At 32.4% G+C, this 62,641-nt stretch overlaps 9 protein-coding genes and 1 non-coding gene across 20 annotated transcripts; 4 read left to right on the top strand and 6 right to left on the bottom strand.

The window, feature by feature from the left end:
• Positions 1 to 1,687: 1,687 nt before the first annotated feature.
• Positions 1,688 to 3,138, bottom strand: LOC106770520. The gene is made up of 4 exons (XM_014656324.2): positions 2,670 to 3,138; positions 2,476 to 2,543; positions 2,125 to 2,350; positions 1,688 to 2,037 (listed from the first exon to the last, which is right to left on the bottom strand). Exons 1-4 carry the CDS (start codon positions 2,746 to 2,748, stop codon positions 1,913 to 1,915), a joined length of 498 nt encoding a protein of 165 aa, XP_014511810.1. The 5' UTR covers positions 2,749 to 3,138; the 3' UTR covers positions 1,688 to 1,912.
• On the bottom strand, positions 3,051 to 3,123 carry TRNAA-AGC. Its single transcript has one exon. It is a non-coding gene; the product is annotated as a tRNA-Ala (tRNA).
• A 214-nt stretch (positions 3,139 to 3,352) lies between the features above and the next one.
• On the top strand, positions 3,353 to 4,299 carry LOC106771231 (universal stress protein A-like protein; the record flags this gene model as incomplete). The annotated part of the gene is given in 4 exon segments (XM_014657170.2): positions 3,353 to 3,622; positions 3,718 to 3,824; positions 3,903 to 4,015; positions 4,092 to 4,299. Coding segments are annotated over 4 exon segments (486 nt in total). The 3' UTR covers positions 4,189 to 4,299.
• A 3,912-nt stretch (positions 4,300 to 8,211) lies between these two features.
• On the bottom strand, positions 8,212 to 11,575 carry LOC106772667 (calreticulin). Its single transcript, XM_014659207.2, has 14 exons — positions 11,408 to 11,575; positions 10,602 to 10,709; positions 10,302 to 10,494; positions 9,950 to 10,208; positions 9,809 to 9,865; positions 9,676 to 9,723; positions 9,506 to 9,592; positions 9,359 to 9,416; positions 9,191 to 9,258; positions 9,009 to 9,104; positions 8,874 to 8,921; positions 8,740 to 8,769; positions 8,569 to 8,661; positions 8,212 to 8,485 (listed from the first exon to the last, which is right to left on the bottom strand). The coding sequence occupies exons 1-14, from the start codon at positions 11,511 to 11,513 to the stop codon at positions 8,474 to 8,476; spliced, it is 1,263 nt and encodes a 420-aa protein (XP_014514693.1). The 5' UTR covers positions 11,514 to 11,575; the 3' UTR covers positions 8,212 to 8,473.
• A 3,346-nt stretch (positions 11,576 to 14,921) lies between these two features.
• LOC106771300 (RNA pseudouridine synthase 1) lies at positions 14,922 to 16,320 on the bottom strand. Its single transcript, XM_022785316.1, has 2 exons — positions 15,175 to 16,320; positions 14,922 to 15,053 (listed from the first exon to the last, which is right to left on the bottom strand). Exon 1 carries the CDS (start codon positions 16,114 to 16,116, stop codon positions 15,181 to 15,183), a length of 936 nt encoding a protein of 311 aa, XP_022641037.1. The 5' UTR covers positions 16,117 to 16,320; the 3' UTR covers positions 14,922 to 15,053; positions 15,175 to 15,180.
• Positions 16,321 to 20,021: 3,701 nt separating this feature from the next.
• Positions 20,022 to 26,028, top strand: LOC106772789. Of its 5 annotated transcripts, none has more exons than XR_001376628.2 (6): positions 20,022 to 20,372; positions 20,518 to 20,633; positions 22,774 to 23,182; positions 24,062 to 24,150; positions 24,238 to 24,325; positions 25,837 to 26,028. XR_001376628.2 is itself a non-coding variant. In XM_014659375.2 (3 exons), exons 1-3 carry the CDS (start codon positions 20,265 to 20,267, stop codon positions 23,135 to 23,137), a joined length of 588 nt encoding a protein of 195 aa, XP_014514861.1. In that variant the 5' UTR covers positions 20,022 to 20,264; the 3' UTR covers positions 23,138 to 23,336. The 5 variants fall into 5 exon arrangements, 1 of the variants encoding a protein (XP_014514861.1); XR_001376629.2 differs by lacking the exon at positions 25,837 to 26,028 and adding an exon at positions 25,034 to 25,830; XR_001376626.2 differs by lacking the exon at positions 25,837 to 26,028 and having other exon boundaries at positions 24,238 to 24,425.
• Positions 26,029 to 34,586: 8,558 nt separating this feature from the next.
• Positions 34,587 to 37,602, top strand: LOC106770519. The gene is made up of 5 exons (XM_022784815.1): positions 34,587 to 34,766; positions 35,023 to 35,181; positions 35,678 to 35,935; positions 36,835 to 36,968; positions 37,200 to 37,602. The coding sequence occupies exons 1-5, from the start codon at positions 34,587 to 34,589 to the stop codon at positions 37,408 to 37,410; spliced, it is 942 nt and encodes a 313-aa protein (XP_022640536.1). The 3' UTR covers positions 37,411 to 37,602.
• A 514-nt stretch (positions 37,603 to 38,116) lies between these two features.
• LOC106772262 (lon protease homolog 1, mitochondrial) lies at positions 38,117 to 50,956 on the bottom strand. Of its 5 annotated transcripts, none has more exons than XM_014658545.2 (21): positions 50,484 to 50,949; positions 49,267 to 49,332; positions 48,893 to 49,084; positions 48,715 to 48,780; positions 48,508 to 48,549; positions 48,285 to 48,407; positions 46,564 to 46,662; positions 46,280 to 46,345; positions 46,112 to 46,198; positions 45,351 to 45,390; positions 44,751 to 44,922; positions 44,306 to 44,430; positions 43,291 to 43,421; positions 43,084 to 43,188; positions 42,748 to 42,861; positions 42,418 to 42,585; positions 42,224 to 42,325; positions 41,800 to 42,033; positions 40,365 to 40,865; positions 39,830 to 40,014; positions 38,117 to 38,472 (listed from the first exon to the last, which is right to left on the bottom strand). In XM_014658545.2, the coding sequence occupies exons 1-21, from the start codon at positions 50,757 to 50,759 to the stop codon at positions 38,460 to 38,462; spliced, it is 2,907 nt and encodes a 968-aa protein (XP_014514031.1). In that variant the 5' UTR covers positions 50,760 to 50,949; the 3' UTR covers positions 38,117 to 38,459. The 5 variants fall into 5 exon arrangements, with proteins under 5 accessions (XP_014514031.1, XP_022640854.1, XP_022640855.1 ...); XM_022785133.1 differs by lacking the exon at positions 38,117 to 38,472 and adding an exon at positions 38,931 to 39,312; XM_022785134.1 differs by lacking the exon at positions 38,117 to 38,472 and adding an exon at positions 39,315 to 39,366.
• A 4,814-nt stretch (positions 50,957 to 55,770) lies between these two features.
• Positions 55,771 to 57,269, bottom strand: LOC106771775. 2 transcript variants are annotated; one of them, XM_022785131.1, is made up of 5 exons: positions 57,084 to 57,269; positions 56,788 to 56,956; positions 56,612 to 56,654; positions 56,318 to 56,420; positions 55,771 to 56,204 (listed from the first exon to the last, which is right to left on the bottom strand). In XM_022785131.1, the coding sequence occupies exons 1-5, from the start codon at positions 57,120 to 57,122 to the stop codon at positions 56,187 to 56,189; spliced, it is 372 nt and encodes a 123-aa protein (XP_022640852.1). In that variant the 5' UTR covers positions 57,123 to 57,269; the 3' UTR covers positions 55,771 to 56,186. The 2 variants fall into 2 exon arrangements, 1 of the variants encoding a protein (XP_022640852.1); XR_001376512.2 differs by lacking the exon at positions 56,612 to 56,654 and having other exon boundaries at positions 55,771 to 56,420; positions 56,788 to 57,269.
• A 42-nt stretch (positions 57,270 to 57,311) lies between these two features.
• Positions 57,312 to 59,702, top strand: LOC111242348. Of its 2 annotated transcripts, XM_022785132.1 has the most exons (3): positions 57,312 to 57,682; positions 58,200 to 58,244; positions 59,281 to 59,702. In XM_022785132.1, exons 1-3 carry the CDS (start codon positions 57,605 to 57,607, stop codon positions 59,503 to 59,505), a joined length of 348 nt encoding a protein of 115 aa, XP_022640853.1. In that variant the 5' UTR covers positions 57,312 to 57,604; the 3' UTR covers positions 59,506 to 59,702. The 2 variants fall into 2 exon arrangements, 1 of the variants encoding a protein (XP_022640853.1); XR_002669190.1 differs by lacking the exon at positions 57,312 to 57,682 and having other exon boundaries at positions 59,270 to 59,702.
• The last annotated feature ends 2,939 nt before the right edge of the window (positions 59,703 to 62,641 follow it).

Here is a 62,641-nt window from a genome sequence, read left to right as displayed (position 1 = left end):
TATGCCCTCTTAAATCTTCTGTATTTTGAGATACTAAGAATTTCCACGTTTTAATTTCCTCTAAATTTCTTGGATTACTGTAATCCTAATTTAACTAATTAAACACTCTTGACTGCTTTCTATTATCATTTATGCTGACGTCTTAAATTATATAAGTGTATGCTATATTTTGGGATGTCACAGATTGTGTGTGATTTTAATTTTTATTAATATAATATAGTATAGAAAAGAAAATAAAGTTTTATTTTAAGTAAAGTTTGGTTACAGAGTTGGTGAGTTTTTAAATTAAAAAAAATATATAATTAAATAAAGGAATGACTGTGGATTTAATGTAAACATGTTTTAGTTTTTTTTTATCTATTATTTTATATAGGGAAGGTTACATCCAGGAGAGAAACTTTTTATTTGGATTGGAATTTTGAATATTTTAATAGGATGGGGTCATTTGATTTTAAGGAAATTAAAAGTGAAGGTGCAAGGGAGAAGTTCTAATATTTTTGTGGTTTGATATTTTCAAAAGTGTAGAGATTTGTATTACTACTTATAGGTCCCATCAATGGTAGATTGAGAAGGGTATATCTTTTGTTTAAAGGAGTTTTACGTGAAAAGTTGCATAGGTAGTGGAATAGAAGAGGAGCAATTGTATTGCCTTCTTGGGTTTTTTTTTTTTATGAATAATGTTACACTTTAGGGTTGAAGTCTACTAAGGTTTGGTTAACTTATTCTTTTGATTAAATAATTACTTTGAATTTTAGAACTTAAGATTGGTGGATAAATATTATGATGATGATGCATATGAAAGGTAATAAGATTTATGTTATAAATCTTGTGATTGGTTGAAAGATGTATATTGTTGAGATTAAGTATATGTTGATTGTGGCAAAAAGTATATGATTACAAAGTGATGAAAGTACGATCCAAGTGGTAAACTAAGTTCCATATATGTAGAATCTCTCGGTGAGATTCTTAGTGTTTAGAATGAAAGTATGGGAAGCTCAGTCTTGGGGGTCATCTTGACGCTTCAATGGTCAATCAAGCTCATCTAGAGAGATTGAACCATGTGGTGAGGAGTAGCAGGGGGTCTTAGTCTTGGGGTTCCCAGTATGCCTCAAGGCGCGGAACAGGCTAACCTCGTGAGTGTGACAGGGTGGGGAACCCAAGCTTCATAAGTCACCACGGGTGCAAGACCCGCCATAGCTCGACTTTCATTCTAAGTCCGGACGAGTCAAGTCTAGAATATAACATGTATAGGATGTGTGTTTTATCTGCTTGTTATGTTGCATGTTTTATATATACAATTAGCTCACCCTTGCAATTGTTTGTCTATTGTGTTGTGCCATGTTGTGTGTGCTGCCCTGTTGCGATGATCATTCATTTTGGATGTGAGCAGAGGAAGGAGAGACCTCCCTGGAGCATGTGTTGGAGGAGAACGAGGATGCTGCATAGATTCCATAGGGCCTTCTTAGTTCTTTATGTTCTATTGAAACACTTTTGTTCAATTTATTTTGAGATACTTTCTAGAACTCTAAGCTTTAAATTCTCAACACTATTTCAAGGATGACTGTAATCCTTTATACATTAATTTACTCTTGACTGCTTTCCTTTATTCTAAATGATGGCGTCTAGACTATATTATATGCATGTCGTATAGTCTAAAAATAATTACTAGAAACAATTGTTATTTTGAATTTTTACTTAACTTGCATTTACAATAAAACATTCAAGTATAATCTTAAATCATTGTAAAATTAATTATTTAAAATGAAACCTTAATTCAGATTGTACAATACAATATGGTATAGAATAAGACAACAGCCATTCACGTTGTTACAAGAAAGTAGGAAGCTTTCAGCATCCTGTTAAAACGTTAATGATGTCCATTAGTATCTGCTTCTTGCTGTACTACCTGTTTTCAAATTAAATAAACTGCTCCTGCTATAGCTGCTGCTAGAATGAAAACATAGAATTTACTCAGGATTGTTGATTTAGGAGCATTACTTGTCTCTCCATCTATGTACTCTGCCAAATTGAAGTTACCTGCACCAAGCATACATTTTGTTAAGGAAAACGAAAATAGTAAAGAAAGTTGAAGCTGATATTTTAAGTAAGTGGAAACTGGAAAACCTCTTTGTCTTGAGAAGCTGCAGCCAGCATTCAGTGCATATCTCATTTGTTGTACAGTGGCTTTGTTGTAGAATAAGAAATTAGACAGTATATCATCTATGCAATTAAGCACTAGCTGTGCTTCTGTTAGGCATGGTCCACTGCAGAAAAAATCAGTGGCCTCAAGTGGTACATTAATATTCCCAGATGGGTTTAATCTGAATGCTTCATCACACCCAACATATATCTGAGAAAGATTCAAAAACAGCCAAAAGAAATGGTAACAGAACATGTGAGAGAGAGTATAGTGCAAAATAATAAACAATCTTTCATTCATGTTCCAACAAATGCCATTAAATATTTGTCACTCACATGTTTATTGTTGAAGCAAGACAAGGCCTTTAGCACGCTTTGTCCTTGCAGCTCACCCTCGGCAGCCTCTGTTCATTTTTTCAGACACAAACAAATGCCATTAAAATTGTACACATCAGGATCCGTAGAGCATAGAATGAATAGTTAGCAAGGAAAGAAAGTGGTTGAAGGCATAGAGATGGTATGATGATAACCTGAGGATAAGTAAAACATTGAAATTACAAGAATGAAAAGGATGATGAAATTTTGTTTTGGGTTGAGTGCAAGTGCCATAACTATAGTAGTGTGATGAAGCTGGTACTGAATACTCAACCTTTAGTCCTTTTATGATGAAGGCAAGTTGAACAAAAGTGGGAACTTATAGTAGGCCACCACACAGATATCTAATAATGGAAAAGCAGAAAGTATGAATCAGTGGTTTGGTTAACAAATAGCACCAGTTTATACGGTAGTAGGTTGAGACAAATTGACTCATATATACAAAGTGAAGGTAATGCATTTGACTATCAGTACCATCTAACTTTTCAAGCTTTTTGAACACATTTGCCATAACATCCGTAAAAAAAAATGAAAAATGGAGATGCGGGGTATCGATCCCCGTACCTCTCGCATGCTAAGCGAGCGCTCTACCATCTGAGCTACATCCCCATGATATGAAACTTTAGAAACTTCATAACTAAAATTGAAATAGTGAAATAGTAATTGTTTTATTGAGATTTAGAATTCAGTGGGCTTGTTTAGAAAGAGAGAAGACCATTAAGGCCCACTGTGTTGGAATACCAGAAACCCAAACCTAGAACCGCCAACAGATTCAGTAAAAGACCATTACATCTTTTTATGATGAACATCACCTTTGAATAAGAAGACGTGGCAAAAGGATATAAATAGACTCATATGTCACACACCCTCTTATTACCAGTTTGCACTTATCCTTTCTTTAACCTTGTTATCTGAAAGCTTTTAGGATCAACGGCTGACATGGCACAAGAACAACGGCGGATCCTGGTGGCCGTGGATGAAGGCGAGGAGAGCTTGCACGCCCTCTCATGGTGCCTCAAAAACCTTGTTTTACAAAATTCCAAGGACACCCTTATTCTTCTGTACGTGAAACCCCCTCGCGTCGTTTATTCTACCTTTGATGGGACAGGTATATGTATGTATATGATCAATCCATTATATACATAACAAAAACACCAAGCTTGGGTTTGTGATTAATTATGTGTGGTGTGTGTTAATTCCTAGGATATCTGTTTTCCTCCGACGTAACGGCAGCCATGGAGAGGTACGGGCAGGAGGTGGCGGATGTGGTGTTGGAAAAAGCGATGAAACTGTGTAACAATATTGAAAAAGTAATTAGATGTTAGTATGATTTATTTTGATTGATGAATTTTGTGATTGTTATGAACGGGGTGATGTGGTTAATTAAGGTGGAGACGAGAGTAGAGAATGGCGATCCGAGGGACGTGATTTGTGAAATGGTTCAAAAGTTGGGTGCTGATGTGTTGGTGATGGGAAGCCATGGCTATGGTCTGATCAAGAGGTAAGAAAAATGAAGGGTTTGATTAGTTGTTTATATGTGATGAATTGTAGATTTAGTTGATTTTGAATGATTGCAGGGCTTTCCTTGGAAGTGTTAGTAATCACTGTGCACAGAACGCCAAGTGCCCAGTTTTGATTGTCAAAAAGCCAAAACCAGCTATCGGAAACCAATAAATCATATTTTTAATCTTCTGTAAATAAGTTATTTGAGTTCCCTGTGTTTTTGTTTTTTGTTCCTCCAATGCCAGATATATATTAAACTTTAACCTTTTGCATTTTGCTTAATTTTTAATTAGTTTTTTAATATTTTTTTAGAAAATTAAATCATTTAACATATAAAAATAAATTAAAGTTACGTAGCTTTTCTTTTTCTTTTCCTTGATTTTTATTTCCTTACAACTTTAATTAGTTTGTGCAGCTTAGGATACTTAATTACTCTTAAGTAATCCTCTTCCTCACCTAGTTAATTTACGGTTCATGATAGAAAAAGATTGGTTTGGTGTAAATATTTAAATAAAATTGTAATTACTGTATTAAAAGAAATAAATGATAATTAAGTTTAATTTTTATTTGAGAAAAACTTAACGCTTTGTTCCTTTGCACTGATTTTACTGTGCACACCAATTTGCGAGCGAGGAAACTTTCAAATTTTGCGTTCCTTTGAACGGATTATACACGGACGGATTTGCGACGATTGTGACTTATATGCATTGTCTCACCATCTCGCAAAAACGAGAGGATTTGCGATGATTTAATCGGAAAAGACTCATCTACCCTCTGTTGTTTCACGAGAGAACTGTTCTTTTGCATTGCCATGTGATTCTGCATTGCCATGCGATGATGAAGACGAAGGAGGAGGCCGATGACGCCAGCAGAAGAAGAAGACGAAGCTTGATGATGAAGATGGCGTGAATGTGGTGCAGGTATCCGGATACACTGTTGCTGTATCCGGATACAGTTTTGTTCAGAAAATGGAAAAGAAGCGTATCCAGATACAGTTTTGTTCAGAAAATGGAAAAGAAGCGTATCCGGATACATGGAGTGCGTATCGTGTTCCAGGCTTTGATGTTTTTACTTAAAAATATTTTTTTAATATTTTAAAAATTAATTTCACTTATTATAAATTAATTTTCTTTCTTTATTAACAATTATAAATTTAAATATAACATTTAAAAAAACATTTTATATTACTAAAATAACTAGGGACATTTTGGTAATCTTTCATTTCTATCAATTTAACAAATTTTTTAATTCTATCACATCAATCAAATCCTACACTAATTCTCACAAACTTTACCCTCAAATCCACTCTCAATTACCCACAAATCTACTCAAAAAAACAACAAAATTACCTTCAAATCCACTCAAATCATCTCCCCCAAATCCATTCATAAGAACAGAGGCTAAATGACTGAAAATGAAATGGGGGGAGGGTCAATTGAGTTTGAAATAATAAAAGGAAAATTGATATGTCTCGGTTGTCGCAATACAAACAGTCAACACGAACACGTGGCTCTTTTGGAATTTTTGTGTTTTTGTTCTTTACATTGGCCTTTCACGATTGCATTGAAGGTTCTCTGCAAAAATACTGAAATCGTAGTCCTTCAAGAATACAAAATCTTTTTTTTTTTTTCATTTTTTGCCATATGTGTTTTGGAATGTTTTTGAGGCATTGCTGAATGTTCTATACAACATTTATTTTGGTGAAAGTTATGTTTATTTTGCTTTGCGATTTACGATGTCATCTTCGATGATAAGGATTTTGTTTTAATTTATCTATATCTCAATCATGATTAGGGATCTTGAATTTTGGCAACAACAAATTAGGATTTCGAAACCTTTAATTTTCGTCTCTAACACCTTATATATTTTGTTTTCAGCTTTTGTGTTCATCTATGTTGTGTTCTCTGTTTGACTTCATTTCTTCAGTTTATTTCTTTGTTTAATGTATTATTTTAAGTTTACTTTTGTATTCAAGACATTTAGAATAGATATAGAGATGAATTTGCAGAAACCAGTTTATTCCTTGAATGATTTTCAACCATAGAACCTTGAAATGATTTTCTGGAACTTAATTTCAAAGGATATTGAAGTTGGGGTCCGTCTCCGACTTCATTAAGTATAAGTCTCCTTTCTCATTGGAGATTGTCTTACAAGATAAAGAAGTAAGATACATCATTCATCATCAATATAACTTTATCATACCGTCCATGCCTCAATTAGGAAGTAGTAATTTACAAATTTCAACTTAACCTTGAAACACAATTCAATGCTTTAGTGTTAGAATCAAATTTCAACTTAACCTTCAAACACAAAGTTTATTGTATTCAATGCTTTTAAGTTTTTATGTCTCGTTCCCTTTTATGAATTTGGAAAAAGTGATTGAATGGATTTAAGAGAATTTGAAAATAATTTTTCTTTTTATTTGAGTGGATTTAGAAATAAGTGAGAATGGATTTCGAAGTAAATTTTTTTAATTTGTCACATCAATCAAATCTTATCATAATTCTCATAAACTTCAAAATTCATTCTCACCTACCTCTAAATCCACAATAACAAAACATTTACCCTCAAATCCTTTCAAATTCATTCAATCCTTTTTTTTCAAATTCATTAGTGAATAAAATATTAAGAGTAATGTAGCAAAATTTTTTATTAAATCAGAGTGATAAAATAAACTAATTTAATGTGTTTTGGTCTAACTCATCCTTGGTTTAAAAAAATAAATTAAATTGATCATGGTGTAAAAAAAAATGGGTCAACGGTATGTATACTTATAAATAAATATATAAATCATATTTAATCATTTAAATATTTTTTAAGTTTTTAACTAGTTAATTAATATTTTTAATTAAATAAAATAAAATAATTACATTTACATGTTGAATTACTATATTATAATTAATAATTGAAACTTATTTTTGTAAACGTTAATGATTTAAATTGTAATACTATATTTTAAAATTTATTTTCTTTATTTGTTAACTTGTTACCAAATATTAATAAAATATTCAATTAATTTTAATTATTTAAACTTTTTTATTTGACTGTTTTTTTAATGTTTTTTATTATGAAACTACCTACAAAGTAAATAAAAACTTTTAACGATAAAATTATAAATATTATGTAATTTAATTTTATTATTATAATAATAAATTTTATTATTTTTTATTATCATAAAAAATTGATCATATGTGTAACATACACGTGTTTTCACTTATTTAAAGATAATTTGTAAAAGAATAACAAAAATTAGCAAATAATTTATTAATAACATAATAAATTATTTTTTTTACATTGCCTGATAAAATAAAATATTAAAAAATTAATATCAAATAAATTTGTTTCAAATTTATTAAAAAAAGCCTGTGGATATAGGTACTAGTTCTTGAATGATTACGACCTTTAGTAGGGCAAAATCAGTAATTAAAATTCATTACGCCAAGGCTGTTCTTCAAGTCATTAAGACATGCTTAAGACATATATTATTGGTGAATCCCAGCTTATTTTGTTTGATTTAAATCATTAACGTCATTTCCCTGATTTAAAAATATTTCTTGTTCCCCATTTTTGTGATCAAGGCAAATATCACGCGACATGTACTCTACACTAAAAATTGCTGAGTTCTTCCATGTTATCGTAATGCTAATTCTGCTTTGCTGACATCGTGGTCAATTAAATACTTATGACAAGTAGAGATCTCAATTTGGATCATTCACGGGGTTAAAAAAGTCTGTGAAATTAAGAAAATCTTTCATTAAAAAAAGAACAAAAACCTCTTTTAAATGAGAAAAAAATACTAATATTCTAAATATATATAATTCCATCTTTTATTTAAGTTGACCCATCTTAACTTTCTATATGTATCAATCCATCTTAAACTTCAGCTCTTCAATCTGAGTACCGACCACTCTCGACTTTTCCAATCGTTTCAAACTTAACAGACAGCAATAATAATCGATGGCTGAAGCACTAGCTCAAAAACTCAGCCACAAGGGCAGGCCAGTACGGTTTTTCTCCTATTAATATTTGTACTATTTAGCTTCTCATTCCACAAATTCCGTTACCATTTCTTTAACATACTCTCACGAGGAGGTATAGATTAAGCAAATCTTACCAATTGGAAGACCGCGGCAATTAGTGGATTAGTTTATCGGTTTTTATAAAAAAAAAATATATAAGATTTTAGAAAGATCATGCGATGCACCATATTAAACTTTATCAAATCGATTTACAAAAAGAAATTGCTATTTAGACTCCAAACGTAATTGGAAAATCGAAACAAGAGACCTTTTGTCTGTTCTAATCAGTGAAATAGTCAAATGTGATTGAAACATAAGCTTCCAGCTCTTACTAGCAGTTTTCCAGTTTGCTTATCTAGAAAAAACAAAACAAAAAAACACTACGTCTGAAAACGATATGACTTTCCGCTAAAATCCTCATCCGTTTTGCAAACTGCCTAGAGCTCATCCTGCAAACCAAAGACAAAATATTGAACACAATGCTCCTAAGCTTTGATTAAAGTGAGAGATATTGAGTAGATGAAAAACCTACATGACCATCTTCCTTGTCTTCTCCAGCTTCCGTCTTTGATTCACCATCGGAGTCATTGCCAGCATCATCAGCTTCTTCATCTTCATCCTCAGCCTACACAGAAAACATTAACTTCGTCAGAATCACTGCAACTGATGAACAAAATTTTTAAAAGACAATAGTTCTACTTACATCAGAGTCAACTGGATCATCCTTTGCTTCCTGTACAAGACATCAAAATATTGGAGTAAGAAAAGTTTCTTTCTTCAAGATAATTTTATAAACACCAAATTTTTCCAAATATGTTTTTCAGTATCAATTTTTACCTCCTCTTCCTTCTTCTTCTCGGCCTCTTCAAATGCTGCCTTCTCAGCCTGCAAAAGAAAACAATTCCATTAAGGAGATCATATCATCTAACAGTGTAATTTAGGCCAAAAGATTAGACAATAGAAAGCGCTTACATCCTTGTGCTTGCCCCATGTTTCTTCAGCCAGTTGCTTAGCATATTCAGCATCATCGGTAATCAAGACATTGTCAAACAAAGTGCCAGATTTCACCTGTAAGATAAAATTGCCTGCTAGTAAGAGTTCAAATGGAAAACAATCGGCTAAAATGGTGACGTTAAATTAAAGTGAAAAGTTACCTGCCACAATTCAATGCCCACGTACTTCAAGTTGGGGTAAACATAGAGGTCGGGGTCGTCCTTGAAATCTGGTACATGTTTTTCAAGTAATGAATATATTGATCCTATATTGCAAATTAATATAAAAATATTACTACTGTGTACAATGATGAACTATTGCTTTCTAACCTGGGTTGTCAATAATTGGTGCCTTCCACTTTCCTTTGTAGTTGGGGTTCTTAATTTTCTGCAGAAAGGATGTGAAGTTAGAAAACTCATTATCAAACATGATGCAATATGTCATATTTCATGTATTACAAGAATGCTTCCACAAACCTTTGGCTTCCACGGGCCCTTGTACTCAGGGTTGGGAATGGTTGGAGCTGTCCACTCACCATCTTCCTCATCATCCCAATCTTCGGGCTACAACATCAAATATTATAATCAGTAATTAAAGCACAGTATGAGATATATATAGAGCAAAAAGGAAACAAAGTAAAAAGTACCTTCTTGGCTTCGGCATCTGGGATCTCTTTAGGGATGTCATCATATCCCTATAAATGCAAGATATAGAAGTCAGTATATAACACATAAAGTTCATACGAGGTGAGATGAGAGGCCTTTTGGAAAAGGCATTACCTCTGGTTTCTTATCCTCGGGATCGCTAATGTATTCTTTGTCATCCCAATCTTCTGGCTGTGAGCATATCATGATTAGAATTTATCAATAGCTCAACCAAAATAAGTATCCCAGTTAAATTAACACCGGTAAGAAAAGTACCTTTTTGGCTTCAGGATCCTTGATTTTCTTTGGAGGGAGAAGATCCCAATCAGAGTAGAGACTACCAGTTTGCTTCTCCACATTATCAATCAGGATGCTATAGGTTGCATCTGGACGGAGGATAAATGTATAAACATGAGTTAGTTGGTCAGTCTCACAAGGGACATCCTTCTTGATCAAGTGGTTTGTGTTGTTGTAGGTCAAAATAGCATGCACTTTCTTGGTACTGTAACCACAAATATCTGGTCCAAACATGATACTGCAACAGAATATAAACGTCAAAAGGTCAGCTACCATATCAAAAGCATCAATCAAGAACGAGTAACAAAACATATGGCGATATATGAATCACCTGTAAGGAGTATCGCCACCAAATTTCTTCTGATCAACATTCCCACTAAGCAACTTCATGTAGCCACCACCACAGTCGAGCTTCTGTTCATGCTTGACAGAAAATTGGAATACTAGTGTCTTATCCTTATTGCTGAATTCAGGGTACTCAGCAGAAATGGCGTAGAATCTGTAATCTTCACTGGTTTGAATACCTGAATACATATCACCATTCAACCAAACAACCTCATTATCAATTTTAGCCAAAAGTAAACATGAGCAGCAATAATACATGACTGTTCAACATAGTAATTTAGTTCACCTTTGTCATTGGCGTCTCCATTCCATTGACCAGAAGTGTGGTTCCACTCCCCGGCCAGGTTCTCATCTTTTTTCCAATCTGATTTAACCCACCGATTTTCCCATCCGTCTGGCATCACACAAAACACATGCATATTAGAAAACTGGAAGATAGCGATTTAAGATTATAAAAAGATACAAATGAACAACGGAAAAGTACTACCGTTACAGGTGCACAGACAAAATTTTAAAAAGAAAGAAAAAGATACGCTTACAGTAATCTTACAGACAATGTGCCATCAGATATATGAAGCAAATGCTAGCAATTTATAAAGGACATAACTAATATCAATTAACCAAACTACAAAGGACAAAACTACCATCACTTATTCAAACATGATGGGGGTCAGTAACTGTTGTCTGCACAGTAATCCAAGGTCAAATCTCAAATTAACCTAAAATGTTAGGTCACAATCGCTCTTCGTTTATCCATTCTATTTTGAGAACCGGCGTCGAGGCTAATGCTTAATCCTCTTTTCAAACCGACATCACCATAATACGGTTATTCAGAACAACTAGCAAAGCGGCATACATGCTAACAGATCTACTCCAAACTATGGCATTCCAAGGTAGACCTCGACGAACAACTTCCAACACAAATCGAACCGTGAAAAGCTTTCAGATCGAGGCTCAGACGCGAAAAGAAAACCTTGATCCCAAACAAGAAACTCCAAATTCAACACAAAACAATGCAGAATGAAAACACGAAAATACAGGGGACGCGATCTGGCGAGAGAGAAAAGGAATAGAAGGAATTAAATTGTATACCTTCGAAGCGCTCCTCGAAGAATACCTTGGCAGAGGTGATAGTCAAGAGAGACAGAAGAATGAGAGAGCGGAGGTCAGGGTTTCGCACCCTAAACGCCATCGCCATCGACGGAACAGAGCTAGGGATGTAGAAAGAATGTAAAAGCTTCTTCGAATAGTGTGGGAGTGAGCTACCTGTTCTATATAGCCACTACTATGCTTCGGGTTTTCAGTGCAGTGGGCAAATTTGGAAATTGACGTGGCTAAGTCCTACGTGGATGACAGTTGGCATACTACAACAAATTGAATCATGACACGTCAGATATTATTGTCATAGATGTAGTGTGGCACGATACGATTGGTAAATACAGACTCTACCGAGTCGTTAAGTGGATCCGTGTATGCATTTTACGTTACTACCATAAGGTTTTGTCTTAATGAGGATTTGGCACCTGAAGCCAAACAATCAACCACACGTGTGATACCATTTCATTTCCTTTTATATTTTGAATTTTTCAGACAACTGATTATTATTTACATAAAAATGTCAGAAATATTCTCTAATATATTGTTTATATGTTAAGAGTGTTGTTTTCATTTCATTTTTTTTTTTATTAAATACTTGTCTTAATAACATAAAAGTTAAATATAGTTTGATTTTAATTTTAATATAAAATTTGGAACAAATCAAAACCATGTTAATTTTATGTGATTTGGTTTTGATTGACTTCTCTCATCGTAAAATTAGTAATATTTTAAAGAATTATTAAATGTCCTTAAAAAAAAGTTATTAGACAAAGAGAAGTATTCTGAATTATTTTAAAATAATTATTAGTTAATAATTTAAATTTTCTCGTATTTATACATAAATTATAGTCTAGTTAAGTACAAGACAAATAATCAAACCACCCATTATCTTCTATTTATATAAAGAAAATTGATGTATTTTTTCTTTTAAAATAAAAGAAATTTTTTATAATTTCTTCTTAACTTTTTTATTTCTTACTCGTTTAATAAATTACACCATTGTTTGTATTTACAAATCATAGCTTAAGTATTTTAACGCATTCTGAAACTTAACGCGTATTTTAAAAGATATATTTAATTTCCTTATGTTACTGCAAACAGGAGAAAAGACCGAGTTTTAATCAATGGTTATTAATTATTTAAACTTTTACATTTGTGAATCTCTTCATTATATGTATGAATTAACAATTTTTTAAACAAATTATCAAATTCCAAAAGTAAATAAGTTTTAATTTCAAATTTTATTTTTAAATCAATTAAAATTAAATTTTAATGGTATTTCTATATTTGTACCTATTTGAATTTTTGTGACATTCCTGTGGTCATTAGGATTTTGTGGTTAAATACTCAGTTTTAAGTGAACGTAAAAAAGTTTCAGAATATAAGACGAAGGTGAATAGTCTAAGATTTGGTGCGTTGTTTAAAGTCTATAGGCTATATTAAAGTTCAAATCTTCAATCTAACCGTTAATCCAAATTATTTAGAAATAAATATAAAAGATATTTAGATGTTATAGTTTGACAATTAAAACATTAATAACACAATAAATATATATCATCTACTTTTTTATTTATTTCAAACATGTATTTATAAATTTTAGTAAATTTTTTTTAATACATGCTCTTAAATTTCATTAAGTTTAACTACCGTTTATACTTATTGAGAAGCCGCAAAAGATTAAAAAAAAATAAAAAATAAAAAAATCGAACGAGTTATACATGAATCTGCATACATACTTAAATTACTTTTTTATATTAAAATCACGACTAAAACAATAACGTATACAAGTAAAATAATAAATAATTCATGCGTAGATTATATAACATTTTGTAATAAATATTTATTATTTTGAATCAAATTAAAACTCGTTTCACTTAATATACTTTTATTAATTTAGATTTCGACATTTCATAAATTTATATCATACATCTGACATGTTTCCCATTTCTCTGGGCAAAAGTTATCTTTCAAAAACAACAGTGACCCGTTTTTATTAGACCTTTCGTGTTTTGACAGTGTCGGTGTCTGTAGTTTTGAAGAGTTAAAAGGAGCCAAGAAGAAACTGTGAAAAGATAACACGGCTGAACCTTACACACCCATGAGAAAAGTTTGGCATCGGAGAGAAAGTTTTTTTTTTTTTTATAGATGAGAAAGGTTAACAATATATTTATTTAAAATTTATGAAAATCATGAAATTTTAAGGGATCACGTATTTTCTTTAATGAATTTAACTCATAATATTTCATAAATAATAAATAATGCGTTGACACTCTTTTCTCTCTGACTTTTTTGGGTGGAAGAAGTAGAATGGGAAAGAGCATGCGTGTAGAGCAGTTGGAGTAAGTTAATAGCAATAATGACAACCGCAAAGAGGCCTAATATAAGAAACTTCACCTATTCATGGTTGGATTTTAGTGACGCCGGCATTCATTTTATTATTGTGGTTGGCAAATCATGATGCTTGGATTTGCAGCTACTCTAGATCTAAAAAACTATTGCAAATAATAGTTTCTGCTATCTTGTTCGTTGGCCACAATTATTTGTAACATTCTAGAGAATTCCATTGTGGAGTGCACAAGGGAATTAGGTTAATCTTGGCTTGGTTTTATTATACTCCTACTCATCGACCAAGTGATACAGCACGTGAGGTAGTGTACCATCATATATAAGCTCCAAAAAGACAAAGTGCAATCAGTTTCTTATAGTTGACAAAACCCTCTATCACAGGTAAAACATTAACAAAACCAAAGTTGATGAATCACATTCACTGTTTTGATGCCTGTTCTGCATACATAAAAGCACCAAACAACGCAAGTGACACAAGTGCAGCTGATCCAATAGAAAAACTCCGTTAGAAAGGAACAAGTACAGCATATTCAGATTTCCATACAAGATATAAAACCGTGAACTCATTGCAAAATATTTGTTATACAGATTGTTTGATGCTTATAAAGTTATATACAAGCTGCAATAAAAGTATTAACACTTCATTGATTCATAATTGTTCGCACTGTTGCTGGAATCTAATACAGGCATCACCTTTACTTCTAAGTGCTGTTAATCCATAGTAAACATTTTATAAGTTTAAACAAAGAAGCATCGTCTGTTCAATAATTAAAGATTTCAAGCAAGGTTGCATGAATAAAACCAGCTTAAATCTAATGTTTTTATAAGAAAGATGAAATCATCAAATTCAAAAGCACCCAATCCCAAACATGTCTTGAACCTTATGTGCCAAGAAACAGTGTGGCCCAATTTCAAGATACAAATCAAAATTGAATTATCTTTGCACTTTCTTAATTCTAGAAGTTAGTCAGGAAGTAAAAACAGTGCGAGCCATGTCAACAGACAATAAAATGAATATCATTCCATTCATTAACTGAGTTCCACCATGAAAACATAGCCTTCTGAAAAACCTAGAAATCCCCATTGGCAAACTCCCTCATCTCAAATGATTTCATATGAATATTACAAAAGTAATGGCCAATAAACCTGGAACTTAGCAGAATACCATCAAACATAATTGTCATTCCTTGGAGAAACAGAGGCAGGGCTGTTAATATACAGTCAAAACGAAAACAAAATACAATTGTTAACATGAAATCACAAGGCAAGAAGCTCGAAATTTCTCAGCCGCAAGCTGCAACATAATTGTAAATATAATTGGTTACATTAGTATTTGACATGAAAGATTGAATTGGGTTGCGACAACCCATATCTTCCTCAAACAATTAGAAGATATGATGGAAAAATAGAAACACCAGGTATTAATGCTGAAACGCCTGGGTAGCCCACAGAGGGAGAGGTGCACGTAGCATAACGTCAAGACCAGTAACAGGATGTTCAAAGGACAAGGTTTCTGCATGAAGGTGATGTGCATGATGAGTTATACCTTTCCACCCGTACACACCTTCATATTTCACATCACCTACGATAGAAATCCCTAGGTACTGACAGTGCAAGCGAATCTGATGCGTTCTTCCACTCCGAGGATACGCTCTCACTACAATCTCACTCGCATTACCATCCTCTTTCACCGCTTTTTCTTCAACCACCAAAACATTTCCCTCCTCGCACGAATCAGAGACCTCCCTAAAGCTGCCATTTCCGTTTACCGACAACACCTCAAAGGAAGTCTCCATGGACCGGACGGCCGAGCCACCCGGTAGTGTGCGTCCCACATCGGAAGCACCGTAGACTCGCCAGGCGCCGAACTTGGACCTCCCGTGACCGGATCTGACGGTGACCTGTTCCCAATTGGGAGGAGGACCGGTGCACAGGGCAATGTATGTTTTCTTCACTTTGTGTTCGGTGAAGGCCTTGACGAGTTTTGCGGCCACCTTGTGCGACTTGGTTAAGAGCAATATACCACTGGTGTCACGGTCGAGTCGATTAGCGAGGTGAAGCTCGTGCGATTGGGAAGCGAGGGAGGAGAGGAGGGTCTCGCAGTAAATTCCTTGGTGCTTGTTGACTGCGATGAGGTGGTCGTCCTGGTAGAGAATGTCGGAGGGTGAGAGAGAAAAGATGCTTGAGTTTGAAGAAGCGGTCATGGCTCTGCTGAGCTCGATTTGCTTTGAGATCGGGGGAAGCGGAGGGGACAGTGGCACTGGATAATTCTCTGCGGCTGTGGGGATTTTCCGTTCCGGGGGCCCTGACATGGCTACGGCGGAGAAGACAAAAGGTTTGGGGTTGAAGGAGAGCATGCGCACGAGGGGGAAGGGTAGGGACTGGCGCGGTTTTTTTTTTTTCTTTTTTTTTTCTCATGAAATTGGACTAGTTACTTATACGGGCTCACTTAATACGGCTCGGTCCAATATGGTTTGCAGCTTCTATTTATCATTTAAATCATATCACCTCCAACAAAATACTTTTTATTAAATTAATAAAGAAATAATGTAATCAGTTTCATTTCCCATTTAATAATTTATTTAATGTCATAAAAACTGGTGTGTGTAAGGACTGAGGAAAAAGCAAGGCAAAGAAGAAGCATATGTGTTAGTTGATGAACGGGTGGCTGGTTAAAAGAAAATATATATAAAATAAAATATATTTTCTTTTAATTACTCAAACATAACTTGACCGAGCACTTCCATTTACATCTCTGAAACGTGCTTCTCTTCTAAATCAGTTTACCTTCCCTTATTTCTCTTCATTCTCTCTCATCTTTTTTCCAAAATTGAACCCTTTGTTCATCAATTAGAAAGCATCTAAGTATTTTTGATATCGTTAGCTCCAATCTGACCGATCAATTTCTCCTTCCTTTAGCCGGTAAGTGTTTTTCTCTTTTTCATTCATCTTTGTACTTTGATCATGTAGTCAATCTTGTTGCATGTAGTTCATTGTATTTTTCCCCAAATCGTAACCTTAATTATGTTCTAAAAAAACTAATTTCTATCACCAATTGGTGATATATAGGTACGGTTAGGTTTTCTCCTAAAAACAAGATATTGTTGACCATCCTTGGGGCTTGACTGTTGCACAAGAGGTAAGGAAAGCAAGGTTTCATTCTCTGTTTAGTATAAATTGAGTTGCATGAGTAAGATTTTTCTTTTTGTTTTGGAAAATGTGAACCAAGGTGTATGTGAGATTGTGTTGGTGCTTTGTTTCTATTTGAATTGAAAATTTTGGATGAACTCATATGTTAGAACAAGTGTCGTTTGATGTGTGAATCACGAAATTCCAAATTGTATGGTGAGAATCTGTTATAGACAAAGTATGATTTTGTAATTGAGTGTGTGGGTGCTATGAAGTTCTGTTATACAGGTTACCATATAAAAGGTTAAGTTGCTTATGGTGTTTTAAATTAAAATAGAGGAAGTGAGGTAATGGTTTCTGGCTGTGGGTGTCCTAGGTGCAATTGGGTAGTCTAGGCAATGCAAACATGTCAATTTTGATTTGTTAGAAGAATTAAAACGGTCCAGAACAGTCTCCAAGTGGTAAATTAGAATTTGGATCTATAAGTAAATAAAATTGAAGTATTAGATCCTAGATCAATGTATAACTAATAGAGATTGATGTTAGGATAATGTGTAGCCCTTTAGACAAGCATAATTCATCATGTAGATGGAATTGAAGGTGTTAGAAATTCACCTAGAGGCCTAAGAATGAGTTTGGAAGGGTAAAATGCTGGGAATCTGCAGAATTCGGACCTGCAGAATCTGCAGATTCGCACAGCGCACTAGGAGGGTGCACTGAGCGAATTTTGTGCGGCAGATTGAGTGTTTTTTATGTTTTTGACGTTCTAGGGGTTCCGGACGTCCGTTTTGGACGTTCTTTAGTTCGTTTTGGGGGTTTCTGATCCTTCCGGATCCATTGGTGAGGGTCTCCAAGCTTTTTAAATTAAGTGTTGATGATAAAATGCTATAAAGAAATTTGTCTTAGTAAATGATGTTTCTGCGAAAGTATGTAATGTCTGAGTATGTATGAATTATATACATGATCTGTATAGATTCAAATGACAATGTATGCTCATGTACAAGTGTATGAACGTTGAAAATCATGAGTTGTGTGTCAAATTTAAAAGTATGATTAATGGACGTAATTCCATGATCCTCAAGGGAGGTTACATGATGGTGCTTTGTAGTTGTTTGTGATTGACTGTATGAATGGCCGAAGTTCCAGATGGGGTTTATTTTGACATTCTATTGACCATCCATGCTCAATTAGAGAGTGATGAGTCATGTGGTGAGAATAGCAAGAGGTCCTGGTAATAGGTGCTACGTGGAGGCCTATTATTCGGTAAAGGGCTTACACTTATGTGTGGTCGGGTGAAACCCCTCGGCAATGGCTTTGCAAAGCAGTAAGGCCACAACAAGTGCACAAACCCCTGGAACTCGACATTTCATACTAGTCCGGATGGTCAAATCACGCGGTCGGTCATTGGTATCACCAAAATGAATTCGGTCTTAGTTTGTATTGTGTTATGGTCTTTGCATGTTGTGTGTGATTGTATAACATGATAGTTAATTCCATTTAATGTATAATTTGATAAAAATTTTACTTGATTGCTTGTGTGCATGCTGTTCTGTATATGTTAGCTTAAATTTGGACTTATCTTGCATGTTTTTCTACCTAACTTACCCTTGCATTGTGTGTGTTGTATGTGCTTGCCTTTCCCCTTGCGATGATCATCCAATCCTTTGGATGTGAGTAGAGGCAGAGGATGTTCCTCTGGAGCAGGCTTTGGAGGGAGAGGACCTAGCTTCTAGCTCTTAAGATCTCTTTCTTAGAATTTCATTTTTTTAAGCTTTATAGCTCTTTTGTAGTATCTAGTTAATAGACCTGTTATTTTGAGAAACTTGGTAGTTTATTTGTAGCACTTAATTCCCAGGACTTCTGTTAGAACTCTTATATTATTTTGTAAGACATCTTATGCATATAGAGTATTAAAGTTTAGCTCTTTTGGATGACTGTACCGAATATATATATATATATATATATATATATATATATATATATATATATATATATATATATATATATATATATTACATTTTAATCATGTATATCAAGTTTTACATTATAAAAATGTCTTATTAAAAAATAAGGATATTTTAATAAATTTAAAATTTAATTTAAAATAAAAAAATAAAAGGTAGTTATTAAAAATCCTGATTGGTCCACGAGAGAAGTTATTAGCTTTTATTATAAATTTTTTAAAAGGTAATTATTTTTTAAAATAAAAAATAAAATAAAAGGTAATTGTTTTTTAAAATTAAAAATAAAATAAAAACTAATAACTTCTCTTGACCAATCAAAATTTTTAATAACTGTCTTTTATTTTTTTATTTTAAATTAAATTTTAAAATTATTAAAATATCCTTGAATTTAAAGTTGATTTTCTTTTTTAACAGGGACATTTTTGTAATCTAAAACTTGATACACTCTGCTAAAATATACCAACTGAAAAATCACTTTACATAAATTATACATGAAGATTTTTCAGTTATTACATTTTAGGTTACAAAAATATCTCTGTTAAAAAAGAAAATCAATTTTAAATGTATTTTGATAATTTTAAAATTTAATTTAAAATAAAAAAATAAATGGTAGTTATGAAAAATCCTGAGACAAGTTATTAGCTTTTATTATATATTTTTTAAAAGGTAGTTGTTTTTTAAAATAAAAAATAAAATAAAAAGTAATTGTTTTTTTAACCCATACGGGTTTTATAAACCCATACGGGTTCTGTAAACCCATACGGGTTCTAAAAATCAAGACAGGTTCTATAAACCTAGAAAGGTTCTATAAATCCACACAGGTTCTATAAAGTTATGAAAAAAAAAAATTGCAAAAGATATCTTTTAAATCATGGAAAATATATTGTCCGTGGATGTGATCCAACCATTTTTAAAAAACAACGTAAATATAAAAATTATATCTATTTAAAAATATTATAATTAAAAATATTCCTTAAATAGTAAAAAATAACTACTTTTTTTTTAAATAATTAATAAATAACTACCTATTTTCATTTTTTATTTAATTTAAATTTTAAAATTACTAAAATATTCTTATATTTAAAATATTTTTTTTAAATAAAAATATTTCTGTAATCTAAAATTTAATATACTTTCCTAAAATATACCGTCTATAAAAGGAGTTGCGAACTGCGTGACTGGTCTCCGCTACCGTCTACCTTTTTCATTTATCTGTGTTAGGGTTTTTAGATATCAGGATTGTTCTCCTTCCCTCAAATTCACCTTATTAGCTTTTTCAAAGTTCAGAATAGTTAGCGTCCTCCGTATAACTGCGGTTTTAAACCGACATTTGTCCGTACCCAAGATTCTTACGAAGATCGAAATTCTTCCGCGTCTTTGTTTTGGCTACGCTTCAACGCGGACAACGACGTATGGCTTCTTCCTCAATAATCACTCCTGAAGATGTGTTGGAGTCGCTGATGAATGACGGCTCAATTGATGCCCTCAGATTGAAGATCATCAACCAGCTCAAAGCCAATGTAATTAGTAATTACTACACTCCTTTTTTTTAGATGTCGAATCCTGGTATAAATATTTTGGAGTTCTAATAGCGTCTTTACCTGTCTATTTCTCTTCAACTTCCTCTGATCTTTAGTCTGAACGTTTTTGTGTTGTTTCATACAGGAGGAATTGAAGAGTACTACTATAAAGATGGCCGAACAGAGCAAGGTTCTTAACACCCCCGGTGCTGAAAAACAGACTAAAAGAGAGCTCTTTGATGCTCTTCGGCAAGAACTTGAGTAAGTGATACATGAACCTAAATGTTCTATATTCTGAACTCTGAATTTTGTTAGAGGGTTATGGTCTTTGAAACTATTCTTATATAGAACATAAATCAAATCTGTGCACTTCAGACAAGTCCTGTCATGTTTCAAATTAGCTAAAAGGCATGTATATTGATAAAGTGCAGCTGCCTCCGTAGCACTGCTGCATTGGCCAGTGTGAACAGTACTCCCGCTACACATGAAAATAGCAATTATGCTAGGGTCTGCAGTACATTTCAATATGTTAGTCTGCAAATTAAAAATCGCTTATCATTAATAAAAGTTAACGGAAGATACAATATATCACATAGACTTATACTAAGTCTGTATTATATTATATTTATTTTTTGTTATATGCATTTTAAGGTACATTTCAAAACATTATTTTCATATAATTATATAATGGAATACTATTAATTTTCCTAAGCTATATCTACCGGTGGCCAACTCGTTACTTATTTAGCTATTAACTTTTAATTTTATTCCTCACAAGGAATGATTGTCAAAACCTGAAAAGGCGACCCTTAATTAGTACTCGATGTTATGTCAATTTAAACTCTTAAATTTGATTTAGATCAATTTAAATTTCAATTTCTGTGGGTGCATAAAACCATAACTAGCTTTGCCTTTTCTTCCATCTCTGATCGGTTTCCTTCTTCTGTTGAGTATTTTTTTCTCCATTCTCTCTATTCCCATCGATTCTTCACAATACTTTCTAGCTTGTACCACTTTGCTGTATTCTATGTTCATTGTTGAACGTTCTAATACTCTTTAGCTGACAGTACCTAACCAATCTGCAAATAAGCGACAACCAGTATGCAGAAGGGATGAATAAATTATGTTTGGTCTTGTAATAGAATGGTACAAATATTTGAAGAGGCTCAAATTCTGTCCCAACTCCGGACTTGGTTTCCAAGTTTTGAACATACGGGGATCTATTCTGCTTGCATGATGTTATTTTACTCAACAATTAAATAGTGGAATAATTTTTGATGCAAGGGAGAACATCCTACAATTAAGGTGTGATCATTCTGGAATATTTTTTAGTTTTCAAATTTATCTCTTTACTATGCAATTATCCATAGCATCGGGGAAAATCTTCTCAAAGATCAGTAATTTTCCACACACGCATTCTACTAGTCGGGTAATTTATTGACTGGACCATATTTTTGTGTTTTAAGTATGCTGGATCAACTTAAAAATTTAAGTTTCTTCTACTTTAGTGGTTTTTTGTTGTCTATCCAGCTTTGAAGTCACAGATTATTCTAGGTTACCAAACTTCGAAATTCAAATCTATTGTCTTTTCATCCTCCAGCCACCATCCAGAAAATCCAAAGGTGTGTAGATTTGTGGTCACCTTTTGGAATCTCTGCATAAGATCCAACCTTATCTCTTTGGGGGCTTTTTACCTCTTGCATAAGTTGCACCAGTGTTGCTGCCAGTGCCTAGATTTGCATGCTCAAATTTGGTTCTTTGTGGTCATCTCCAAATCGATGTAGGATAACAATGCTTAGGTGCCTGTTATTAAGGAACCATGTGTCTGCATCAAAATCATCGTTCTGTCATCTGTGTATAGACTGAGTTTGAGTAACTAAATTAATGTCAATTTTCTTATAATTGTTGCGAGGTCTACACTAATGTCAAAATTCTGAAGAGGCCAAAACCAAAGTGATAGTTATTAATTTTCAGAGGATTGCCGCAGGGATTTACTCATTTCTGCTATTAACCTTTTATACCCTGCCCCACAACGATTTTGCATGTTTGGAAAGTAGAAGCCGTGTGTTTGGGATTGGAAGGGTTAAAACAATATATAAGCAGGGCTCCTCAATGTACAGCTACTTGGTAGTACAAACTTCAAGATAATTCTTAGTCGCTCTTTATGGCACACTCCATTAAGTGCTTCTATTTACCCTCTTATTCCTGAATATCTATTGTGTTTTGTTGTAGATGTTCATGTAGGCCTTGGAAGAATTCTTACATTTTTAGAAATCATTATTCCCAATAGGATTGTATCTTCATGATTATCATTATATATCTTTTTGTTAAAATATATTGATCTGCTACTTGGTTCTCTTGTCGTCTGTATTTTTCTTACATCAATGTTTATTTCATGCAGAGCTTCTGTACTCGAAAAAGCCTCAAAATCAGTTTGGGATTTAATTGTAGACAATAATGGCCTGGGAAAGGAGATAAGTGAAACTGTTGAGCGAGTGTTTTGTCGACTGAGTGGCCAGGAACCTCCATTGTTTCCACTTCCTAATGGAGAGCAGCAATCTGAAAAGGAGGCTGGCAACAGAAAAGAAAAAGGCAAGGGAAAGCAGAAGGAAAATGAAATCCCAAATACAAATACTCCGTCAAAGAAAAGAAGCTTCAGTGAAATAAATTTGGAAGGACCAGATGAAACTTCAACCAGGTTCTCTGATCCCGCGGCAGTATTGGAAGGTTCTGGCAAATCACCTGTATCAATTTCGAAGACTTGAGTTGCAAATTCGACAATCCTTTTGTAACTGCAGTGATCAAATCTGGTAAATATATTACATTGACACTTTGTAGAACTTCACTGCAGTTTGGATGAATCTTGGCACTGAAAGTTGTGTGCTATGCAACAATCATTATGTATGCTATACCTACAATTGATGAAATTCATTAATGAAACTTAAAAAGTCTGTTGTTGATTGACTAATCTTCTTATTTTAGTTTTGTGAAGTTTGATAGAGGAGATTTGTGTGTTACAATGTGCGTATCATGGTATGTGCCATAAAGCTTGAAGCCCTCTTGATTTGCATTGAATCTTACAACATAATTCAATTGGCCTAAAACAGTTAAATTTTCAGGCTACTGACCATATCCAGCTTGAAAAAACTTGAAAAAACTTGTTATATATATATACACACACACACACATATATATATATATGTATATATGTATATGTGTATATATATATATATATATATATATATATATATATATATATAATTTTAAGTGACTTTTAACTGTTTTCATAAAGTGAATTGAGACTTACTGTGTTGTTATGAACAATCCTTTATTATCTGCATTGTTGTGACTGTGTACATATTGATTTTTACATTAGCTTTTTCATTCATTATTAGATCGACATTTGCTAATGATAATGGTCTTTGTTTCGGTTGCGTTTTAGTAGTAAACAGTCAAGTGGTGGAAAATAAAAGACATTATAAGGAAGCTTTTAAACAGAAGTTTTTGGTGCGCTGTTAAAACATATTTTAATTAATTTTTAGAGTGATTTATAAAATTTGGAGTATATGTTCTAATATGAATCAGAACACTACCATGAGTAGTTACATGGCTTCAATTCTCTAAATTTATGAAATTAAGGTAAATAGTAATTGTTGAGAGTCTAATCATTGGGTTATTTATCAAGAAAGCATTCTTTTTGCTTTTGGAGCGCGGGATGCCTACAACTACAAGCTCCGCAATTGCTTTCGCAAGATTCTCGCGTGACATTATTACTATGGTTAGTGTTGGTGGCTCAATATATTTTTTAACATTAAAAAGTTAAATATCCGAACACCTCACTCGTTGTTTTCTTTGTTCAATATAGGTACATATGCAAATATTTTGGAATACCTCTAGGGGTTCTTTAGGATCGAAGGAGTTGTTCATTTTTGAATCTTTACAAATGAACGAAGGTAAGTGCCTCCACCTTCAACCTATCAAGTTGGAATGGAAGATTTCTTTCATCTAACTTGATCTGATCATTATGGAATCAGATTCTACTTGTACCCAGTATCCGTTAATCTTATCAACATTAAAAAACAGAAGCCTAGATTTACCAAAGAAAAAATATTTTTATAGACTATTTCAGCCCATAATTCTATCTATCTATATAGAACTTCTATTCTACTAAGTTTCTTGGTCAATGTTTCTCCTAAAAAAATAAACTTATATGAATACTCAGAAATCTGGACTGAATATGTCCGTTGGATAAAACATCTGTTGAACCGGTGTGGAAACATGTTTAATTACTATAAAATTTATTTCAAGAGAAAATTTTAAAAATCAGAAATTTGGTAAAACAACCGCGAGAAATACTCGTCTATAACATGTCAATAGAAGTTTAATATAATACCATTTTAACGGTTTTCTTAAAAAGTAATATTATAAACATAAAATATTTTCTTTTTTATCCTAAATATTGATAAATATTAATGTATATTATTGGAATTTTGACATAAATATACTCATGTATGATCTGAATTTTTAGGTTTTACCGTTGCAAAGTGTTAACTGTGCTACTATTCTAAAATTAGATTATGTTTCTTTTAATTAATACTAATTCAATCATTGTACACCACCATAAAAAATAGGTGACAGGTTGTCCTTTTTTAATCTTTCAGAATTTTTCTATTTGAAACAAGTCAACGAGGCAGAAAATCACCTATTTGTTGGGCGAAATGCACTCGCTAAGCGAGAATGAGAATGTTTTTGCGAAAAGTAAGAGAAATAGGAATGTTTCACTAGCTGTGAAATAAGACACGAATTTATGAAAATTGTTCTCAGAGGTCTTGTTTGTTAAGCGAGTGAAACACCGATGAATTTTTGTTCCTCCGTAGGAAAGGGGTTGCATATAAGATGAGAAAGGTTAAGATATGAAGTGTTTTAAAATGTGTTTAAATGTCGATTAATTATTGAAAGAGAGATGCAATGTAAGTAATGAATGAGAAGAAAATGTTTAGATATAAATGTGATGATGCATGTGATGAATGAGATGAAAATGTTTAGATCTAAATGTGATGATGCATGTGATGAATGAGATGAAAATGTTTAGATCTAAATGTGATGATGCATGTGATCAAGCATATTGTATATGTGATTGGTGTTGATGAAGGTGGAATGACTTTCAAGGAAGAAAATATTTCATTTTAGTGTTAATGTGTATTGAATAGGGATTCAAATAGGAGATTATTTGGATTTTATTAAGTTTTTTAACTCACATAAAAGAGATATTTAGGTAGTGAAGATTTCTAGGATGGGATTTAGTTTGAAAGAGAATCTTTGAGGCATGTCATGGTGAGTTTACTCTATAATATGAGATGAGAGTGATAAATTTTCGAAATTTATATGACCGGTGTAAAATCCTCGAGTTTAAGTTTTATTCTTTCTAAATATACTTTATTTGTTATTTGTTATGATCGTGTAGTTTTGCACAAGAGCAAGAGATAATGGAGGTGAGGGCTTGCAATAGTGATATAGTCCTGAAATATGTAGATGGGAAAAGCTACTTATGTATAGATTCTTTTGTATTACATAAAGTTTCTATTCTTTTGATCAAGTATTATGTTTTGAAAAAAAAATGTAAATTAATGACAATTATTAGAATACATGGAGTATACTTATATAGTTATTATGTTTATTATCAATTATAAAATTATTTAATTAATAGAATAGTTATACTAATATGAAATGGTACAATCCCTCATAATTAGATAAATATTTTCTATCAATAATCATGTCTTATTTTTTATAAGTCCATAAATGCATTTCTTAACATTTTTGTCAATAAACTTTATAAAAGGTTATGTTCATAAAAAATGATTTGGTCTTAAAGGTATAAATTAATAATTGATAGAAAAGAAAGAGTTGTGAGACTTGCATTAAAATTTCAGGAGTGTATATATTTGTATATCTTTCAATAAAAAGCTTCACTTTTTTTCTTTCTTTATTTGTTTTAATTACTGGTTCCAATTTTAATTGGATAGTTGAAAGGATATTTTTTTTTTAGTTTTTGTTTCAAAGGTCATTTCCATTAGTTTCGTATCAATGAGGTCAAGGACATATGCTAGTTTTTTTTTGTCTTTTTAATTTTCTAAATAATATATTTTTAATTTTTTTTATGTATTAGTATCATGTGTCAAGTGGGGTCAAAATAAGTTAGAATATAGTTTGGATTGGATTGGATTTGAAAAAAATGTCACTTTTTGATATAGTCAATTTTTAACCCGACTTACTTAGCACCTACGGGTTGAATCTGTGGTGAACTGGATTGATTTGTCAGTCCACCTAAATTAATTTAGTTATTTATTATTTTATGTTTCAATATTATTAGTTAATATTCTTTTTATTGTATTGTAAATAAGGATAAACAAAAAGTTTAATAGGTTCGTAGGTTCCTATTTTTGCAGGTTAGTTCCAATTGGGTCTTTCTATTTTGGAAGTGCTCACTTGGGTTCTTCTTTTGGTAAAATTGAAACAATAATGTCCTTGTCGTTAATTTTAAAAGACGGCGTTAACTTTTTAATAAGGTGGCATGATGACTATACAATTCTGAATGACATGGCACAGTTTGGTTTGCATCATCGTTCCCAACTTTGAATGACATACCATAACTCTTCCCAACTCTTTTCTTGAACTCTGCAACATCATCATTTAGAAGCATTGTCTAATGCCTGACTTTGAAGGAAAACATCACGAAAATTTAATGGTTCACCCTCAACATCAGAATCGTAGTAAAGAATCAGGGATGGTCTCTTTGGGTTCTCCTTGGTTTGTTAATTGCATCTCTGAATCTCTTGAAGCATAACCACCCATCTTTTAAACAACTACACTCTCTCAGGCCCCTGTAAGAGATAGCAGCGTCTTCCAACTTCTTTATGGTCTTAGCAACACTTTTGTAATTCATAGCACCAATGTGGTCCTAAAGGATTTTGGCACCCTCATCAATGACTTGATCGGCTTGCTGTATGATGATGTCAGCGTAGTTCCTGACGATGCAAGTGAGGTTGTTATTGTTGCCGACTTCGATGACTTGTTCACCGCAGATCTCAGCCACGACATGATTGCTCTCGGCCACTCCGAATGGAAATTCGACGATTGAAGAGCGAGGCAACAAATTTATTTAGGGTTTCCAATCTTCAGCCAAGAGCAAGATAAAATGGGAGCCTATTTTTTTTCCTGATTACTTTTTCACACAACAAAAAAAAAACAAAAAAAGGAAACGAACACGAAAGCAACAGTAATGACAGAGGGCTTCGACGGCTAAAGATTGTCGTTCTAGAACAACGACAACATCCGATTAAAAGGTGAGTGGGTAGCGGCGGCTCACGGTGAGGAGTTTGACGACAAGCGCCACGACTACAACGACGTAGGGCTCACCGATCTGGAGCGATTCAGATCTCCCCTATTTTGGTCCATTTGTTTCCAACTTTGCAGAATCTGAAAAAAAAATTTTCTTTCAATGGTTTCGGGGAAGATCCGGTTGATCCGATCCTCATGAATCTCAAAATCTCATCGTTTAGTGAATAGCAAGAGAGTGACCTTAGAGAAAGCACAAGTCTTTTGAACAAAAATGTTGGACACCAACATAATTAACGGAGGGTCATGCCACAGAAAAAAAATTGTCTTCTATTTTTATAACTGAGAAAAAGGAGTATCCAAATTCCAAGGAAGTTATCTAGTTTCAGATAACCCATTGGAAAAATGCAAGAACCCCATAACATCAAAACTGCAAGAGGAAGGGGAAGGGAAAGGAAGAGGAAGGGAAGAAGGTTTCCAAACAAAGAAATTTTACTGTGCCACGTGATAATTAAATAACACATCAACATGCCACCTCGCTAAAAAGTTAATGTCGTTCACTAAAATTAACGGTAAGGACATTGTTGGATCAATTTTACCAAAATAGGGATGTAATTGAGCACTTCCAAAATAGGAGGACCCAATGTAAGATCACACCATCCGTAAGACCCTCCGATCTATTTGCTAGGGCCATGAATTTGAGGTAGTACTCTGAAACTGTTCCAGAATGATACACTTTGAACAATTCTATAGTAGGTGAGTCAAAAGGAGATGGACCGAAATGACTTTCCAAAGCTCTCGTCAAATCTGACCATGTGCGAACTACTACCATACGATGCAACATTTAAAACCACGAAATCACATCCTTCTCAAAATGAATAGAAGCAATCTCCACTCTCTCGTGATCAGGAGTATGATGATAATTAAAAAATTGCTCAGCTTTGAAAATCCATTCTAACGCCGGTGTGGTGCCATCAAAGTGAGGAAAACGCAAGGATATGTTGCGTACTGGCACTGCAGAAACAGAAGGAGTCACCAGCAAGGGCGAACCAGTTGAGTTCGAAGCATCAATGTGCCGATTGTCGCTAGACGTGAATGAATCGAACAATTTCTGCATCTAATCCATATGGTCATTGTTAGCTGTTTGAAATTGCATGAGTAAATCGCGATTAGCTTTGTCACGATCTGGTTGTTTCTCGATCTAATTCAAAATGGAAGTGAGTTGGGTTTGCGTATCTTTCATTCGAGTATTTTCAGCCATTGACGTTAATAAAAGCACCAAAATGTAACAGGGAGTTTTATTGAAATAGAGATATAACAGTAAAATCTATGCAATTGTTTATGTGTGGAACAAGTTTGTAAGAAAATAACAATATAAGAAGACTAAAACAATATTCTATCAAGAATTCCCCATGGATGTGATTCAACCTGAGAAGGAGAAGAGGAGAATTTAGTATAAGAGGATATTTCTGTTAAAGATAGAATCAGAGTTCAGCAGAGAAGAAAGGAAGTGGTTCATACCAAAATTGTTTCTTTTCACCAAACGAAATCCCTTAAAAGCACATTCTCCCTACGTGCTCTCACCCTTTTACACATGTCATTTCTCTTATTTGTTTCTTCCACGTGACCCTTGCTGACAGTTGTCTTTCCCTCCAATTCTTCTACATTCTCAACCTTTCGATTCAAACATTTTCTATCATTCAGTGTAGGAGTCTCTTTATATGTTACACTTGATTAATGATATAATATTTTTAAAATATATCTAAAGCCTATTAACGAAAGATGACCTAAATAAAAGTACCACCTTATTCACAAACCATCATTCAATATTATAATAAATCTCTTTTTTATTTTTATCTTTAATAAATTTAGTAGCCTACTTAAGTTGGAGTATGATATTGTATAAATTGACCAAACTTTGTTATTTAGAAGTAGATAAGGACGAGAGCAATCATAAATCACTAATAGGTTTAGTTCCTAATAATATAAACTTTGATAATATGTATCACATGCCCAAATACACTCATATTTTCTAGAAGAGGAATCACAAACTTTATGCCAAATATTTTATAAATGAATGAGATGCAATCCTAGGGCGGAGTAAACTATAAAAGCACGACGCAACGTACTTTCAAACTTTTTCTAATGTTATCTCTATCCACTCCCATAGCAGCATGACATCGCAATATGCGATGGCTTTTAGATTACATAGGACGATGCCAATTTGAAGTGACATTAGATTTTCTACATGAAAAAACCGTCACATGCGTTTTAGTTTTTAAAACATAAAGGTGGTATCCACGTAACCATGATACTATTTCTTAAACCATGGCGAATCACTGTTGGTAATTCTGAACCAGATGAAAGAATGACACACCTAACACGTGGATGGCTTTTTGAAGCTTTGTGACTATAACACAATCTCACACGTAGATTCTTACCAATATTATATAGTCTCTGCGTGCGTGCGTGCTCTGAACCGTGCACATATAAGATTGTACTTTTGCATTGTAGTAATGCGTCTGCAGGTTCATGCATCAGCATTGAAACCCTGTTAATGGTGTGACCTATCAAATCTCATGGTGGGTCTCCACTCTCCACTCTCCACTCTGCAAATGCAATTGGGTAGTTTTCGTGGATTCAAACAGTACTCATACATAGCCGTCTTAGTCTCCAATCATTACTTCCATGCCAATGCAAATCATTTCACAATTGCTTCATCATCACTAAAATTTGTTGACATTTCTGTCATGTCACCAAAATAAGACACTCATTTCATTTCATATTTCATATTTATGTATGTTATGGTGAGTTGAATTGATGGGATAAAGAGAAGTGTCTCAAATGACGGCAAACTTAGAGGTTTAAAGAAGGAAGAAAATGGAGTGACGTGACGTTTAGGATATAATTGTTATGAAGTGGAATGTGAGAGATGAAGAAATGAATAAAGTAATGAGAAAATATGGATACGCGTGAGCATGTAGAAAGATTTGGCAGCTCTTGTTACGTCAGAAAATCTGGAAGCATCTCTTTCTTTGGGCGTCGTCAAACTGGGAGTCATCTGATCACTTTCTGTCATTCTCGTTGAGAGTGGAAAGAAAGGAAGAAAGAAAGAAAAAGAAAAGCACCAACGTTGAAGAGAATAGTAGCAGTGTTCATATGCTGCTGCTGCTTTTTTCAATTATCAAGTTGGAAAGTTACATGGAACATTTTCAATTAAGTCGTGTAATTATTATTAGCCACCTCCATTCTTCTATTTTCTCCCTTTTTAACTCTTGATTATTTATTTAATACTACTTTCTTTGTTGAACTTGTTTGACTTTTCTAGATTTATCTTTCCATCATCAGAGCTCTTAACATGCTAATCACCTTTTAAGAAGTAGTAAGAATGAATTGCTCATTCGCGAGCCATTTTTCAAACTATGATGACAAATATTTGATGGGTAGATTGATTTAAGATGGTTTATACCTATTTCTGCATCCAATCATTAATTTAAATGCTTTTTCAAGAGTATGGAAATAATGATAAATGATGTGATCGATAAGGTAGAGCAAAAGAAGTGTAAACAAACAGAAACTTATATTAATTCTCTCTTGAATAAAAAAGTTGCATTCAACTGGTCAGTAACCTTAAAATATAAATACAAGGAAAATATCTAAGAATTAAGATATTAAGCTCTATAATACTTTGAATTTAATTATAAAATCAACTTGAAAAACCTCCTTCATAAAACTATAGAAGAGAAAATAATCAATAAAAAAGCAAAATCAATTAGTAAAATTCAGCACAATAGAAAAACACAGACAAAGTTGTATTTATTTTTAATTAACTATTATAATTTATGTATATGTTTTCCCCAGACAACAACCAGTACACAAAGTTATATTTATTTTTAATTAACTATATTTATATATTTTGATCATATTTTGTAATTAAGTTATACAATTTAGATTTATTTTCCTCGTATTCTAATCTCTTGCATGAAGGACTTAAGAGAGTAAAATGTTTGAATTTGCACTCAGAAAATGAGTTATTAAAATTAGGCTTTTATTTATTTTGTTACAAGAAAATTTGTTCATAAAGATTGAATTAGTAGTAGGTAAATTTAAAGAATTAGTCACTAAAATAAATACGTACTATGTTAAAATTAAAATTTAAAATAATTAACATATTTAATTTTTAATTTTTAAGACTGTTTAATATTAATTCAAAAACTTATTCAATGACAAAAGAGCGTAATTTGAAGACTAACATTCTTAACTTCTAAAACATTTTATAAGTTAATATGAATTTTAAAATATTTTATAACTTAATATGTACCATGATTGAATACATTTTTTTTTCTCTAAATCAATTTTTATCTAATGAATTTTGTTCAGATGTGTTTTATTTCCCTATTAGTATTTCATATACATACATACATACACACACACACACATATATATATATATATATATATATATATATATATATATATATATATATATATAATATATAATTTTAAACTTTTTAATATATACTATTATATATTATTACAAGAAAATCAATAAATACCAACCAAATTTAGAAATAAAAAAAATATTTTATCAATATATTAATTAAATTAGACATTATTTTATAAACTAAAAATTATTAATATTTAAAACAATATTTATTATCAAGAAAATTATATATAATTTGTAAATTAGATTTTAACTTGACCTCTAACATGACCTGTTAAGGTTTTAGCTACTTATTTAATATAAATCAATAATACTTACTTAGTATTAATAATAGACACAAAATGGTTTTAGTTAATGTTAAAGACAACTTTAAACTCTAATTTAATAACTAATTATAATTTTTTTTATTACTGATATAGGCTATTTTAAATAAAAAAATAGTTTATAAAATTATGTCTAATTCATAATTAATTATTTTTGTTTTTTGTTATTTAATGATTTTCTTATATGATAGGTAAGTTTTGATTGATGTTTGTATGCTTGTATGACAATTGGATTGTTTAATTGAGTTGTCTTAGAAGATATGACCTGTTGAGTTGAATTAGGAAGCTTGAATCGTCTTAGATATAATGTGATTGAAACTCTATTATAATTGGAGGATTGAGCCTTTATTTGGAGTGAATTGTATTGTTGAAATGCACGTGATATGAGAATGTGTTGATTTGAACATCTATGGTTAGTGTTAGACTAGTTTTACAAGATTGGAATGACATAAATCTACATAATTCTGTTCTGCGAAATTATGCATACTCGTTAAGCAAGCATATATACTTGCTGGACAAAGTAAAAGTCAAAGTTTATTGACTTGATGGTCGTTGGGCAACTTTTGGGAGAGTTTAAGTTTTTAAGTTCTAGTGATCTTCCTGCTGGGCAAGCAAATTTGGTCTTTTGAGCGAGTATGCTATCAGGCCCTAGTGGAACGAGTAGATTTGGTGGCTGAACAAGAGTGCTTTCGCTGAGTGAGTAGATCTGGTGGCTGAACAATGGGCTTTCGCTGAGTGAACAAATCTAGTGGTTGACCAAAAATACCAAAATTTTAACTAAGTTTTCATATACCTTTTATAATGTGTTTAATGAGTGTGATTATCTGAATGTTAAAAACAATTATTGGTTTATAATATGATTATGACTATGTATGGTGTTTATTCATGTATGATAATATGATGACAAGGAGGAATTGGTTGGTGATATTGTTAGTATGTGCTTTGACATGTGGGGATTCTAAAAGCAAGCATCTTGATATACTACCAACCATTTAATTCATATCCATATAAATGGAGTAGGGGAAATAATGGTAGAAGGTCCTTTACCTTGGACTTTTGGTCTCAAGTGTGAAAGATTAACCTCGTGAGTAGTAAGGTGATAACCCCTAATGACTCTGTAGAATATAAATTATAAATACTATTACGGGTGTACACCTATATTGAATACATATATCAAAACATGTATTCAGATAATTGAGTCTAACTGATTAGATGTTTATATGAGTTATAAAATGTTGAACTAATATGTGATGTATTAAATTGTTTATGAAGTTTTTTGAACACAAGTTTATCTTGTTATCTCTTTTGTTAACTTTGATGTCCTGTTCACCTTATTGGTGTAAACAAATGAGAGATAAGTGTTGAAACATCTATGATGGAGGACGGTGATGTTGTAGAGCATCTTCTTGATGGTCTAGTAATTATGTTTAACTCTCTTAAATATATTTATTATTATAATTATTTTCTTCTATATATAACTGTATTAATACTATATCTATAAGTTGAGACAAATTTATTTTGTTTTATCAATTATGGTAAACTGTTAAAATTGAAATGTTATATTATCTATTTAATTTTAATTTTTCTTTAGTATCTACATATAATTACTCATGCATATAATTATTTTAATGTAATCAATACTTTCAAATATAAGTCTTAAACATATATTCAACTTTAATTATTAAATATTTCTAAAAAAATATCAATGGAAATACCAAGTAAAACTCATAAAAGTTATGTGATTTCTTACTAGTCTTAATTAACCTTAACTTGGATTTAAAATACATAACCAAGCATAAAATTTGGAAAAGCCTTTTTCTTTAAAAAATAAAGAACAAAAATAGGGTTATTAATCAAAGCACAATTTTTAGCCTAACTTGAGAATGTTTGGGAAAAATTGAATTGATCTGAATAGAACCTATTTTAGGAAGCTTCTACTTAAGTTAAATTAATCCACTAATTACTTTTTTATCATCAAAAATGGTCTTAGTCCACTTTGTTCAGACTTTAAAGATAAACACTAATTAAAAATCATGAACACACCCTGTACGAGATAATATATAAGGAGTAACATAGCTTCAATCCTCTGCATATTGAGCTTGCAGTATCTTCTATGGCACACAGCACTGCTTCCAGTGACAGTGTTTATCAAGAAGGATTCACCCACCACCAACACATTGCTATGACTTCATATAAATATAACTCTTCGGAGAATCAATTTCTGTATTTCTCATACCTTCACGATGACCACCACACAGAATATCATGATGATGCACAAACTGCGTCTAAAAGGGTATTATTTTTTGTCATGCATGCAAACTATAATAATATCAGTAGTATATTCAATTTCTCTACCTGCAGCCCCATGCATTGCATTTTCCTTTTTTCCTTTTAATTTTTCATAGAATTATCTTAATGATATATTTTATCGATAAATGTTAATTCTTATCATTTTATCAAAGGATTTTCCTTCTAAACTCATCTATCTCTTTCAACTTTACTATTAAACTGTATTATAATTCTGCGTTTTTTTCTTGTTTTTTGTACAGGCCCTGAAAGAATTTTCGCAGCTTCCACCACCCATCGGGTTGAAATTCACTTTGACTCCTGAAATGATGGAACCAAGTCAAGTTGCAGCAGCCAACAAAGTTGAGAAACTGAAGGCTGTGCAGTTTCCAATGAACATGCTCAGAATCGGCTACTTTAAGGTACGTAATTATTATATAATCTTGTAGGTCAAATGTAGAATGTTAAATTAATGCAGATACAAAATTGCTTTCTGTAAATACTTTTGACCTTTATCTTCCCTGACTTTAGCTTTTCCTTTTGCTTCTATCGCTAAGTTATTCTGCAAACAAATGTTCAAAATTGACAGCACCTGCAAATTTTGAAATGCAGTTTAGAAGCTTAAATAAAAACTATAATTTTCTTAACTTGAACAGATTTTGATAATATTGTCCACTTTGGAACAAGTCTTTACGGATTTGATTTTGGTATCACTTTAAAATATCTCTTATCAATGGAAATATCTTATGTGTATATAAACTTATGTTCATTTCTTATTTTTTATGATGTGAAATTTTGTTTGCACCCAACAATATAGTCTTAAAGACTAAATAGAATGATCAATTTCTTTAATTTTGTCAAACATGACATGAAAAAAAGAATACATTGAGTATTATTGAGTAGAATTTAATGATGCAGATTGAAGCTAAATATCCTTATGAATTAGTAGCTAAGTGTTATTACGCAAGACAAAAATTGATGTGGGAGATATTACACGATGGTTTGAAGTACAAAATTGAAATACAGTATCAGAATATATCAGCCATTCGAGCTGTTATCGAGGAACACTCACCTGGAGTTCTGGAAATTGAGGTATTTTTCCTTTATTATGTTACTTTAGAAAAAGAAAATGTCGAAACAAAAAACTATAGATTGAAGTTTTACATATACAATTTCGTTTAAAATGTTACCATAAATTTGTCTGTTGTCTTGAAGAAAAAGAAAGTAAGTTTTCAACAATTTTAAATTTATAGTAGTATAATAGTTAGTAATAAATATTAGTTTTAAAAAACAGGATTATATATAATTACTCATTGATAAGATGTTCATCTTAATTATTATAAAATGGATAATAAAATAAGAGGGTAGGAAAGTAAAGAAGTGGAAAGTGGGCCAAGATGAATAAAAAATGCAATTGCAATGTCACGTTGCCACTTGAGCTCTTCATTTCTTATTCATAAATTAATATATAAATTGATAATATCTATCACAAAAAAGTATGCACATTAAAATAATCACAAAGCAAGCTCAATGGATAATGAGTCCAAGTAAATCCAATCATCATTACGGATCAGTAGTCAACAATTTCATTCCTTCTTCCATTATTTTATTTGAATTAGTGTACAATAATTAAAAGTATAATTAAGTGTAGAATGTTTATAATTACAAAAAAATATATAATTAACTGTTAATATAATTAAAAATTATAACCTAAGAAATATATCAACTTATTGTATTTCAAAAGAAATCATTTTCTTTAGTTCTTTAAGAGATCGAAAAAAAATCCTAAAAAGTTGTTCATTATCGACAGTAAAATAATATTAAGTTAAACCTAAGATAATATACAGTAATTTAATAAACAGGTTGGTTATTTTTTATGTTTTTTTTTTTATATCATACTTATTATTGTTAAAAAAATCTAAAAAAATATTTATATTCATTATCCAACCTTACTTCTCTTAATTATTGTAAATAATATTAAAATTAGTAGATATAAAAATGAATTAAATGCACTGTTAATAGTTTGAAATTTCAAATGGATTTTTTTGACCTAACCTTTTAAGTGATTAAAATAGCTTAATGGCGAATATTATGTCCTACAGTTAGACAAAGTACCATCATTCTTTAGGGAGATTGAACCAAAGCCCAAAAAACATACCATGTGGACCATATCCAATGACTTCACCAATGCTCAAGCTTCACAATACCGGTATATTTTTAGTCTTTCTGCATTTTTTTTTCTTTTAATTTCTATGTTCAATTCAAAATTATATCTTCTGCTCACATATTTGGTCTATTTTTTTCAAGTTAAAAATAATTTTGAGAGCATGTTTTCAGATTTTATGTAAAACTAAAGTTACTTTTTTTATTTGGTTACAATTATAAAAATGCACATTTTATTTTTAACATGAATAATAGTTTGAGAAAAAATGATTTTCAGGAGGCACTATCTTGAATTTCCTCCTGGCGTTCTTGATCAACACTACATGAAGATATTGCAAAGCGATAACCGATTGCTGGAATTAAGCCGAAGAAGTTTTCCAAGTTCACATTCTGCTTATTTTAATTTGCATTTAGATGAAGGAACCACTCAATTTTCTATTGGTTATGATCTGCATCACATTGTCTACCCCTACTCCCTTAGCCTCTGAACATCTGCTTTTGTAATTCTCCATGCTTCATATTTCTAAATTTTCTTGCCATTTACGTTATGTATGGTTGGAAAATATGGGTGCATTTCTTTTTCGTTTATTAATTTTATCTTAGTATCATATACACATCTAGCCTACTTAGCTCAACCAGTAAAAGATTACTAAGAAAAGATAACAAGTTATATAATTCATACACTGATCAAATAAAGAATTCACACTATTATCTAATCACAAATATTTTTTTTTTATCTTTTACCATAACTGGGCTAAAAACTATTCCTACCATATTGTAATTAATTTACACCTCTTTTTTTTTTCTGAATGAATAAAAAACATACTTGTTAACTAACTTGTCAGGCTTTTTTTTTTACACCCCGTGATTTTTAGAATTATCATTATACCATTCACAATGGTGACTTTCAAATTAACTATTTTGAAAAGCTTTCAGAACAAAGTTTTGAGAGTTTCTAAACATAATTTTTTAGGACGAGATTTTGAAAACAGTTTTTATAATGAAATTTCCAAAATAATATTTTTCAGAACTAATTTTTCAAAATAAACCTTTTCGATATAGTATATGTAATACATTCTGGAGCAGAATATTTGAAATAAGATTCTTGAAACAAAACTTTCAAATCATAAGACATATTTTATAAAATGAACTTTGAAGAATAAGAAACCCAACGTGTTACTTTCTATCATCTTTTTCTTCCTCTCAGAATATGATGGAAAACAAAATGCCACATAGGAGAAGTCAAAACGGCTGAGGGAAAAGGCATGGTGCAGCTAAAAAGTATTTTAATGTTTTGACTGTTACAACAAAATGCAGGTAATAATAATTCAGGAAGAAAAAGACAACCTGTTAACATGAAGTCAAAGGCTGAAGTCAAAATAATTCTTTCAATATCACACTTTATAATTGTATTCTGTTTGCCGAACGTTGTACTTCTAAATAGTTGTAACGATGAATTGATAAGAGTTACTTATATGGTGTCAAATCCTCTCCATTTCTAAGGCAAAATGGACATCTCCATGTCAGTAAATCACCATCAAACACGTAGCCTAAAAAAATGACAGGGTGAGATTCAATTTCTTTCCATCATAAGTAAGCCATTGCAAGATCAAAGTCAGGATTGTTGCCTGGTATTTTGGGTAACTTACCTACATCTAATTACAAATATAGAAAAGAAAATAACCAAGACACTGCACACTATGTCAGATTAGAAAGGAGAGGTTAAGGTCAAACCGTCAAAAATTGTATACTTTCTATAAATAAAGAAATCTGCAAAGGTTCCGAATCTCAAATGGTGTTACCTATATGATCGTTGAAATAAATTAAACCAAGTTGAAATTAAGTAACAAAAAATATATAACATGAACGAATTAGTTCAAGGATAAAAGCAAGATTTAAAAAGAAAATCTTGAGATAATTTGTTGTATGAAAAACTTATACACCACTCACGCATATATACATTAAACTTGTTTCATTGAAGAAAAAAATGAGATCAAATAAACCTCTAGTGTATTGTCTAGTTATTTCCTATTCTATTATTAAATGCTATCACCTTTTAAAAACAACCCTTCTTGTTTTAGCTTGAACAGTTTGGTAAGCTACAGCCCTTATAGGTGTGAAGTTTTCTAAACTTCACTTGAAATTTTAAAAACTATTAAAAGATACGTTAAGTCTTGTACTAAGTCTTGAGGGTATCCTCGGCTTAGTTCTTCAAAGAGACGTTAAGGCCCTCAACCCTTAAATTGACTATGCAACCGATTTGAGTTATTTTAATAATAGCAGAGAGAAAATAAAATGATAAGCATGAGGCAGACTCAGTCCTCACCCGTATATTACATTGTCCTCAAAGAACAAGGAATGTATTACTGACACCCTTCTTCTGCACATCCCTAGCCATGCAGTATGTTTATATACGTGTGTATTTGGATTGATAACCTGAGTCTCTAAATCTAGCCTCGTTATTATTAATTCACACTAACAATACAGGCACACAAACACAGACACAAACATGCTTCCATACATACATGCATACATACATACAAACATACATATACATAGAAAGAGAAAAAAAAAAACAGAAAGACACGTACATTCAGTTATTAAGCAGACTACTCTTCAACCTATCCTTTAAGTGTGTCCAAAAATGAATTTTAACTGGATAAGTTGTGTTATTGTCAATATTGGAATATTCTCCCTTGAACGTGAACACTCCCTGGCTATGCCTCAAAAAAAACAGCCATCCCCTCAAATATAATATACATGTTATTACATTGGAATGCCCAATAGATGAATAGAAACACCAAAAACAATTGGTACTAAATTAATATAGTACAAAATTCAGCTGGTTCCCAGCTCAACAAAGAACTATGTTTCATCTCAAGATACTACAGGGCATTAGTGACTTACTTTATATCCTGAGATTGCTCATCACCAAAAGCCAAATTAAAGATCTGCATGTAGTCATCAACAAAATGAACATCAAGACCTTCTTTCACATTAGGAGCTAGCTCGTCAAAATCTCTCCTGTTAGCCGAAGGGAATATAATAGTCTTAACTTCACTCCTTCTTGCAGCTATTGTTTTCTCTTTAACCTGCAATTTTCACAGCATTGCATGAGTGAGTGTCAGACACAATGTACAGAAAAGAATTCACAGCAGAAAACATTGAGGGGGTAGCTACTTATGAATAATCAATTAGCTGGGCAACCATTACTAGAGGACTCTTTTTTTGAACTTAATGTAATTTAGTAGGCGAATAGATACTGAAAGCAAGGGGCAACTCATCTAGGATACACTACTTTAGTTGTTGAAATAAATATAACAACCTTCAAAATAAAAAATGACATAACTTGAAAACCAATAGCATCTAAAGATTCCCAGAAGTTTCTGCATCAACAAGTTATGAACAATAATATTGTAATGGAAGGTATTTCTAAACATACCCCGCCAATGGGAAGAATTTTCCCTGTAAGTGTCACTTCCCCAGTCATTGCTAGATCCTTCTTCACAGGCTTCTTCATGGCAAGGGACAACAGTGAAGTGGTCATTGTGCAACCAGCACTTGGTCCGTCCTTTGGTGTGGCCCCTACAGGGACATGGAGGTGTAGTTTTGAATTTGCAAAGAAACGATTTTCTGGTTCTTTTTCCAGTAGTATTGCTCTGGCAACTGTATGAGCTATCTGAGCACTTTCTTTCATCACGTCTCCCAATTGACCAGTGAGGTGCAGTGCTCCTTTTCCCTCCCCTTCCTCAACAAAGGTAGTTTCTATATACAGTGTAGAACCCCCCATTGAAGTCCAGGCAAGACCCATCACAACACCAATAGGTGTCTGATCATAGATGCGATCAGCATGGAAGACTGGCTTGCCTACAAAGTCAGTTAAATTTGATTTATCAACCAATACCTTTTCAATTTCCTTGTCTTCCTCACTTTCCTTTGCAACCTGCAAAATTAAAATATACATATATAAAAGTAATTAGAGATCCATATATACATAATAGAGAGAGTTATCATGTTACTCCTAGAGTAACTTTAAGAGAGTCACTCTTCATCTTCTTCCTTCACTTTCTTTTAGATTCTGTTCGTTTGAAGGAAGAGTGTAGAATGAGAAGTGTCTGGTGCTGGAAAATGAGTAGAAAGAAAGCACTTCCCTTGTTTGTTAGCAATGAAATGTCAAATTTCCATTGGGTCTTACATGCTTTATTTTCCTCTTAGATACAAGGAGAAAATAGTGGAAAGTCTGTAGAAAACTTATAATTTTCAAATTACCTCTCTCGTCTATTTCCATAATAAATGCATGAGTAACTTTTTAATCAGACAATTATTTAATTTTAATTTATTTATTATTTTTTAAATGACAACTATCCTATATTTTCATGTCATTTTCTCCTTAAAAAATTTTCAATTTATTTCATCTCTCTTTTTTTCCTCACGCTTTCTTTCATTTTCCTTACAACAAACATAGGGTTAATCTAATGGTTAAAATTAAGTCAAGTGTTACAATCGTTGAATAAAAGAAAATAAAAGGTGAGGATGATCAATAATTCTCTTAGAGTAACTTAATCCCTTCTCATTGTGTGTGGACGCTTCTGTTTATATGTATGCATATATGTACATACATACACTTATATCTCTGTGTGTGTGTGTGAAAAGTCAATCTGTGACTAAATTGAACAACAACAAAATTTATCAGGTTTACAAGGAAAAAAAGCAAAGTACAAAGTTTGTGAACAACCAGTAAAAAAACTTTTGTACCAAACCACAAGGTTGTACAATGGTAAAAGACAAAAATGAATGCACAGTTCTTATAAATCAAACAAAATACAGTTTTTTTATAGAAGTAACAAATTGACTGCACTTTCAGAGAGTTAAACTACCTCAAGACCTTGCGATTGCTCAGATGATAGACCTGTTTGCACCATGTCAACTTCATCACAAGTTTCACCCACTTTTTCAGTATTACTACCCTCTACCGACTCAGAGTTCTCCTTTTGAACTGTAACTACCCCCAATTCATCGGAGTCTACTTTGTCTTTCAGTGGTTCAATACTCTGAGCACTACGAATGGTAGCATCAATAGTTTCTCCTTGCCTCACAAGTTGTAATGCTATCTGTCACACAAGCAGAACATTTCTGGTAACAGATAACTGAGAATTTGGCATAAATTCAAATTCAGGATTAGTGATGAACTCGTTCAGTAAAAATTCAAAACAAATCATGAGCGATAGTCATTTCAACCATGCAAACCATATGGTCCCAGTGACTAAGGTTTTACCACTAAAAAGATAAAATTAAAGAGACCTTTCGGTAAATTTTCTCTATGTGCTTTTGAAGGTTTCTGACACCAGCTTCTCGGCAGTAATTTTCTATTAGGGAAAGAAGTGCAGCATCAGTCACTTCCACCTGAAGCAAGGAAGTTTTTAAGTCAATATTTTCGGCATGAAAGGCAATAAACATTGGCATCATTATGCTTGTAATAATACTATATTAACTACCTGTTCAGACTTTATTCCACAAGCTTCTCGAGTGGTTTTCTCCAGATAATCTCTAGCGATGTGCATTTTCTCATCAGTAATATACCCAGCAATAGCAACAACCTCCATTCTATCCAACAGAGGATTAGGTATCATTTCCACAACATTTGCAGTGCAAACAAAAAGAACCTGCAGTGAGATTTTCCAACGCATAACTTCATAAGTATCAGTAAACTCAAGCCCATTCTAAGAGCAACCAACCAGCAATGAACACAAAATGAATAATCCACGCACAAATGCTGACTACACCACAACCTCACTATTAAGGATTTAGATTGTCAAATAAAATACCTTCGATAGATCAATGGGAACATCAAGATAGTGGTCCAGAAAATTAGCATTCTGCTCCGGATCCAAAAGCTCTAACAAAGCACTTGCTGGATCACCAGCATGTCCCCTGCCCAACTAACAATTGAACAAAAAACAAATATTAATTCTTAAATTAGCATTCTTATTAATGATTTACAAGATTACAAACCATAGTAAATGTAGTGAAACTGAAATGCGTGTATTATATTTATTAGAGCCAGTAGAGCCCATACCAACAGAGAATATAACAGGAAATCAGAAAATAAATTAATAATATTACTCAGCCAAAAATATTTAACCATTTAGAGATGTATTTACTTTGTCAATCTCATCAATCAAAACAAGGGGGTTGGCTGTGCCCACGTTCTTAAGGCATTGTACCATCTTCCCTGGCATTGCACCAATATAGGTTCGACGATGACCCTGTAAAATACAATATTGAGGATTCAGAAAATCACATCATATGTTGCTGATGAACTGGTTTATATAATTCAATTGTAACAGGGAAACAGGGACTTTAGCTACCTTGATTTCAGCCACGTCAGCTAATCCTCCCACAGAAAACCGGAAGAACTTACGGTTCAAGGCCCGTGCAATCGAACGACCAATACTTGTTTTGCCCACTCCAGGTGGACCAGAAAGACAGATAATTTTCCCTGTATATATCAAAAACATCAGGAACCACTTCCTACTTTTTGAACTAGCAAAGATTTCAAGGCCAAAGTCTCAACTTTAAACAAATGGATTATTAGCATACTATACAATCAATCTCTTAAAACCATTTTACAATAATCAATACTCAATACATAAAAAGGGCATCTTTTTACCAATATAAAAGCCAAAATTACTAAAATTTCTTAGAAAATCTATATTTGTTAAAACAAATAATATCATACTGCATAGCATGGTGCCTGCTATAAAACACTTCATATATAAAATTATTATCAAGATATATCATTTACAGCAATTTAATATTACCTAATTAAAGCATCTCACCCATTCAAATTCTGAAAAATTATGGAATATAGTATTCAGGTTAAAGTATAAATTTTGTCCCTGAACTTTACACTATTCCTCATCTTAGTGCCCACATGAAAAAATCCCCACATTTTGGTCTCTACATGAATAAAAGTTTACAAAACGTTCCATGTTGTTTGTGTCACTATAAAAATGTTAGATTTCATCTGTATAGCTGATGTTTAGTTCCCGTGTGAAAAAAAAAATGTACAACTCATTTTAGTCTCAACATTAAAATCAAATAAAACTCTATATTTTGCTATTTACACCTGACATTTTTTCATTATTACTTCAGCAAATGGCAGATACCAATCCACAAAGATTTTCTCAAGGACCAAAATGTAGACTACTTTGTGCAGGAGACCTAAACCAAAAAATGGTGTAATGATCATTTTAATTTAACAAGGTATTTTGTAGGAAGTTAAAAGCGAGATCAACATAAACATAGTATTTGGCGTATACAATGGAAAAAAAATAAAAAAACCAGAAATTCAGGATACATTATCGCATTCAACATGATTACCTTGTGAAGTTCCTCTTAATTTCCCAACAGCTATGAATTCCAGTATCCTTTCCTTCACATCAGTTAATCCATAATGGTCTTCATCAAGAATCTTCTGCGCCCGAGTAACATCAAAGTTCTCATCGCTGACATGAGAAATTAACTGATTAAAGTTCATGAAATTTGAAATAGTTTGGAGTTAACATAACAATGACAGTTCTAAGAAAATAAAAACGCTAGCTCATCCAAAAGCCTCTGAACAGTGCCCTTAATTGGTTATGCATTTATTTGTCCCCTAAGGGCCTTTTCAAACCCTTTTTTGGCAGCTGTCCTAATTTTAGCTGACACATATCTGTCCCACATAAATGGTAATGGATGGTGTCTATATGAGGTAAACAAAGAAATCTCAAATAAATTTAAATTACTCCAGCAAGAACAATAAGAATGAAATTCCACGCATGGATACCTGTATTCACCCCACGGCAGTGCAGTCAACCAGTCCAAGTAGTTACGGGTAACACTGAATTCACTAGAACTAGCCTCCAACAACTGTAGTTTTGCAAGTTCTTCATCTATAACTTGTAAAATATGAGGTGGGCATTTTTCTCTCTTCGGCTCAATCCTTTCCCTGAATTTACCTGGAATAAAAATCCAAATAAATGTTATGGTAAAAACAAATAATACTAAAGCATACCCCAATAAACATATTCCATGAACGAACAAGTTTGAGCTATGCAACTCAACTTCAATATGAGAACAAGAAACATCAACCAAAATACAAAAGAAAAGTACATTGTTATAAAGAATATTCCTAGACCCACTATAGCGCTGCACGACAAAATTGAAGGATATAGGATGGAAAGATAAAGAGGACAAGATTTTAGAAAGAAAATAATGTTAGGTGAACCCTCTTTAGTAATTTAGTAATCAGACTTCAACCAAATAGTGCAAGTCCTTCAAGCTAAATGATCCAGCCTACTTGTATGCACACAGCATATCCATGACAAAGGTTATACAAAAGATGCATGTTATCCTGTACTAAAACTAGACATAGATCAGAACCAACCAGTGAGGGCTGTTTTGTCATCAGTCTCCAGTCCCAACTCCTGTAAACAGGAATATTAAAAGAAAATAAAATTAAGACCGATATGAAAAGTAGAGCATTCAGCAAAACATAGCACTGCCTTGGAGCATTTGGATAAACAACTTATATGAACATTTCAGAAACCTCTTAAGAGCTTATTCAGATGATTGATTGTGAAACTTACTGGAGTATGATAAAAAGAGCTTATAATCACAAGACTAAACGAGCACCTCCCATACATATAATTTCACTCATGATAGGATGAAGTAAAATGCAAGAAGTAGAATCAGATGCCAAGGTTGACAACTAAACATGACAGGATAAACTATAAAGTCTAATGAGAAGACATAAACATAAGAAAATATGTTCTGTGATGAGATATCATTCAAGCTTCCAAAGAATGAAGTTAATGACATTAAAATAAGGTCAATCATTTTTATCAGCATACAGTGACATCATTGCTTTGCTTGCTGTTAGAAAGTAGAAACAAATTGGCTACAAGACAAACTGCAAAATTAAGAGATTAGTGGCAACACCCGATCATCCAGTGCCTGGTTGTTATGAATAAAGTCATGAGCTACAATGATGCACATGGAAGCAAAATTTAGAAGTAGTCAGCAGCAGAAAGAGATCATGCATAAGATAAAGGTTAGCTAATTTGTGGAAGTCTTGTATAGAAAGAAATAATTCAAAGAGTACCAGACGGGGAGATTAACATAAATGATTGAATAATTGACGTGTACCTTCTTTATGGCCTTAAGTTGCTCATTTAACAAGTAGCGACGCTGCTCACCACTTATCTTTTCTTCAATTGCTTTTGCAATTGATTCCTGACAAGAATAAAAAACAAGCCTTAATATATTATGAAAAGTTCAGTTCAAGACATACAAGGAAGCTAAAGACATGATTACCTGAATCTTGCTGATTTCCATCTCTTTCTTTACCAACTCCAGAGTAAGTTTTAAACGTTTATACACCTGTTCAGGAACACAATAAATTCATCTCAAAATTATAAACTTACATTCTTCCATTTGTTCATCTTTATATGTTAATTCAATACTAATTGAGAGCATTGAATTTCCAATGAGATTTGACCCAAGAAATTAAACCGTATTACAGCACAAAAATGGAAAATATAGTCTCACTACATCAAATCAGAGTTTCTCGGTGACAGTGCAAAAGGTAAAGTGCTCACATCTAGCTCTTCAAGAACTTGTTGGCATTGTAATTTATTTGCCCCAGATATTGCAGCACCAAAATCTGCAAGCCTTGGATAAGTAAAATCACCTATATGCTGCACAATTTAAGCATAAGTCAATATAATAATGACAATATAAAAGTAAAGTATCGAATTGCAATCCGATGGTTTACGTGTAACAACCACCATATAAGTACTTTGTTAGCCATTGTTTTGAGAAATGCATTTATGTGTATATGGGAAGAATAATGACACGGTCCATAAGTTTTTTGAAAATTAACAACATAATTAATAGCTTGTCAGTATTTAAATAAATAATTGTCATACAGTAATGAAAAGACAAACATCAGGGATCTTCTTCATGAGCAAATAACAGAAAAATACAATAACTGAGAAAAATGAAATTATCACTAAATTAAAGAATTCAGTGTTTTACTCCAAGTCCAGCCAACCAATATAAAAACAAGCAGCTCAAACATTATACAGATAATAGACTTTCATTGACAATATTTATGTCTTTAATTGAGCACGCTAAATTGAACAAAAATTATTAACCAAGACAACCCTAGCAGTTTCCTTGGAAACAGGGCTAAGGGCACACATTTATTATAAAACCTCAACCACACTACAAGTATGACTGACATGCTCATATCACCAGAATGCAGTATATTCTACCCACGTTCAAATCACCTTCGGATTACCCTATGATACTTAATGTGTTAATTCGTAGTTAATACATTGAAAAGCAAATTCAATTGAATCCATGAATTAAGTTTCATTGGACTCGTCATCTGTTTCAATGGTAAAACAAAAACAGCCTTCCAAAGCACCACTGCTTTAAAGAAAAATTTTAATTCATTAAATATAGGCATGCAGAATGGTTGAATTTGATGTTCAGAGTAAAATGTGTTCTTGCATTGACATATATAATATTCAACAGCATCTTTATTCTATCTTAGACAAATTTAGTATATCTAAGTAGTTTCCTATTTCCTTGGTTTCCATGTTTCGTTAAATTTCACAATTTGTTTACTTAGTTAGGATTATGATCTAGTATTAGTACAAGTAAAGGTTAGTTCCTTTTGTTTTGTATAACATTATTGTAATTATTGCAATATATCACATCATATGAAAATAATATCAGTTTCTGTGGTGATATACAGAGAATTGAATAGAAAGAAGAAATGCCAAGAATCTATAAACCCCACAAGGAATCATTCTATAAGAGAATTGCAAGAAACTTAGTTTAAGTAAAGGAAAATTTCGTCAAACTAAGATTCATTGTTATCACTTATCAAGATGTGTGACGGTTCATTATCAAGATATCTAAAGCATGGCTATTAGAAATTTAAATAATAATAGTCTACCACCTCTTTACCTAACATTAACTATTCTTGATAATCCTTTTATATTTCTTCTTTCGCACTCTACCATTTCATTGATGGTAAGATTATCACAAAGATTGACATTAACTATTTTTTCATATTTGACAAGGCTTTTGAACAATAGAAGAATGAAACAACTAAACCTAGGAAGAATATTAGGTAGTTTACAAGCAATGTAGAGCCAATCCATTGGAGAGTTTCCACACAAACACAGTGTGTCAACTTCCAAAATTTCTAGAAAACTAATGCAACCAAACCTATAGGCATAGCACAACTCTAATCATGTCCTCCAATTCCATGTTCCAATAAACACTTAAAGAGAAGGGTCCAAACCTTAGTGTAAGTCTGAACATGATCTCTCCAAAGGGAACTTGTTTTAAGAACATCTCTTAGGGTTGATATAACCTCAAAAGATGTGGCCTTAATAATGTCATCATCTTTATTATAAGTTTTATCCTGCAGAACCAGGTAAAACCTGATAAGAGAATAGATAACTTGATAGAAATGTATCAGCTTAACAGAAAAAAAATGAGGAAAACAGTAGACAAAGACATACCTTGAGATGATCAACTTTTACAGTTAGAGGATCCTCACTAACCTGTGGAACAGAGAAGGTTTCAGTTCAAAATACTTTATCCACATATTACATACACAAATTATTACCAGAAATCAGAACCAGAGTGAATAATAAAACTCATGTATGTTATACCCGCACAATAATAAAATTAAACACTAATCTTTAATTTTAACATATTCAACTAACCATCTCTGTTATGCGTAGACGGCGGTGACCAATCAGGATCACCTGATCCCCATGAATACTTGAAATCTGTAATTGAAAAAAGGGAATAGTAAAAAAATGTTTGGTACTTAAAAAAGTTATACAAGCAATCTACTGAAGGCATAAAAGAACTAAGCCAGCTACTGACTAAATCACATACCTGAGCAAGAGTCCCAACTTCATGAAGACGGTTAAATAAATCCTTTCCTTTTAAATCATATACATTTTTATCTGTGTCAGAGCCAGACACCACACTAGGATCAGCCTCTGGCTCATCCTTAAGGAGGAAAGCACCAGCATAAGGGGCCTGCCGTTCTCGACTTTCTTGTAAAGCAGCCAATAATTTGGGATCCTAGAAGCATTGTAAAATACTAATTAAAACTGGATAACCAATCATTCCATTTTCAAGTTACATTTAATCAAATCCTCACCATACAAGCACTGATCATTGATAACAATTTGCTTATGATTCACCCATAAGCATGTAATGAGAAAAGAAACATAATTTACTCGTCATTTGTAAACTCACCATACCTTAACAAAGATTGGCATGTAAAATCCAGGGAAAAGCGGTCTGTGGATCAATGGTAATGCCAAAACCTGTTCCAAAGAGAAAAAACACGAACATCCAGAATCTTGAGTTACCAAGAAAACTGACAGAAACTTCATTCACAAGCCCCCAATGTTTTGTTTTAACAAACATACAAAAAATAATAACACAGGAAAATGTTGATACAGTCCTTATTCCCATGATAGGGTGTGGCAGCGCTGTAATGCACCCCAAAAATGACTGTAATAGCCTAGACATGAAGTAGCATAACAAAAACAGTAGGACTTTCAAGCAGTCAACACACAGACATCGAATTTAAATCCTCCCCTGACATTAATAAAAATAATCACACTCCAATCCAAGAACAGAAAACATTTTCATCAAGCTCGAATCAAAGAAATGAGGAACACAAAAAACACCAATGATCTTAACACATTAGCTGAAGGGAAAAGACTCCATTTAGCTCAACAAATTAAATCCCTACTGCAAAGGCACTTGAAACAATCATTCAGTTCAGACTTGTGACAATGGTTAACTAGCAGCTTTTGATATACTTCACAAATTACAAAACGTGCTAAAGGCCTATTTAGATTTTTTTTTTTTCTACAAGCACTTCTAGAAGTTGAAAATAAGAAAAAAAATATACAAACTTCTTCATAAGCTAAAACTAGTTTATGGATAACTAAAAAATAAAGAAATTTATAACACTAGGTTTCTATAAATTAGTTTATACATAAACAAAGTATAACTAGTAAAGAAGTTTATTTTATTTTATTGTTTTTCTTCTTCGCCTCCTGTATTTACAAAAAAAGTTTAGCCAAAAATATCCTGGGAGTAAATTAAGGCCCTAGTTGGATAAATTTCTTTGTACACACTAACAGAGAAAGAAAAAATGAAATACAATTTTTTTTTTCACGAGTTATATAAAAATAGCTGGTGCAAATGTTGAAATCCACTTTTAGAAAAGCTGAATAATCTTAGGTCGCGAGACAAGCCTGTTAAATTTTCACTTACACCGGCATCATTAAATTTAGCCTTTTAAGTTAATTTTCACTTGCTTAAGTTATTGAACCTGAATCAAGATATATCCCTAACATCACATTTTACAAGCATGAGAACGGTTAACTTTTGCAACAGATTTTAGAAGAAATTGAAACAATTGAGCAACTAATAATAGCAGTAACGGCAATCAGAAACTAACGGTGAGATAATCCTCGGGTCTGGGATATGTGGGAACGATGGCGGAGGCCTTTGACTGGGACTCCTCGGCCGCTTTGACTCCAGCGTCAACCACTTGATCAGAGCCATCGCCGGAATCGGAACAGAAAAAATACCTGCCTCCAACGTTAGTGTTCCTATGGCTTAATCCGCCGAGAGAACTGAGCACTCTGAGCAACGGCGAAGCAGAATCGTGTGCGGGACGGAGCACCGTGGGGTGCAGCCTGTGGATGCGCGATGATGCAATGAGCTTCAACATTGGCTTCGTCAATGGGATGAATGAAGGAATGGGGCTTTCAAAATTGAAGGTCGGTTCATGCCCTAGCTAGTTTGGATAAGATTTAAGTGACAAAATGAGATTTTACACTGCGAAACACGAAACCGCCATTGATGTGCTGAAAGCGAAGAGGGCTGAGTTGTGTTCTTTCATCCACATTTGTTAAATCCCTTCATAAACCCTCGTCGGACATATTTACGAAAATGACCTTTTTCTTGCAGTAGAAGTACGGTTTGATCCTCAGTTGACAAAGGTTTGTTGTGTTAGTTGTGTATCACAATTAAAGTGAATTGCGTTCAATAATACTTAAACATTAGTAAAATAAATTCGTCATCTTCCAATCGTTAGTTAAAAATTAATTTTGTAATATTTAAAATTAATTATTTAAATTGAATTGCTTATATGTTACTTAAATTTTTTTCATGATAAATCCAAAATTGAGAAAAAAATCCTAATAAAGACATAGAAAGAAATTATGTGATGTAAAGAGAAAAGGAGGTAAAAAAACAAAATTATAGGAAAATCGAGACCCTCAAAATAAAAAAGTTATAGTGAATAGAGAATAATTGGAAATTAAGAAAAAAGACATTAAGAAAAATATTTACTGGACATAATCGAGAAAAATAAATAATATTTGGTTGAAAGGGAAGTTGTCCCAAAAAAAAATATTAGTTTGAAAAGAAAGTTATTCTATGATAGTTGAAACATTTGATTAATAGGAAAAATTAACATATCAAGGACGATTTTGAAGCAATTATTACATGTAATTTTTCTCTTTTTTATTTTATGTTAAGTGTGAAAAAAAATAAAAAATATAATAAGTTATCCAAATGTAAACTGACATTTTAATTACAATTCAAATACTATGTGAATGTTGTGAAAAAAAAAATAAATATAAAATGATAATATCATGATAAGATCATCATTGAATGACAAAAGTAAAATCTGTTCGACCTAGCTTAAGAATAAAATCATTTTTGTCAAATTAGATTTTGAACCAGCTTAGGTATGAGTTAATAATTATTCAACATAATATAATCTAAAAATATTTTAAATAACATTACAATATTTACACTAAAGTATTTTCTAACATTTAGGATAAGATTTAAACTTTCCTAAAATAGTTTCAATATAATTAATAAAAAGTTATATATATCAAAACTTTCCGGAAGGTTGAGTTTCAAATTCAAAAGTAATACAATTTTACAATTCTTTAACATGTTTCACTATTCTTCTTCTGGTCTCTTCCCTAAGACTTCAAGGTCCAAAGAGGTCTCCAATCATCCAATGTTATGTCCAATTTTGTCTTTCTTCCAAAAAATATCCTATTATCAAATATCAAACCAAATTTGAAAGGTAGAAATCCAAAGAGAAGACAAATAAAGACCCAAATTGAAAAATAACTATTTAAAAGGAGTTATGTTAAGACAAAAATAGAGTGACAAACAAGACAATCAAGAAAATAAAGCTTAAAAACAAAGGTTAGACACTCAAAAGAATTATCTAAAGAGAGGTACTAGAATAGAGGAACAAAACCAAAAACAACTAGAATAAAGAATGGTTACTTCTTGTCTTCACAAACATTGAGCTAATGATGCAGTGTGGGCATAGGCAATATTTCTTGTCAAAAGTATCATGTCAAGGTTTTATGTCCAAGTGTCATGGCAAAGTCTCAAGTCAGAGTAAATTTTGCTTTTATCAAGATGATGAACAAAATGTACAAGATGAGGAAGAACCAAAGCATTTACAGTAACAATCAATTAATGAGTGAAGCAGGAAAGCCATACCTGAAGAGTGCAAACCAACCCAGCATGGAGAAACCAGAGGACGGAGGCAAACTGATATGCGCACAATGAAGTAGAAAGCACGGAGAAAAGTAATTGCAAAGAATCCAGAATGCAAAATATTATTGAAAGTGTGATGTGTGTTTATAGTCTCTACAAGTAAGTAAAATAAAAAGGAAAAAGTAAGATGGAGTGGGCTGCAAGCCTAAAAGCCTAATTGCTACCGTTATCAGTTTTTACTTTAACTTTTTACTTTTGCCTACACTTTTGTTTTTCACCACAAATTAGATATGGAGAACTTGTTTTGGTAGCTCAAAGTTCATGACTCAAAAAAATGGAAAAAATCTTACTAGAATAAAAAATAGAGCATGAAACTTAGAAACACAAGAGAAACTTAACTATAAGAACTTGTCAATGGTTTAATGGCAAGCATGAACTCAAATAGGAAAAGAAAAAGCACTCAGATGAATGTATATAGTGTAATTTTGAAATCCCAGTGGAACATATTTTTTTGTGATTTTTACAAATCCTAAACTGAGAGAAAATGACACAGAAATGACTACATATGACTTTAGACAACATGGATGGAATCAAAAATAAAAATAACCCAAAAATAACATCAAAACAGAATTAGATATATGAAGAAAGACTCAACTAAAAGCACACTACAACACATGTATGTGGAAACTTAGTGGTAAAAACTGAATGGTTTCGCAGAAGAACAAACTAGAACCATAAAAACAACATGTATGGACGTAAACAATGAAAGACAATAAAGAACAACACAAGAACAACAACAAAAACACAAAGATAGGTAAAGGGCCAAGATTCTTAGCTCTTGTAGAACCGAAGCTCTTGATACCAAATGATAGTGTCCTCCTCGAGCTAGGTTGGGCCAAAGCACGGAGATGAAGTTATGGAGGTGGAAGAAAATGACATGTGGCCACTTTCTTCTTAAGAAAAACTCTTCACTAAGAGCTTGTCATGTGGTTATCATGTCGCATGGTGGGACACACTCTTTTAAGCTAAGATTACAAACCATACAATACTTGTCCCAATATACAAGGCCTAAAAAAAGATACCCTATACATCTTGACCCTTAATACAAGGTCTAGAAAAAAACATTATTTTACTAAGAACATGTTGATGGCTCATGATGATAAGAGTTAGGACCCACCTTTCATAGATGTCATAGATGAATCCAACTCTTCTTAAGTGTGTTTGGTCATGAGTAGGGCGTATGTCATCACCATTCAACACTTTCTATAACTAGTACAATGACAATAGTACACCTACCATTGCTTTTTTGTTCGGTGCGATCATCAAGTCCCGTCATCTTTTTTCTAGTACTTCTATATATATATATATATAAAGAATTGTCATCCATAGTGTGAGAATAATTCACGCATGTTACGTGAGAAAATCGCCCGTTTTTTTTAATGCTTATGCAGATTTTATATACATATAGAAAGAAAGAATTGTCCTATATTAAGAGAATAATTCATGCATCTTAGGTGAGAAAATAAATAAGCAACTATAAGTGTACTATTTAACTTCAATCCACATAAGTATTTGAAGAGGTACAAAGATCATATAAAAGTCATAGAGAGTGTTCAGTGATGTATAGGAAATGTTTGAAATTATGGTATATATATATATATATATATATATATATATATATATATATATATATATATATATATATATATATATATATTTTGATAACTCTCTAAATTTACATTATTTTTCTTGGTTAAAAATATTTTCTTAGGTCTCTTTAGTTTTTAGTTATGTGAAAATATAATAGTTTAGTGTAAATAGGTAAATATAGGATTTTAATAAAAATAGATATAATTTTCTAGTTTTAGATAAATAAAATTAGATTTTGAAAGAAATAGATTTGTTTAGAAAAATATTTTAGAAAACAAAATAAAAAAATATTTTTAATACTTTTTCTTTCCTTGGAGATTTAGTATTTTTATTTTTGAAAGATTTGGATTGCTAATGGACCACTACAAGGGTGTGATTGGTTGAAGGGGTTGTTCCTTCCATCTTCCCGTTTTCTTTCTCCACCTCCATTTTCCTATTTTATCCCTTCACTCTATTTTTCTATTTCTAATTTATTCTTCAGTATAGTTTTAGGTTAAAATTTTATAATCTGTATCCACTCTTCCCACACAACCTATTCATTCTCTTTTATGTTCAGACTCTCATTCTTACTCTCACACACCTTATTTATTCTCTTTTACATTCATGCTTTCATTATTACTTTTTCGTCTTGGGAATTCTTTCTCTTATCTTTCTTTTGGTGTGAAAATGTGGTGAATAAGAAGAATTATTATATAGAATTATTTTACCGGTGACAAACTTTAATCTCAATCTCTGTATTGCTTGAAGGTGGTGGTGGACGCTTGAAAATGATGGTGGAAAAGTATGTGAATAAAGGAGGTATGTAATTCTAAATTGTGGAACATTCTTAAACAATATGAACATCCGTCAACGAATATCAACATCTATTTAAGATGAAACAGATGTCCACATCCGTTTTATAATTCTTATTATCTCTAATTGCAGCAGTAGTCTTATTCTAATGGCGCCAGTACAAGTAATTGCTTTTTTTCTTCAAGTGCTGCAGTTCCAAACTTTTTTCCTTCAAGTGCAGCAGTTCCAAATTATTAAGTGATGCCATACCATTTATAATTTTTTTTAGTTTAACAATATTTTTTATTTAAAATCAATTTGGCAATAATGGCCACCACACCCCATTTGGTATTGGTGCAAGAAAAGGAAGGATGTGTTTATTATCATTTGGGATGAATTTAACGCATGTAAATGAAAATGTACAATATAATCTGTATCATACTCACCAATGTTATATTATTAAAACTAAAATATATAGAAAATAATGTATAAGTTATAAATAAATCATAGTTATTTAAAAAAAAATAATATTACGAGTAAATTATTAAATAAAAAAGTAAAGATAATATATATAATTATCTTATCTATATTACATATTTACAAATATAATATTTTTGAAAAAATATTTTTCTTTGTTATATATAGTAAGTAGTTCAATAATTATGGGTTTTTAAAAACATACTTTACAATATATATCCCTTATATTACTTAAACTAGGGGATTTACTTTCTAATTGTTCTGAAATACAAAGATGGCTTGTTGCAGTGTTTTCGAAGAGGTACAATACAATCTGTATCATACTCACCAAATAAAGCAGTTTGCAATATATACGCTACCTTCAACTCAAAATGCTTGACAAATTCCTCTTTAATTTCTTTTACAATTTTCTTACAATTGATTAAATGGATAGATTATCTTTCACAGCTTACTGAAAAGGGGATTCNAACTCAAACCATATTTNATCACTAGGACAACCACTGCTCGTTAGAGTTTAGATGCAATCCAAACTTCAATTCATCCTTGAAGTCATCAAAATTCTCCATCAGATCACAGAGAACACCAAACACCACGTCAGTACATGTGAATAACATATATATCATATTCTAACCTTTCAATATATGGAATAAGCTATGAAACTGGTTTTTCCAGTCTGAAGGATGTCTGAACAGCAGCATTTTGCTTGATTACATCTCTTCCATGGAAACTATAAGTAACGGTGTGCCTGGGAAGAACCCAAAAGAGTGAAGAAATCAAAGCCGACAAATTGAGAAGGAGAAGGAACAGACACTTCAAACTGAATGGTCGAAGAAGGACACAACAGAGTGGAGCCTCAACCTCACTCACACCACTCTGTCCTTCTTCCAGCACATCCTGTTGCTCACTTTTCCCCATTTTCACAGCATCTGGAATCACCACCGCACCCTTTTTCTCTCTCTCTCTACACAGCACCACTCAACACCAAGAATAAGAATTAGAGTGTACGAGCCTAAACCAGACTGTACTAATAATAAGTGTTCAAGATCAAGCACATGTTGTGAAATATCATATTAAAAAAACAATCTGTTCTCCAAAATCAGACAAACACATAGTACTAAAAGTTAACAATCCCTTAAATCACAGAAACATCACCTGATGTGCAACATCCGTTTTGGCTGTGGGTGGTTATCGTCTTCTGCAGACAGACAGCAAACAGCAAACACAGACAACAAACAACTAAACACAGCAAATACCAGCAAATGCACACAGTGAAAGTAATAAATCTAAGATCATGCATTCTAAAGAACAGCACGTAGTAGACGAAGCACCTGGTAGACGAAACTGCACCACATACCACCAATGCCAACCACTCCCGGCGAAATACCACCGCACGAAGAGCAAGAACAGGTACACTGCACCACACCACCGCACGAAGAGACGGATCTCAAAATTTGGGGAGGTGCGATTGTGAGCAGAGTAAAAATAAGGGTTGAGGGTCTGCTGAATAACGTTAAAAGTAAAAAAAAAAAAGTAAAAAGGTTAAAAAAGTAAAGGAAAAAGGATATTTTTGTAATAAAAAAAAGTTAGGGAGGTGGTGGTTGAATTTGGCCGCTGTTTTCTGCACCGCTGCAATGCAAGTGATTGGAAGCAATTGGGCTGACATTGGTCTGATGCACCACACTTGATCTGGGCCGCTATTGAATTGGGCCGCTATTGAATTGGGCCGCTGATGCCAATTCAACTGGAACGCTGCCACTACAGAAAAGCTCTGGCTAGGCTCTTGTTTAAATCTGACGGCACCGTTTTGCTTCTACCATGGATTGCATTGTTGCCAAGCTTGGAGATTATTGGGTTGCTTGAAGAATGAAGTGGGCTGAGCTCATTTAATCAAAACGCAACAGCTGAGTTAAGTGGAACGACACAGTTTTTGTGCGTATTGGATGACTTGGCAGCAGCTGCAGGGTCTTTGCCTTCGCGACACATTCAGGCAGAAAATTTCTAGAGCTTGTGCGAACTAAAAAAGAAAGAGGAAGAGCACGTCATTCTAGAGAGGAGCTAAGGCTTTACGCAAGAAGAAATGAGAAGATGAAATAAGCTCGAGTTACTTCACAGTGCACGTGTGAGAGCTTAAATCAGAGGTTGAAGATGATTGGAGGGCCAATATGCATACATCGCGAGAGAGCGAAACGGAGATCGTCCGATCAGAACCTCAAATCGTCACGAGCAAGTTTCCTCTTTTCCCTTTCTTTTCTCTTTTCTTTTCAACCCCATATAAAGGGGCTTTTGTCATGTAAATGGGAACACAAACTTCCACAGACTTTTACAGAGATACACTATATACTTTTGAGTTTGTGTTTTTCTAGAATAGATAGAGCGAACGCGATTTCTAGGGTTTCATCGCATTTTTCGGTAAACTCGAGTTCTTGCGCTCTTGCTCGCTTCTGTTCGGTACATTTTCGTTTGTTCCTTGTTCCTTGTTAATACTACTTCCATTCGCGATGTTTCTGTTGAGTGTTTGTGTTAATGTGATTTTATTCTTTTCAATGTTTTCTATTATCGTGTGCTTATGTGAATATTTTGATTTGAAAATTTATTGAACTTGTAAATCTACACTTCTACAAACGACCCCGAGGTCGGCGTGAATTCACGAGAGGTCTTCTCGAGTTAGATATAGAAGTTCAATAAATAAAAAATACCTATTTTTCATGTTGTTTTACTTTCTGTCATTTGTTGTTTGTAGATTTGGTTAAAAATGATGAAGTTGAACGGAGTTTGTTTTGATTCGGTAAATCATTTGACTGTTATTCATTTTTTAGTTTTAAATTAGAACTCGAGACACCGAGGTGGGCATTTTATGAACGGAATGTAAAATAACAACTCAATTGATACAGATATGTGATTTTTTTACTCACTGATCTGGTTCTGTTTGGTAATTTAGGTTATGTTTTGTTCGTATTGATTAGAGTTAGTTTGATTCTTTGAGTTTTTCACCTAATTCGTTGCTTTATCCATTAGTTCTAGGTATTTTCTTGTTGAGTTGATTCAATTTCTTTTGTTTTCTACTTTCAGTATTTTAGTTTTGTTTCTTAGTTTCAATCCTGAAATGATGATTATCTTTGCATAAGTTTAGGATCTGAAATTCCTTTTTCATTGCTTTTAGAATACATAAACTTTTGTTTTCAGATTCTAAGTCATTCTTTTTCTAGACATAGTTAACATAATACAATCAGTTTTATTTTCTATTTTAGGTATAAATAGATTCTATATTTTTTCTTTTCTATTATTTTAGCTTAGGTTCTGTTTACTTCCTTTCTTCTTTTCTTTTAATAGATTTTGTTTTTGTTTTGATTCTTTTCCTTTTACATTTCAATTTCATTTCTTTGTCCCCACCTGTTTGATAGATAATAAATAAAAAAATAAATACAAGACTTAACTATACACTGTAAGCTTGATTTTGTCGAGTTCTTGGATTGATATATTGGTCATCCCTTTACTACATTAGTGGGATCAATTTTGTTCTGTTTTAGGCGACTAAAAAGTAGTTTAACAAATGACGTCGTTGTCGGGGATTCGGTGAATTAAGTTTAGAAGTGTATTGTTAGTCTTTGCATCCATATAGTTTGTACATTTTTTCTTTTCTTCCATAGATCTTAGTTTGAGTTTTGCAATAGAGGTTTTAGGGGTATGTTTGGTGTTCTTCTAATATGCATTTGGTAAGCATGGATCACTCCTCTGCATATGGTATTTTCTCTTTTCCTTATAATGTTCAACCACCAAGATTTGACATGTTTTATGAGCCTGTTCGTGAAGAATTTTTGCAGTCAGCCAATCAAGCTTTCCAGCAACAACAACCACTTTGTTTTGGAGCATATGTTGAGCAGGAATCCTGGCTTATGCAGCAGCAGCTGCCACACTTATATTGGGACCAGTATGCTGAACCAGAGCAGGAGAATTTCCCGTCAGAAAAGCCATGGCAGCCACCTTGGAACCATTATGATGCACCAGAGCAAGAGGAATTCCAATCAGTACAATTGTGTTTAACTTGAATCCACATAAGTATTTAAAGAGGTAGAAAGATCATATAGAAGTTATAGAAAGTATTGAATGGTGTGTAAGGAATGTTTGATATTATGGTATATAGGTGTTTATAAGTCATTTTTTTTAATTTTTTCCGTGCAAAGAGAGAGTGTAACCAAGCCGCCACTGTAAGTTTGACTTTTAGCAATAAAAGATTACTATGAAACAATCATCTAAAATAATGAGAGTTCATTATGAAGTTTTTTGCATTTTTAACCTACAAAAATATGAAAATATAGCGTACAAAATGTCGACAATATAATAAAGTTAGAATTGTTTGCTGACATTTCCCCATCGTTTTTGTTTAGTGCTTCTAAAGATTTTATATATACCTAACAGTTTTAATCTCTTTACCAAATTTATTCTTAACTTTTGACAATAAAGTTTTCCAATATACCTCTAGTTTGACCTTTGCTACTCATTAAAAAAATCCATGTATGTCTATTATAGTTATCAATAATAGTAAGAAAATATTTATGGTCATGTATGGAAGAAATAGAAAAAGGGTCTCATATATCATAATGAATAAGATCAAAACACTCAGCAAACAAGGAATTACTTATAGGAAAAGACAGTTTGTGCTGTTTAGTATAATGACAAACATCACAAATGGTATATTAGCATTCATTTGAACATAAGGAGTTCACAAATCTGTTTTACAACCTTGTGTCTAGGATAACCTAATCTATAGTGCCATATATTTACATCAACTTGTTTAAAAGAAAAAACAGACTTTGAAACAAAATCCTAATAATGAGTAGGAAAAGCTTGTAAGTAGTATAGGCGTTTGTGAGGACTAGGATATCCAATCATCTTCAATGTAGTGTTCTCCCTTATCTGGAGAAGCTCAGAAGAAAAAATTAGACTGCAGTTCAAACAAAAATCAAGTTGAAAGAAAAAGTAAGTATATACAGTACATTAAAGATTACAAAATCTCTACAAAATTGAACAGTTCCTGCATGTTCAGCTGTAACAATGGAAACTGTAACAATGGAATTAGTTGGTAATTTAATAGTGATGGGTTTAATCTTATAGAAAGTAAGATAATTTTCCTTTTCATGGGTCACATGATCAGTGGCCCAGTGTCAATAATCCAAGAGAAAATGCATGGCTTGTCCTCCTTGTTATTCTCTACACTATGAAATCCTTTTTTTCTCTTTCAAACTTCTTCGAAGCAGGCTTTGCCGGTACTATTATTCAGAAAAACTGGATTACATCCGTTCTTCAGACTTCCTTTTCGCGATCGACGACTCTTCATCACAGAAGATGAAACCGGATCTGCAGTGGATCAAGCAACGTTCTTCTCAAAGATGAAGAACCAAGTGAAAAACGAAAAAGAATATTGGAAGAAGAAGGTTGGAAGAAGAAGATAGGAAGAAACAGAGGTAAGTGTGTAAAAACTCAGTCTTATAGTTAATGTATGTATTATATGGTGTGAATATGTCTGAAACATACAAGCAACACTCTATTTATAGAGTTCAAAGGGAAACAGGTAGAAATAAAAAACTAACAGAAAAGGGTGTGGTTACGGGATGTGGTTACTGTTTTACACAGTAATCACCGAATAAACTGACTGAATAATAAATCCTAATAATATTAAAGAAATATAAATAAAAAGAAACAATCATCCAAAACAATGAGTGCATTCTAAATATTTTTACATTTTTAGCGTACAAAACTTTAAAATATAGCATACAAACCTCCAAAAATATAACAAAGCGTACAAAATTCTGAAAATATAACAAATAATAAAAATCACGAAAATAAAAAAAAGTTAATATTGAAGAAATATAAATAAAAGGAAACAATCACACGACAATGAGTTTATTCTAAAGTTTTTTGTATTTTTAGCGTACAAAACTCTAAAATTGTAGCATACACTCCAAAAATATAACAAAGTTAGAATTGTTTATGGACATTTTCTGTCATTTTTTTAATGCTTATGCAGATTTTATATATAGAAAATTGTCGCCCATATGAGAATAATTCTTGGATCTTAAGTGAGAAAATAAATAAGCAAGTGTATTATTTAACTTAAATTCACACAATATTTGAAGAGGCAGAAAAATTAGATAAAAGTTATAGAAAGTATTAGAATGATGTGGAAGGAATGTTTGATATCTGGGTATATATATATTCTTTAGTTTTAGGTTTGTTCCTTTTGTTATATGTTTATAACTCTTTTTTTTAGTTTTTCTTGTGTAAAAAGGAAGTATAATAAAAGAACGATTATAAGTTTTAAGATGACTAAGAAACAATCATCCAAAACAATGAGTGCATTCTAATTTTTTTTTTTTTTTTTACATTTTTAGTGTACAAAAGTTGTAAAATATAACATACAAAACTCTAAAAATATAACGAAGTGTACAAAACTCGGAAAATATAACAAATAACAAAAATTATAAAAATAAAAAAAGTTAATATTGAAGACAATGGAGTATAGAACTTAGAAACAAAAGATGAGCTAAGTATGTGAGACATGAGTGAATAACTCTTCATTATTGAATACGAAAATGAAAAAGAGTTTATATACAACAAAGAACAGCAATTGTCAAAATCTAATTTCGTCCGAGTGACTAAATAGTAAGATTTATATTTATTTTTGTCTTATTTTATTTTTATTTGTTATTTTTGTTTTATTATTCTTAGTTTATTATGATTTAGTTTCTTATTATCTTATTTAATTTGATTTTCTATATTCTTTTTGAAAAGAAAAACAAAAAAAAATATATAAAATAAAAGAAGAAACAAAGAGAAAAGGAAAATAGAGAAAAGAAAAGAAAACAAAAGAAAAGAAAAAAGAATAAAAAAAGAAAAAAAAAACGTGTAAGATGATGAGAGGGTATGCTGGATTGGGGAGAAAAAAAAAGTGTGTGTGCGTAGAGGGGGCAGGATTTGGTTTTGGGAGGGTTGGAAGACAAACCGTTAGAAAAAAGATTCTGGTGGGCACGGAAAAGTAGGTGAGAGGTTTTTAAAAAAGAAATCACTAAGAGCTCGAGAGCAAAAAGCAGAGGTGTTATTGATCGGGGTCTTGAATCATCGTTGATGGGGAGGGCGGATTTTTCCCAATCATCATCTGCACCCTACAGAGGCCTTTCAGGAGCT

This window comes from Vigna radiata, chromosome 8 (genome assembly GCF_000741045.1).
Source record: "Vigna radiata var. radiata cultivar VC1973A chromosome 8, Vradiata_ver6, whole genome shotgun sequence".
NCBI lineage: Eukaryota > Viridiplantae > Streptophyta > Magnoliopsida > Fabales > Fabaceae > Vigna > Vigna radiata.
Note: the sequence above shows the minus strand (reverse complement) of the source record. Positions and strands in the feature narration are given on the sequence as shown.

Excerpts from the sequence above, each read along its gene's own strand:
- LOC106771300 (XM_022785316.1), bottom strand. The coding sequence starts at position 16,116 with ATGCTCTCCTTCAACCCCAAACCTTTTGTCTTCTCCGCCGTAGCCATG.
- LOC106770520 (XM_014656324.2), bottom strand. The coding sequence starts at position 2,748 with ATGGCACTTGCACTCAACCCAAAACAAAATTTCATCATCCTTTTCATT. Across the intron at positions 2,544-2,669 it reads AATGTTTTACTTATCCTCAG|AGGCTGCCGAGGGTGAGCTG; the intron begins GTTATCATCATA and ends AAAAATGAACAG. Across the intron at positions 2,038-2,124 it reads CAGCTTCTCAAGACAAAGAG|GTAACTTCAATTTGGCAGAG; the intron begins GTTTTCCAGTTT and ends TGCTTGGTGCAG.
- LOC111242348 (XM_022785132.1), top strand. The coding sequence starts at position 57,605 with ATGATTGGAGGGCCAATATGCATACATCGCGAGAGAGCGAAACGGAGA. Across the intron at positions 57,683-58,199 it reads AGAACCTCAAATCGTCACGA|ATTTGGTTAAAAATGATGAA; the intron begins GCAAGTTTCCTC and ends TGTTGTTTGTAG. Across the intron at positions 58,245-59,280 it reads ACGGAGTTTGTTTTGATTCG|TCAGCCAATCAAGCTTTCCA; the intron begins GTAAATCATTTG and ends GAATTTTTGCAG.
- LOC106772789 (XM_014659375.2), top strand. The coding sequence starts at position 20,265 with ATGGCTTCTTCCTCAATAATCACTCCTGAAGATGTGTTGGAGTCGCTG. Across the intron at positions 20,373-20,517 it reads TCAACCAGCTCAAAGCCAAT|GAGGAATTGAAGAGTACTAC; the intron begins GTAATTAGTAAT and ends TGTTTCATACAG. Across the intron at positions 20,634-22,773 it reads GCTCTTCGGCAAGAACTTGA|AGCTTCTGTACTCGAAAAAG; the intron begins GTAAGTGATACA and ends TATTTCATGCAG.
- LOC106771775 (XM_022785131.1), bottom strand. The coding sequence starts at position 57,122 with ATGTCAGCCCAATTGCTTCCAATCACTTGCATTGCAGCG. Across the intron at positions 56,957-57,083 it reads CAATCACTTGCATTGCAGCG|ACCCTCAACCCTTATTTTTA; the intron begins GTGCAGAAAACA and ends GTTATTCAGCAG. Across the intron at positions 56,655-56,787 it reads GGTGCAGTTTCGTCTACCAG|AAGACGATAACCACCCACAG; the intron begins GTGCTTCGTCTA and ends GTCTGTCTGCAG.
- LOC106770519 (XM_022784815.1), top strand. The coding sequence starts at position 34,587 with ATGGCACACAGCACTGCTTCCAGTGACAGTGTTTATCAAGAAGGATTC. Across the intron at positions 34,767-35,022 it reads CACAAACTGCGTCTAAAAGG|GCCCTGAAAGAATTTTCGCA; the intron begins GTATTATTTTTT and ends TTTTTTGTACAG. Across the intron at positions 36,969-37,199 it reads GCTCAAGCTTCACAATACCG|GAGGCACTATCTTGAATTTC; the intron begins GTATATTTTTAG and ends AATGATTTTCAG.
- LOC106772667 (XM_014659207.2), bottom strand. The coding sequence starts at position 11,513 with ATGGCGATGGCGTTTAGGGTGCGAAACCCTGACCTCCGCTCTCTCATT. Across the intron at positions 9,593-9,675 it reads CAGATGCCGAAGCCAAGAAG|CCCGAAGATTGGGATGATGA; the intron begins GTACTTTTTACT and ends TTGATGTTGTAG. Across the intron at positions 9,105-9,190 it reads TGGGCATTGAATTGTGGCAG|GTGAAATCTGGCACTTTGTT; the intron begins GTAACTTTTCAC and ends TTTATCTTACAG.
- LOC106772262 (XM_022785133.1), bottom strand. The coding sequence starts at position 50,759 with ATGTTGAAGCTCATTGCATCATCGCGCATCCACAGGCTGCACCCCACG. Across the intron at positions 48,408-48,507 it reads TAAAAGTTGATCATCTCAAG|GATAAAACTTATAATAAAGA; the intron begins GTATGTCTTTGT and ends CTGGTTCTGCAG. Across the intron at positions 43,189-43,290 it reads CTGACGTGGCTGAAATCAAG|GGTCATCGTCGAACCTATAT; the intron begins GTAGCTAAAGTC and ends TGTATTTTACAG.